Below are 71,610 nucleotides of genomic sequence, written 5' to 3' on the forward strand. Positions count from 1 at the left end.
TATTTCTGGTGTATCTGTGGGGAAGAAGGTGATCTCCGCGTCTTACTCTTCCGCCATCTTCCCGGAAGTCCCTGAATCATGCTTTTGGTGTTGAGTTTAATAACTCATTGCATAGTCCTAGGTGTCATAGAATTTCTCCAGTTTTTTTTTTCCTAGAAGGTTAATATAAAGTTTTATGTTTTACATTTATGTCCATGATCTGTTTTGAGTTAATTTTTGTGTATGGTTTGAGGTCTAGGTTGAGGTTCATTTTTTGCCTATGGATGTCTAGTTGTCCAGCACTATTTATTGAAAACGATATCTTTCCTCCATTGAATTGCTTTAGCTCCTTTATCAAAAATGAATTGGGCATACTTGTGTGGGTCTATTTTTGGGTTTTCCATTTTGTTCCATTTACCTATGTGTCTATTCCTCTACCGATACCATTTTTCTTGATTATTGTAGCTATAAGTCTCAACATTGGGAAGAGTGTTTACTCCTATTTCCACCATTAATATTGATTTAAAAATTACTTATACTGTGTGTGTGTGTGTGTGTGTGTGTGTGTGTTTTGAGTGGGGGCTGAAGGGGAAGGGATTCCTCCTTATGTTCACAAGGTGGAATATTTTTCTTCTAATTATTTTCCTCTTTGGACGATAACATCTGATTTGAAAAAAGCTTTTAGAATTGTGCATAAAATAGAAGTAAATTAACCTAGTGTGATGCCTTTACCCAGAGGAGGTTTGCATTGACTTTTTGCTCATTCTCTTGGCTTCTTGGAGGTCTTCTTCATGCCCATCAGCTCCCAGAGGAGCTTCTGGATGGTAGAGGTTATAGCAAACCTGACCTTTGTGTAAATGAAGTGAGTCTAGCCATGAACTTTCAAAACAAAGGCTGTAGTGTTAGCTCTGAGATTATCTAACACCAAATACACTATCTAGTGGGTGTGGCAGGTGATATAATTGAGAGAAGTGGGTTAGGGAAACAAAAGGAAACCAAGCACCATCTGCAGGGGGCATTTACCACTCTTATCGAGCATGCTGTTGAAACAGTCCTAGTATTGCCAGATTTTAAGAAAAGCCAGAAATTCAGATTTTTATGTGAAATCTCCTGGCTTTTCATGTTGGGAACCAATTGGTATTTTAAAATTATTCTGTGTGGGCCAAATGAACTGGTCTGGGGCACTGATCTTTCCCAAGGGTGGCCAATTTGCAACCTTTGATATTTAGCTGGGTTGTCTGAGAGTGCCTTGTCATTATGGGTCCTGCAGGTGATGGGTGATTGGTCAAGCAGCTATGTGCTCAGTGTCTAGTCTGTTTCCAAAGAGCCTGATGGTGCATAAAAACAGTTTATTTGCCCATGCCAATCTTGCAATCTTGTTTACACTATTCATTTATTTTGCAAATCTTTCATGTTTCAAGCAGACAGAGCTGAGGCAAATGTCAGCCCCGCCTCTTTATAATGATCATTGAGTCTATCAAGCTATGTGCAGTTTGATTGCCTTGTATTGACTGAGAGCCAATGGTTGTGATTCCTCCCCTAGGTGTGGTGGGGATGACAGTGTGTGTGTGTGTGTGTGTGTGTGTGTGTGTGTCCGCATGTGCACTGTTGGGGGCAGAGGGGTGTAGAGGGCAATAGCTTGGCATGGAAAACTTAAGTCTAAGGTAACATCAGGAGGTCCGTGAAGTCAAAACTATTTTTATAACAGTACTGACATTATTTGCTTTCTTCGCTCTCATTTTTTAAGTGTGTTCAGTAGAGCTGTCCAGAAGCCACATGACATGTGATGATGTCATCGCTTTGATGGCTAATGAAAGATGTATATGTATGCCTTTGTGTTTTAAAACTTTGTTTTAGGGAATTCCCTGGTGGCCCAGTGGATAGGACTCCAAGCTCTCATTGCCAAGGGCTCAGGTTTGATCCCTGTTCAGGAAACTAAAATCCCACAAGCCACGTGGCCAAAACAAACAAACAAAAAGACTTTTGCTTTAAAATAAACTTCTGGAGCCTGAACCAAGACGGCAGAGTAGAAGGACGTGCTCTCACTCCCTCTTGTGAGAACACCAGAATCGCAACTAGCTGCTGGACAATCATCGACAGGAAGACACTGGAACTCACCAAAAAAGATACCCCATATCCAAAGACAAAGGAGAAGCCACAATGAGACGGTAGGAGGGGTGCAATGACAGCAAAATCTAATCCCATAATTGCTGGGTGGGTGACTCACAGACTGGAGAACACTTATACCACAGAAGTCCACCCACTGGAGTGAAGGTTCTGAGCCCAACGTCAGGTTTCCCAACCTGGGGGTCCGGCAACGGGAGGAGGAATTCCTAGAGAATCAAATTTTGAAGGCTAGTGGGATTTGGTTGCAGAACTTCGACAGGACTGGGAGAAACAGACACTCCACTCTCGGAGGGCACACACAAAATAGTCTGCTCATTGGGACCCAGGGGGAAGGAGCAGTGACCCCAGGGGAGCCTGAACCAGACCTACCTGCTAGTGTTGGAGGGCCTCCTGCAGAGGCGAGGGGTGGCTGTGGCTCACCATGGGGATAAGGACACTGGCAGCAGAAGTTCTGGGAAGTACGCCTTGGCGTGAGCCCTCCTGGAGTCGGTCATTAGCCCCACCAAAGAGCCCAGGTAGGCTCCAGTGTTGGGTTGCCCCAGGCCAAACAACCAACAGGGAGGGAATCCAGCCCCACCCATCAGCAGTCAAGTAGATTAAAGTTTTACTGAGCTCTGCCCACCAGAGCAACAGTCAGCTCCACCCACCACCAGTCGCTCCCATCAGGAAACCTGCACAAGCCTCTTAGATAGCCTCATCCACCAGAGGGCAGACAGCAGAAGCAAGAAGAACTACAATCCTGCAGCCTGTGGAACAAAAACCACATTCACAGAAAGATAGACAAGATGAAATGGCAGAGAGCTATGTACCAGATGAAGGAACAAGATAAAACCCCAGAAAAACAACTAAATGAAGTGGAGATAGGTAACCTTCCAGAAAAAGAATTCAGAATAATGATAGTGAAGATGTTCCAGGACCTTGGAAAAAGAATGGAGGCAAAGATTGAGAAGATGCAAGAAATGTTTAACAAAGACCTAGAAGAATTAAAGAACAAACACTTAGAAGAATTAAAGAACAAACAAACAGAGATGAACAATACAATAACTGAAATGAAAACTACACTAGAAGGAATCAATAGCAGAATAACTGAGGCAGAAGAACGGATAAGTGACCCAGAAGACAGAATGGTGGAATTCGGTGTTGCAGAACAGAATAAAGAAAAAAGAATGAAAAGAAATGAAGACAGCCTAAGAGACCTCTGGGACAACATTAAATGCAAAAGCATGCACATTATAGGGGTCCCAGAAGGAGAAGAGAGAGAGAAAGGACTCGAGAAAATATTTGAAGAGATTTTAGTTGAAAACTTCCCTAACATGGGAAAGGAAATAGCCACCCAAGTCCAGGAAGCGCAGTGACTCCCATACAGGACAAACCCAAGGAGAAACACACCAAGAACATAGTAATCAAATTGGCAAAAATTAAAGACAAAGAAAAAATTATTGAAAGCAACAAGGGAAAAACAACAAACATACAAGGGAACTCCCTTAAGGTTAACAGCTGATTTCTCAGCACAAACTCTACAAGCCAGAAGGGAGTGGCATGATATACTTAAAGTGATGAAAGGGAGGAACCTACAACCAAGATTACTCTACCCGGCAAGGATCTGATTCAGATTTGATGGAGAAATCAAAAGCTTTACAGACAAGCAAAAGCTAAGAGAATTCAGCACCACCAAACCAGCTCTACAACAAATGCTAAAGGGACTTCTCTAAGTGGGAAACAGAAGAGAAGAAAAGGACCTACAAAAACAAACCCAAAACAATTAAGAAAATGGTCATAGGAACATACATATCGATAATTACCTTAAATGTGAATGGATTAAATACTCCAACCAAAAGACACAGGCTTGCTGAATGGATACAAGAACAAGACCCATCTATATGCTGTCTACAAGAGACCCACTTCAGACCTAGGGACACATACAGACTGAAAGTGAGGGGATGGGAAAATATTCCATGTAAATGGAAATCAAAAGAAAGCTGGAGTAGCAATACTCATAACAGATAAAATAGAATTTAAAATAAAGAATGTTACAAGAGACAAGGAAGGAAACTACATAATGATCAAGGGATCAATCCAAGAAGAAGATATAACAATTATAAATATATATGCACCCAACATAGGAGCACCACAATACATAAGTCATCTGCTAACAGCTGTAAAAGAGGAAATCAGCAGTAACACAATAATAGTGGGGAACTTTAACACCTCACCTACAACAATGGACAGATCATCCAAAATGAAAATAAATAAGGAAACAGAAGCTTTAATTGACACAATAGACCAGATAGGTTTAATTGATATTTATGGGATATTCCATCCAAAACCAGCAGATTACACTTTCTTCTCAAGTGCACATGGAATATTCTCCAGGATAGATCACATCTTGGGTCACAAATCAAGCCTCAGGAGATTTAAGAAAATTGAAATCATATCAAGCATCTTTTCTGACCACAACGCTATGAGATTAGAAATGAATTAGAGGGGAAAAAACGTATAAAACACAAACACATGGAGGCTAGACACTACGTTACTAAATAACCAAGAGATCACTGAAGAAATCAAAAAGGAAATCAAAAAATACTTAGAAACAAATGACAACACAATGATCCAAAACCTAAGGGATGCAGCAAAAGCAGTTCTGAGAGGGAAGTTTATAGCAATAAACTCTTACCTCAAGAAACAAGAAACATCTCACATAAACAATCTAACCTTATACCTAAAGCAATTAGAGAAAGAAGAACAAAAAAACCCCAAAGTTAGCAGAAGGAAAGAAATGATAAAGATCAGAGCAGAAATAAATGAAAAAGAAATGAAGGAAACAATAGCAAAGATCAATAAAACTAAAAGCTGGTTCTTTGAGAAGATAAACAAAATTGATAAACCATTAGCCAGACTCATCAAGAAAAAAAGGGAGAAGACTCAAGTCAATAGAATTGGAAATGCAAAAGAAGAAGTAACAACTGACACCACAGAAATACAAAGGATCATGAGAGCTTACTACAAGCAATATATGCCAATAAAATGGACAACCTGGAAGAAATAGACAAATTCTTAGAAAAGCACAACCTTCTGAGACTGAACCAGGCAGAAATAGAAAATATAAACAGACCAATCACAAGCACTGAAATTGAGACTGTGATTAAAAATCTTGCAACACTTTCTAACCTCACCTCTCTTTCAGCCTGTACAGCGGTGGAGGTTCGGACGGTCCCGGGCCTGTGGCCGCTTGGCCTCCGATGGCTGGGGCGCAGGGCAGGAGCGCGCGGCCGCCCTGAGCCTAGTGAGGCTGGCGCCGCGGCCGGGCCGTGTCCGAGGCTCCCGGTTCCTGAACGCGTGTAGGACAGCGGCCTGGTCTGGCCTCCACCACGTTGTCGGTGAAAGATGGATGCTTGAAGCATAGACTGCTGCTAGCTGACTACTTAGTATCTGGGAGCACAAAGATGACCTAAGGATGTCCTCGGTGAGGAACTTGACAACTTGATCTTTGGGAGTTGCTTAGAGTATTTAAAATTTCCAGGATTGCTAAAAAAAATACTGCTTTTGGATAGTCCATAAATGTACATCTAAAACAGTGGGGCTATAAATAAAATAATTTAATGTGCAAAAAAAAAAAAAAAAAAAAATCTTGCAACAAAAGCCCAGGACCAGATGGCTTCACAGGCGATTTCTATCAAACATTTAGAGAAGAGCTAATACCTATCCTTCTCAAACTCTTCCAAAGTATAGTAGAGGGAGGAACACTTCTAAGCTCATTCTACGAGGCCACCATCACCCTGATACCAAAACCAGACAAAGATACTACAAAAAGAGGAAATTACAGACCAATATCACTGATGAATATACCTGCAAAAATCCTCAACAAAATACTAGCAAACAGAATCCAACAGCACATTAAAAGGATCATACACCATGATCAAGTGGGATTTATCCCAGGGATGCAAGGATTCTTCAATATATGCAAATCAATCAATGTGATACACCATATTAACAAATTGAAGAATAAAAACCATATGATCATCTCAATAGATACAGAGAAAGCTTTTGACAAAATTCAACACCCATTTATGATAAAAACTCTCCAGAAAGTGGGCATACAGGGAACCTACCTCAACATAATAAAGGCCATATACGAGAAACCCACAGCTAACATTCTCAGTGGTGAAAAACTGAAAGCATTTCCTCTAAGATCAGGCACAAGACAAGGATGTCCACTCTCACTGCTATTATTCAACATAGTTTTGGAAGTCCTAGCCATGGCAATCAGAGAAGAAAAAGAAATAAAAGGAATACAAATTGGAAAAGAAGAAGTAAAATGTCACTGTTTGCAGATGACATGATACTATATAGAGAAAATCTTAAAGATGCCACCAGAAAACTAGTAGAGCTAATCAATGAATTTGGTAAAGTTGCAGGATACAAAATTAATGCATAGAAATCTCTTGCATTCCTATACACTGATGATGAAAAATCTGAAAGAGAATTTAAGGAAACACTCCCACTTACCATTGCAACAAAAAGAATAGAATACCAAGGAATAAACCTACCTAGGGAGACAAAAGACCTGTATGCAGAAAATGATAAGACACTGGTGAAAGAAATTAAAGATGATACCAACAGATGGAGAGATATACCATGTTCTTGGATTGGAAGAATCAATATTGTGAAAATGGCTATACTACCCAAAGCAATCTACAGATTCAATGCAATCCCTATCAAATTACCAATGGCATGTTTTACAGAACTAGAACAAGAAATCTTAAAATTTGTATGGAGACACAAAAGACCCCGAATAGCCAAAGCAGTCTTAAGGGAAAAAAACGGAGCTGGAGGAATCAGACTCCCTGACTTCAGACCATACTTCAAAGCTACAGTAATCAAGACAATATGGTACTGGCACAAAAACAGAAACATAGATCAATGGAACAAGATAAAAAGCCCAGAGGTAAACCCATGCACCTATGGTCAACTAATCTATGACAAAGGAAGCAAGGATATACAATGGAGAAAAGACAGTCTCTTCAATAATTGGTGATGGGAAAACTCAACAGCTATGTGTAAAGGAAGGAAATTAGAACACTCCCTAACACCATACGCAAAAATAAACTCTGAATGGATTAGAGACCTAAATGTAAGACTGGACACTATAAAACTCTTAGAGGAAAACATAGGAAGAGCATTCTTTGACATAAATCACAGCAAGATATTTTTTGATCCACCTCCTAGAGTAATAGAAATAAAAACAAAAATAAACAAATGGGACCTACTGAAACTTTAAAGCTTTTTCACAGCAAAGGAAACCATAAACAAGATGAAAGACAACCCTCAAAATGGGAGAAAATATTTGCAAACGAATCAACAGACAAAAGATTAATCTCCAAAATATATAAACAACTCATGCAGCTCAATATTAAAAAAACAGGCAACACAATCCAAAAATGGGCAGAAGACCTAAATAGACATTTCTCCAAAGAAGACATAGAGATGGCCAAGAAGCACATGACAAGCTGCTCAACATCACTAATTATTAGAGAAATGCAAATCAAAACTACAATGAGGTATCACCTCACACCCGTTAGAATGGGCGTCATCAGAAAATCTATAAACAACAAATGCTGGAGAGGGTGTGGAGAAAAGGGAACCCTCTTGCCCTGTTGGTGGGAATATAAATTGATACAGCCACTATGGAGAACAGTATGGAGGTTCCTTAAAAAACTAAAAATAGAATTACCATATGATCCAGAAATCCCACTACTGGGCATATATCCAGAGAAAACCACTATTCAAAAAGACACATGAACCCCAATGTTCATTGCAGCACTATTTACAATAGCCACGTCATGGAAGCAACCTAAATGCCCATCGACAGACGAATGGATAAAGAAGATGTGGTACATATATACAATGGAATGTTACTCAGCCATAAAAAGGAACGAAATTGGGTCATTTGTTGAGACGTGGATGGATCTAGAGACTGTCATACAGAGTGAAGTAAGTCAGAAAGAGATAAATAAATATCGTATATTAACGCATATATGTGGAACCTCGAAAATGGTACAGATGAACTGGTTTGCAGGGCATAAATTGAGACACAGATGTAGAGAAAAAACGTATGGCCACCAAGGGGGAGAAGGCCCCGGGGTGGTGGTGGTGGTGGTGTGATGAATTAGGTGATTGAGATTGACATGTATACACTGATGTGTATAAAATTGATGACTAATAACCTGCTATATAAAAAAATAAATAAAATAAAATTCAAAAATAAAATAAACTTGTTTGGGTTCCTCACTAATCTGTAAAAGTAAAAAAGGATTCTGTGATTGAAGAGTTTGAGAATTGCTGGTCTAGTGTGATGGTTGTCAACCTGGGCTGTACATTAAGGTCATCTGGGGAGTTTTAAATTCATACTGATGCCTGAACCCCACCCCAAACCAATTGTCCCAGAATCTCTGTGGATGAGAGGTCATCATTGTCACCATCACCACTATTGTCATTACTATCAGTGTCATCATCATCATCACCATCATCCTCATCAGAACTCCACCTAGATGGTCCACCATGGCTCAGGCCCTGTGCTCTGCGCTGTACCTCTGATTCTTACAGCTGCCCAGAGAGGCCAGTTCGATCTTACTCTACCACAGGAGAATCTGGATCAGAAAGACTAAGGTGAACAAGTTCACAAAGCTGGAACAGATGGAGCTGGGATTCCAAACAAGTTTTCTCTGCTACATCAGTGTTCCCAGTCTTTGCACTATCTAAAAACCTCTTTCATTATGCTCTCACCCCTCCAACCTCACAGTGGATTTTGATACATTTTATAAACAAACTAGATCTACTAAGCAAGAATTGGTTTATGTTTTAAACCAAATGTTAAAAACATGCAGTGGACAATCTTGACATCTCCTCCATCCAAGATCATCATATTACAGCACAGAGTTGAGCAATTCCACCTAAAAGCAGAGAGACCCAACCCCTAGGTTAACTGAGAAGGACTTAACATGGTTAAATGTGCAATTTTTTCCTGCCTTTTGGAAAAGTCTCCCCCTTACCTTGGTGGATCCCATACTGGGCACAACTCATGGGTAGATGAGGGAAGGAATAAGAAACCTTACTTGTTTGTTTTTTTTTTTTTGCTGTTCTTTTCAGGTGAGCATGGTGTGGAGATAGGTATGGGATGGCCATTGTATGGAGAGCAGACAGAGACTATGCAATGAATGCACTGAACTGTCTAAGGACCCAGAAGTCAGCTTAACTTTTCAAATTTCCAGGGAAGGAGTTCCGAGCATCGAATGCCCTGTGTATGCCCAAAGCTTTGTCTTGCAAACAGACTTTAGAGAACAACTTATTTCATTTGTTGTCAGGAAACTGACTTTATGGATGCCAGAGGATGGGGGAGGGGAGAAAGGTGGGTGCTGTGTGTTGTCTGTGCTGCTGGGGCAGTGAGCCTTCTCCTCTCCTGGGGAAGGAGAGCATGAAGATGAAAGCCACACGGATGAGGTCTGTGAGACATGTTCACCTGCCGGATACGGAGATGCAGCAGTCCCCGTGGGGTCCTCATTGTTCTACCTTTATTCTGCTTTTGCTTATTCTAACATTAAATACAGAAACTGACTATGATCCCAGAAGATCTATTCCCTCCCGTCTTGGGCTAGTTAAACCCCAAGTCTTTAGATCTCAGTGCAAGAATCACTTGCTCAGAGAAGCCCCCCTGGTTCCTGGACTAACAGCCCTATGATAAGCTCTTGTGTGCCGGGCCCCTTTTTTTCATGTCCCCCCCACCCCGCCCTTCATAGGAGTTGTTTTACATTTGCGTGGGTGGAACTTTGATGGACATTTCTAGCTCCCAATGGACTACAGTTCTCTCACGGGAAGGGATACGATCTGCATTTGCTCACCACGGTGATTCCCAGCATCTAGCACAATGTCTCCTGCACATAAGTCCTTCAAAATGGGAGGAAAAGAATGAACATGTGAATGAATAGATTAGCAGCACTGAAAAAGCAACTCCAGGTTTTATTTCAAGTGTTGAATTCCTCCTTGAGGCTATTGTTCTCCATGTTCAGGTTCCTTTTTTTTCTTTATTGTGGTAGGATGCCGATTGCGGTCTGTATTTGAGGTTAGACTAAGCACCGTTAGTGCAGATTTCTGGGGCCCAACCACTCCAAATGGCTTTCAGCTGTTTTATACACTGTATTGCGTTTTCCAATAAAATATACTAGAAAGAGGTGATGTTTCTCAAAGTATGGTCTGAAGCCACCTGCACTGGAATCACTTGGGGAAGCTCTGTAAAAATACATATTTCTGGGCTTAACCCTGGACCTGCTAAATCAGAATCTTGCGGCACAAGAACCTGAGAATTTGTATTTATTGTTATTGTTACTATTGTCTCTCTCTTTTAAAAAAAGTTGGATAGGTACTACTGCTATTTGATCCAAAACCCCAAAGTATAAAAAGACATACAGATTTCAAGGAAAAATTTAATATTAAAAAATATTTTATTTTAGACTAGTTTTAGGTTTCTAGAAAAGTTGTGAAGATAGTACTGAGAATACCCATTTACTTCACATTCAGTTTCCTCTATCGTTCACATTTTATATTAGTAGGGTATATTTGCCATAATGGATGAACCAATGTTGATATATTATTATTATTAACTAAAGTAACACATATGATGAAACGAAATTAATTTTAAGGCAGGATGAGAAAATATTTTTTTCTTTTTTTTTGATTGGAGTTGATTTACAATGTTGTGATAGTTTCTGCTGCACGGCAAAGTGAGTCAGTTATACATATACATATATTCACTCTTTTTTAGATGCTATTCCCATATAGGTCATTACAGAGTATTGAGTAGAGTTCCCTGTGCTATACAGTAGGTCCTTATTAGTTGTCTATTTTATATATAGTAGTGTTTATATGTCAATCTCAATCTCCCAGTTTATCCCTCCCCTCCCCTTTCCCCCTTGGTAACCATAAGTTTGTTTTCTACATCTGTGAGTCTATTTCTGTTTTGTAAATAGGTTCGTTTGTACCGCTTTTTTTTTTTTTTTCAGATTCCACATATAAGTGATATCATATGATATTTGTCTTTCTCTGTCTGACTTACTTCACTCAGTCAGGAGAGAAACACTTAACATAAAATATTCTCTGCTCTTTGAGCCACTACCCCCTTCCCTTTAGTGTGTCTACATTATTCATTAACTAGATCCTTTTAGAACACACAGGAATGCCTACAGGTCCCCCCACAAAAAAGCAATTTTCTCCTGGCACCAGCAAAGTAACTCTTTGGGAGATAACATTCCTTTCTCAATCCTGAAAGCAATCACGATGACCCACTACTCACCTTGTTGGACTGTGTAAACTGTCAATATGTTACTTTGATGTATAATCCTTTGCCTCAAAAACTTACATAACTGTGCTATGTGACCTCTAATGGGTGGAACAGTCCTGAGAGCCTTCTGAAAGACTTTCTCCTGGGTTATAATCCTCAGGTTGGCTCGAATAAAATTTTCCATTTCTTTCTTAGATGGACTATTCGTTAATTTTTTTCATCAACACTCTGTTTAGATTTTGTTAGTTTTTACCTAAGTTCCTTTATTGTTCCAGGATCCCATCCACAAAACAATTCATCATCATATCTCCGTAGGCTCCTCTTGACGGTGACAGTTTCTCAGATTTTCTTGTTTTAATGACTTTGTTTTGAGGTATTTTGTAGCTTTCCCCTCAGTTGGGGTTTGCTTCATATTTTTTATATGATTAAACTGGGTTCTAGGTTTTGGGGAGGTGAAGTGTCTTTCTCATGACATCGTATTGAAGGTACGTATGATCAATACGATGTCTCAATGTTCAGATGACCCTTGATCAGCTGACTGAGGAAGTGTTTGTCAGGTTTCTCCACTGTAATATTACTCCTTTTCCCCCCTCTTTCAACACTGTGGCCTTTGGAAGGGAGTCAGTCTGGGCAACCCATACCTGAGGGGTGGGGAGTTATGCCCTACCTCTTTGGGGGAGGAAGTATCTACTTAAATTATTTGGAATTCTTCTGCAGGGTGATTTGTCTGTTCTCCCCCATTGGTTTGTTTATTTACTTAATTATTTATTTATATCAGTATGGACTCATGGATATTTACTTCATACTTTGGGTTATAACCTAATGCTCTATTATCTGTGTTGTTGCTCAAACTTTTCCACCTTTGGCCCCTGGGAGCTCTTTTGGTTCTCTCCTGTGTCCTTTTGTTATATCCATAACTGCCCTCCCCCTTTTTCTGTCTTTTCTTTCTCTTTCCCCCTTCCTTACTTTCTGGCATAACAAGATGCTCTAGGCCCATCTTGTATATATCTCCCCTCTATCTGCTGTGTGCATGGGCCCCTCTTAAAGGACAAAGCCCACAGGCTCCCCATGCTTCCAAAAGCTCACCTGTGAGTGAGTTTGGAACGTAAGATGACTTTTTTTCCAACAGAAATAATGCCATACATATGATTGCCTTCCAAGTCTCACCCACAAAAGCCCACTCAATTCTTTATTCATTCCCAGCTGCAGTATTGGCATTTCACTTATCCCCAATCACACTGATAAGACTGTTTCTCTTAAAAAAAAAATCCAAATTGCACTTGCAGTTCTAAGATTGCCCTTTAACAGAGACTGCATATTCCTTGAGGTGAATGGTAGGACAGTGGCACCCGCAGAAGAAACTCAATATATGCAGAGTAGAAACTGGAGCTTCCATTCTTCTTCTTCTTTTTGTTTTGGCTGCACCACACTACGTGTGGGATCTTAATTCACCCAACCAGGGACTGAACCTGTGCTCCCTGCAGTGGAAGCACGGAGTCTTAACCACTGGACCGCCAGGGAAGTCTCAAAGCTTCCCTTCTGGTAATGATGAAGTTGACAATTCAGGAATGAAGATGAAATAAGGATACTTTCAGCTGAACAAAACCAGAAGGTGTTCTCTACCATAAGGTCTGTAAGAAAGGAAACTATGAGATAGAACTTCTGGCGATGATGAAAATGTTCTATATGTTTGCTGTATGGTAGCCATTAGCCACTTGTGGCTACTGAGGACTTGATATGTGGCTAATGAGACTGAGGAACTTAATTTTTAATTTTATTCCATTTCACTCACTTTAAATTTCAATAGCCACATGTGGCTAGTGGCTACCATATCGGACAGTGCATTTCTAAAATATGTACTTCAGGCAGAAAGAAAAGGATCCCAGATGAAAGGTCATAGATACAAGAAGAAATGAAGAGTAAAGAAAGTACTAAATATCAGACTTCCCTGGTGGCGCAGTGGTTAAGAATCCACCTGCCAATGCAGGGGGACACGGCTTTGAGCCCTGGTCCGGGACGATCCCACATGCTGTGGACCAACTAAGCCCGTGCGCCACAACTACTGAGCCTGCGCTCTAGAGTCCATGTGCCACAACTACTGAGCCCACGTGCCACATCTACGGAAGCCCATGTGCCTAGAGCCCGTGCTATGCAACAAGAGAAGCCACTGCAATGAGAAGCCCACGCACCACAACGAAGAGTAGCCCCCGCTCTCTGCAACTAGAGAAAGCCCGAGCACAGCAACGAAGACCCAAAGCAGCCAAAAAAATAAAATAAAAAAGGAGAAAGTACTAAATATGTGGGCCAATGTAAATGAACACCCATGCTATGAAATAATAATAATAAAAAATCATAAAATCTTACAGAGTTTTGAAAGTATATGTAATTAAAATATATGACAGTAGAAGCATATAAGTTGGAGGGGTTGAGGTAAAGGCAGGTGTCCTGTGATCCTTGATTTGTCTGGGAGGAGAATAAAGCTATTCGTTAGCATTAGTCATTCACAAGTTAAGGATGCATGGATTACTTCTAGGATAAGCACTAAAAGAATAGAAAATAGTGCATAAGTTTCAAGCTATGTAAGGAGAGTAATGGAATGAGAAAAGATATTCAAACCAGAAGAAAGCAAGAAGGGAGCAAAGAAACAAAATGGGAATAATGACTAGAAAGCAACGTAACAATGGTAGATTTTAAGTCCAGATGCTCTATTTCGTTGACTTGAAAACACACATTTACTCATATTTTTACATTTCTGAAATCAGGAGGCATGTGACAGGCTGTGGCATCATACAAGCTCTGTCAGCACGTTGTGCTACTTGCCAGAGCTGTTCTTCCGGTCACCTGCTGAGTTTCGTGCATCATTGCACATGTATTGAATTTAATCCCTGTTTAAAACGTCTTCAAAAAGATGCTCTCTAACTTGGCACAGAAACACAGTAGTAGGGTGAAAATTTGTAGTGAATTCCATTTTTTGGGTGGCAAATACCAAGAGCTTCTGAGACCTAAAGAAGGAGCTACCCACAAGTCGTGAAGCTGTGCTACATTTTATTTCTGAGATACGTGCAGCGTGAAACAGGAGAATTTGCCAAATCCCTTGGAACCGATAGAAGAAATTTGGAAGCAGGAAGAAGCTGGTGTGACGGATGTGTGCACTTCACAGGGATATTGTTAAGATGTTGTGTCGTGGTTTAATAGGTAGAGTTTCTCTTTCTTATTGGTATATAAAATATTGATGTGTTTTACAATCCCTGGTGTTTTAGAACTGAAGTAAATGGTTTATATTATAAGGTGGATTAAGCAAAGCAGGCAGAACCCAACTATATGCTGTTTGCAAGAGATAAATCTAAAACATAAAGGTGGAGAAGATTGAAAGGAAAAGAATGGAAAAAGACATGTCACACAAATAGTAATCAAAAGAAGCCTGCTGTATCTGACAAAGTAGACTGTGATGCAGTTAAGATTCCTAGAATTAAAGAGGGTCATTCCTTAGATGTAAATACCTCAGCTTACTGGGGAGATATAGAAATTCTAAATATATATGCACCTAATAACATGGCTTCAAAATATATAATGCCAAAACTGAGATCAAAATAATAAACCTATGGCATAGTAGGATATCTTAAAGTACCTCTTACAACAAAACGACAACAAAAAAATCACTGTGGATAGAAAACATTTGCCGAATAGGATTAATACATCTGACCTCATGGACATATATAGAATACCGTACATAACAACCGAAGAATACTTGTCAAATATTTACATACAGACATTGGTGGAAAATGTAAGATTGATATGAGCAGACTGGCATTCCAGAGATGTTAGTTAATAGCAGCGCTAATAATGAAGATTGCAATCATCTCTTTACTGCCTTCTAAATGCTTCTTACAGCAAAGATGAAATCATATAATTTTCTCCACTTTCCTACTCTGTGTTCTCTTCTGGATTCTTTCCTGTTTATTGCCCAACACTCTGGCCCCTTAAAAATTGTTACTTTGTTTCGTTTTTTCTTTTTTGCGGTGCGGGGGCCTCTCACTGTTGTGGTCTCTCCCGTTGCGGAGCACAGGCTCCGGATGCGCAGGCTCAGCGGCCATGGCTCACGGGCCCAGCCACTCCGCGGCACGCGGGATCCTCCCAGACCGGGGCACGAACCCGCGTCCCCTGCATCGGCAGGCGGACCCTCAACCACTGCGCCACCAGGGAAGCCCCCCGAGGGAGTGCTTTGATCTGCAGAGCACAAAGTCATTCCCAGCGTTACTTGACCACACTTGTATGGAGACCTCCAGAAAGCAGGATCTGGGGTGCTTCTAGGAGGAGAGCAGTGTCAGAAGGAGAATGCACCCAGATTTCAGGCTGCACGACCCACACACAGTCTGAGAGGAGCGGGCAGAGCCGCATGCGCAGAAGGCACTCTCCCCTGTACGTGCCAAATAGCAGAGCTTCCTGTCTTCTGCGCCAAGGGAGGGAAGTGGGAAAGGAAAAAGACAGTATCCCCTGCGTTTACATTAAGGCCAAGGAGTTTCACCACATCCCTGGGAAAACGCCCTTCTTTCATGCCCCGTTGAGTATGGGTAAGAGACATTGGGCTACAACCCTGGAAAATACATGTCCTCAATAACTCACCTTCGGCTCTAGCGAGTGTGGGCTTTGTCCTCCATCCTGGTCACAGCTGAGATGGGGCTCCTCTCTAGAGATCACCAAGAGACCCCCAGACTCCCTTTCTTCTCACAGACTGAGCCCAAGGGTGAGGATAAAACACAGGTCTCCGGAAAACAACAGTCAGTGAAAAAGGTCTAGTCCCTGGAGTGGGGAAAACTTCTCAAATCAGCTGAAGTTTCAGGTGTGGCACGTAACGCTTCTCCTGGGATCTGTGGTCAAAGGCCCGTTCCCCCTGCTACCCCATCAGGTCCATCCTCCTGAATTGTTCTCTGGTTACGCTTCTTCGGAAGGCCCAGTTGTCCGGCTCCTTCTTAATTCCAGCCCTTCTAGAAATATCCCTCTCAGAAATAGGAATCTTTCCAGACTCTATCATCTAATTTCTAATGGTTCCTGGGGATTCCCTCATGCGGCTCACCTCCAGCTGGTTCTGGAAGCCCAGACGATGCACTCATTGGCCTGCAAGAAGAGGTAGGAAAGAGAAAGCCCATTTCGAGGGAGCTTTACTTGGCCTGGTGGGGACACAAACCTTCACCAGAGAACAGGGCAGGGGTCATTCATCTGGGCTTCTCTTGGTGGTTTGCAGAATGGCTTTGAAAGATCCCACAGAACAGAAGCAGGAACATACGGTACATGACCTAAATATTGAATTTTATTGAATTTGGCTTTCGTTTGAGCCTGGATCACTGTGACCAGAGGATGGCATTTCACCTTGAGCATGGAAGACTGTGCATTTCCAGCCCTGTATCGAGTGTACCAACCCAGCTCCACTGGACTCTGATGAGCTTGGGACCTCTCACTATTTCCATCAACCCGAGCCTTTAATGAGAAGCAAGTGACCCCTCTTCTCAGAACTTTGGCTTTGGAGGTAGGCAGATGGGGTTCCAATCTTGGCTCTCACACATACTAGTTGTGGGACTTGGAGCAACATTCTAAGTTCTTCAGAGTTCAGTTTTCTCAGCCGTGAAATGAGCATTGTAAAAGGGCCGACCAAACCGGGTTCTTCTGAGAATTTAAAAGTTACTCAGTGATATCAATAGAATCTACCTTATTATGATGCTTACATTTCTTGTTTTGTGTTCACTTGACCTATCATGTCCTGGGAGTGATATATTAAAATCTTCTATGATTTGCATATCAAAAGAAATAAAATAAAAGTTATTCAGTGATCGGTATTATCAAGGTGTCTGGACTATAGAGGAAATATCAAAAAATTGTTTATTATTATTCTTGTAGTTATTATTTTTCTTAACCCTCTTTCCTGCACCCTCAGTGCACCAGCAGTGCCTGGGGTGGGACAGATGCCTGCACTGGCTGGGCCGATGAAGGGACAGTGGCAGAGCAGGGAGTGAGAGATGGAGGCAGGAGGCAGGAGCCCAGCATCGTGCAGGATTGAGCTGGCACTGCCAGGCTCCCAGGAAAAGCTGCGGGGTTTGCACCTGGCCCTGGAGAACCTCTCTGAACAGGCAGACCAGCCACAAGAGTGGCCAGGGGACTTCCTAGGGCCTGGCTCCTAGGGACACATTCAGACCATTCCTGCCTAGAGGCTCGGCCACAGAGGGAACCTCCCCTACTGGGCCTTGGACTGGGCAGGGGGCCAGGCCCTCAGGGAGGAGCTCAGGCCCTTGTTGGATGAAGGGCAGGGGCCCACATGTGGGCCAATGACCATCATGGACAGGTGGCTGTAAAAAGTCCAATGTGACAACACGGTAACACTGCACCGGGTGATCCTGTAACATAATTATCTATCCTAGGCAATTATAACATGGAGATGGAGTCTAAGGCCTCATTCTCCACCTCTGCGATCGGCACAAGGCCTCTGGCTGGTCTCAGTGTGGAATGGCCTCCTGGTCTCCTCCTGCCTGAGAATGGGGAGGGCTCCTGCTGGTTCTCCTGCCACCTCCTCCGGGAAGCCCTCCTCAGCCCCTCTGCGTGGACCGGCTTCCTCTCTGGGCTGCGCAGCTCTTGGCACCCATCGCTGCAGCACAGGTGTCAGTGTCCTTGTCTCATCTCCCTGCAGCCCTGTAAGCTCCCCGGGAGCAGGTTCCCTGGCTGACTCAGCCCCAGCCTAGAGCCCCAGGCATCACAGATACTCGGCATTGATGGGATGGGTGACTGGCCCAGGCGAGATCCTAAGTGGCTCTGCAGCGATGCGGGGTCGGATACGATCCCTGGGTCTCAGCTCTGCTCACGTTAGAATCTCCTCGGCAGCTCTGTTGGGCCCCAGACATTCTGAGTTCACAGTATAGATGCACGTTGATTCAGAATCATTAAACTAGATTAACCCTAAGCCTTTGAACGTCTCTAACATGAACCAGACCTGCAGACTCTGCCTTTCTATCAGCCCCGGGTGCTGCCGATGCTGCTGGGCTGCGGACCACGCTTGGAGTGTCACCGTCTAAGGCAGGGTTCTCAACCTCGGCTCTATACCAGAAATCACCTGGTGGGTGACATCTTCAGACCATGGATTCTTGAGCCCCACCGCATGAATGAGCATGGTGGCCTCCACATCGCCTGTGCTCCAGGAGCAGGGCTGGTTCTCTCTTGTCACTGTTAGCAGATCCACATCCGTCAGACCAACATCCTGATTTTTCGTTCTGGAACTCTGAATGCCACGTGTGAGTTGAAAGCTCCAGGATTTGGTCTCCTCTCCCTTCACAGCCCGTGCTTTAGACAGTCATTTGGGTCAAAAGCCTCCTCTTCTTGTCCCCCTGGAGCCAATGTCCAAGTTCCTTCTTCCAGGGGACACTCAGAAGCCCTGAGCAGGGGTCCTTTTTCCAATCCGGACCTAGAGAACCCCGTCCATCGCAGGGCATTCTCCTCTGCCTGAGCCAGTAGGGAGAAAAGAGATGCATTTGGAGGATTCAAAACCATCCTGGTGGTGAGTCAGGACTTCACAGCCCTGACACTTTGGGTGAAAATGATGCATTTATCTCCCACCCGCTGCACCTGGACACCTGCTGCAAAGCTCCATTCTCCCCTCAAGTATTTCTCTTGTCTAATTCATTCACCAAGGAAGTTCCCAAAACTGTGCCAGGTCAACAGGGAGAAGCTGGGACTGTGCCCAGCACCTCACAAGGTCCCACTTTAGGAGTTACTCTTTGGCCCCGGTGCGGATTTTTATAAGAATCTTACCTTCCGAGTGGCACTGAAGCTCATCTCTTTCACAGTCTTCAGAGCCCATTTTCACACCTGGTTTCTCCTCCAAAAAAGACATTTTCAACGTGAAGAAATGACTCAACAGGAGCCTGGGATGAAGGGCAGGACCTGAGTGGACAGGAAGGGGACTGGCTACGGCTCCTTCTGACCCCAGGAAACCTTGCCAGAGGCCCCTGCTGATGAGGCCGCAGGCCTTGCTCTCTCTTGGAAATGTTTGCTGCCTCCGGGAAGGCCTCCCAGGGCTGGGCCATCCTCTTCTGTCATTCCTTCTTTGATGCTTGCCCATCCAAAGCAATGCTCTCCAAACTGTGGGTCACCATATCTTTTTTATGGACCTTGACAGCATTTTAGCAAAAGGAAATAGAAAATTCAAAGTGCATTGTTCTAATCCTGGGACTGGCAAACTACAGCCCACAGGCCAAATCCTGCCCTACCACCTGCTTTTAAGTAAAGTTTTTTTGGAACACAGTCATGCTTGTGTTTACACGTTTTCTATGGCTGCTCTCTGGCTCTAACAGCAGAGATGAGTCATTGAAAGGGAGTCACCTGGCCAGCAAAGCCACTACTGGTTACTTTCCCAACCTTCATAGAAAAAGGCTGCCGATCCTCTGCTAGAGTCTAACCTTAGACAAGAAAGGCACTTTCTTCGCAGCCTTTTGTCATGGAAAACTGAGCTTCCAAAGGTCCCAGGAAGCTGAACTCCTGATGTCTTGGGGCAGGGCTGACACAGAATCCCCTTATTGAAAGGGCTTGGAGGAGAGAGGTTTCCAAACACCCTCCAATTGTACACGTCACATCTCACCCGATTCACAAAGAACTTTAGATGGATGAGGAAAAGATTCAGATTCCAAGGAGAGCATGTGACTGCCCTAGTTTGGCTCATGTGTCTGCTTCTCAGACAGCTAAAGGCAACACACCTTATTAGTACTTTGAGAATTTGTATCTTGAGGTCATAGAGGGAAGGATTGCTTCATTGTAGAGTTTTTAGATGAAATAAATCAAACTCTCTACAAGATACCCCCTTACGTTTCCAAGAGGCAGTGAGGGTCCTCAAAGTCAAGCTGGAGAGCTGATCTCAGCAGGTACTGGGCAAGAAGACAAAGCGATGCCTCCCTGAGTCCCCTCAGCCGTAACTAGGACTACGACAGTACCCCAGCCTGTGAGGGTCAAGGGAGATGAGGCCCCAGGGAAGAGCTCCGACAAGGTCAGCTGCTTCTGTTTCTGATCTGAGGACGCTGGCGACCAGCACCAAGCCCAAGGTAAAAAAGTATTTAGGATTTTCAGTGTCTGAAAATGTGTCCAGGTGACAGTGATGCTTGGCATGGGGGGTGGGGGGCAGGGGTGAGGGTGTGTCTTCTTCATAACGTCACGTAACTTCTTTGCAACCAAGACGTGTCTATTCAGATTGGTCTCTGAGCTGGGGCTGTCTCCTAACGGTGAGGACTCTGGCTTCCAAATGGGAGTGAAACCTTGGTCTTGAGCAGGTCGACCATGTGGGTCAAATGGAGGCAGGCATAGCCTGGGCTCCATCCTCCTCCACCTGTCCTTCCAACCTGGTGACATGAAGTAAATCGCTGTGGTGCATGTAGCATGTTGTGCGGGCTTCCCGTGAGGCTACACCGAGATCACAAATGTACCCGCCTCCTTACAGAAGCACAAGATTCCTGTGTGCTCTGACTTTATTGATGGAAAGTCAGGAATGGTTCAGGTGATCACACAGGTGTGCCACCCCACTTAGTGTTGCGAGCGGCTTCCCACCCCAGCACCACCAAGCCCTCTTTCCCGGGTCTTATTTTTTTGGTCCTCCTAACATGCTATATAATTTGCTTATTTATTATGTTTAATGTGTGCATCCTCCACTAGGATGTAAGTTCCAAGAGTTCTCTTCTCTCTGAGGTATCCCAAGAACCTACCACCCAACATATTTTCTACGAATGAATGAAGGAGACAGAAAGACCAGAGGGAGGAAGGAAGGAAGAAAAGGATGGAGAGAGGGAAGGGTTGCTAATTAAATGACGGTCTTCTTATTACTGCAGCTAATATGACATCACCTGCAAAGCAGATGCATTTTTGAAAACTTGTATAAAAACAACTAAGGTGATTTGGAGTTTATTTTCCTAACCGTCATTGTAATCATGGGTCTAGGTGTTCAGTGAAAAAGTTTGGGCCATTGCATGTTACACCTGAGAATCCCAATGTCTTTCTTTCCTAAGGGCTGCTGTAACAAAGTGAAACCACTAGGTGGCTTATAGCCACACAACTTTATTCTCTCACAGTTCTGGAAGCTAGCTAGAAGTGTGAAAGCAAGATATTGGCAGGGTGGATAAAAAAGAATGAAATAATGCCATTTGCAGCAACACGGATGGAACTAGAGATTATCGTACCAAATGAAGTAAGCCAGAGAAAGACAAATATCATATGATATCACTTATATGTGGAGTCTAAAAAAATGAGACAAATGAACCTATACACGGAACAGAAAGAGACCCACAGACATGGAAAACAAACTATGGTTACCTGAGGAAAAGGGGTGGGGGGGAGGGATAAATTAGGAGATTGGGATTAACATATACACACTACTATACATAAAATAGATAACCAACAAGGATCTACTGTATAGCACAGGGAAATATACTCAATATTTTGAAATAACTTATAAAGGAAAAGAATCTGAAAAAGAATATATATATATATATGAATCACTTTGGTGTACATCTGAAACTAACACAACATTGTAAATCAACTATACTTCAATTTTAAAAAATGTTAAAAAAAAAAAAAAAAAAGGATGTTGGCAGGGTGGGTTCCTCCTCAGGGCTCTGAATCTGTTCCACGCCTCTTCTAGCTTCTGGTTTTGTTGGCAATCCCTGGCGTCCCTTGCTTTGTAGATGCAGCATTCGTCCTCCATTGCCACATGGCCTTCTTCTCCCTGTGTCTCTGTGTCTTCTTATCCTCCTCTGTTTATGTCAGTGTCCAAATTTCCCTTTTCTTACAAGGACAGCGGTCACCTTGGATTAGGACACATCCTAAGAACTTTATCTTGATTAAATCTGCAAAGACCCTATTTCCAAATAATGTCACGTTCACAGGTACCAGGCGTTAGGACTTTAACATATCTTTTTTGGGGGGAGGGGCACAACTCAACCCATAACACTCAAATTTCAGCTGTTCACCTCAAAAAATTCTCTATGCTTGTAAAATGCGTGATCTCACGACATTCACCCTGCAGCAAGAACTCCTTCAGGAGGACCCCATCCAGGGGTTCCTTTCCCAGCTGATCATTCCTCTTGCCCCCATTCAATATCCTGGGCAGGGTGAAGCAGGTGAGGGAAAGAGGAAGGCTATACTGGGGACAGAAAGAGGAAACCCTTATCCATCCTGCCCTCTGCTTGGGAGTGAGTGACCCAGCACAGCGCATTAACGCACAGCCTTAGGAGTGGTACAGCCCAAGCATTTTTGATCCCAGTTACCCCACTCGATTAAACAAAACTGAGGACACATCTTGAAATATGGGCAATAGCACTTTGTGAAACTTCCATAAAATTAGGAAATTTACAAGGACTAGATAAAACAGGAACTAACGTTTAGTAGTTTTGTCTCACATTCCAATGGACTGGCTCTCCCAGCCCCTTCTCTTCACCCCAGTCTCTGGAGACACACACCTAGTGATGGGCTGGTAAATGTTTAACAACAAGTTCTATGGGGTGGAGGGGGAGGGGTGGGAATTGGCGGGAGCAATGATACACAGCTCTTGCCAGTTTCAGTGGTGTAAGTACTCCCAGCACAGCCGACTTCAAACTGCCCCCCATGAAGTCACTGTAGGTGCTGTCAGGAAGAGGGGCTAACAATGGGCTCTTACAAGCTGGATGAACTGACTCCAGCATACCAGGGAAGCCCCTTTAAGATCATCATTGTAGAGCCAGGGGTGATTGGCAAACCATAGCCTGCAGGCAAAATCTAGCTCACTCCCTGTTTCAAATAGTTTGCTAACACAGCCAGGCTCACTGGTCGTCTATGGCTACCTTCCCCCTACAGTAGAACCTGTGGAATCTCAGCCAGCAAAGCCTAGAAGATTTACTCTCTGGCCCTTAACAGAAAGTTTGCCTACTCCCATTCTAGAGGGCAAGGGGCCACAGACTGTTTGAAGTCTCCAGACATTCATCCCTGAGTCATTCTGGAACTTTCCACTTTTCATCAAAGAGCTGCAATGCAAGATGGTCTCCATCTCACGCACAAAAGCCTGCACTGTTTTTTTACTGCAAAAGTAACATTGCTTTTGTTTGTTTGGCGTAGCTCAGCCTCTCTTGGTATTTTTCAGGAGGAACATGCATTCTAAATTCCACTAATCAGGGACCTGAGCCTTTGACGGTGCCTGTCATTTCCCCACAGCCCTTTCGCAGAAGGCGCCTTGTCAGTGCAGCTCCGTACAGGGGCTCAGGGCAGGATCCAGAGGCCAGTTGACCAACGGTAGGGACAGACTCTTTGCAGCGTGTTCAGAGGGGATTGCTTGGCAGGCTGTCAGGGTCATGGTGATTTCTGGTCTGGGAGGTAATTTTCACAATGCATTGGGTGATCGTTGCATCCACCTAACGCTGTGACCAGGGCTGGATGAGAATTATGCCCATTTAATAGTGGAGTAATCAGACTCAGAGACAAGTAACTTGACCAGTCACCCAGATTCTAAGTGGCGGACTTCCAGAAGTTCTGACTCCTAGTACAGAGCTCTTTGCACTGTCCCTGAGGGGTTAAAATGCTGCTGTGCTTAAGAATCACCCAGGAAGGGCTTCCCCGGTGGCGCAATGGTTGGGAGTCCGCCTGCCGATGCAGGGGACGCGGGTTCGTGCCCCGGTCTGGGAAGCCTTGAAGGCATTATGCTAAATGAACTAAGTCAGACAGACAAAGAGAAGTACTGTGTGACATCACTTATATGGTGATTCTAAAAAAGCCAAACTCAGAGAAACAGAGAGGAGGGTGGTGGTTACCAAGGGCTGGTGGGGTGAGGAGAATGGGGGATATTGGTCAAAGGGTATGAATTTCCTGTTATAAGATTAACAACTTCTGGGGATCTAATGTACCGCATGGTGGTTATAGCTAATAATACAATATTATATACTTGACAGTTGCTAAGAGTAGATCTTAAATGTTCTCACCACAAAAAAGAAATGATAATTATGTGATGGGATAGAAGAGTTAGGTGAGGCGATGGGGGCCATCATATTGCAATACAGAAATGTGTCAAATCAACACGTTGTCTACCTTAAACTCACACAATGTTATACGTCAGTCGTGTCTCCATAAAGCTGGAAAAATACAGATTCTCAGGGTTGCACACCCTGGGATTCTGATTTAGGTGTTCTGGGATGTAACCAGGGACATAACTGCCTTTTTTGTTTTAATTTTTAAATTTTATAGAGTTTTTTTTTGTTTGTGTTTTTTTTTGACGTACGCGGGCCTCTCACCGTTGTGGCCTCTCCCGCCGCAGAGCACAGGCTCCGGACGCGCAGGCTCAGCGGCCATGGCTCACGGGCCCAGCTGCTTCGTGGCATGTGGGATCTTCCCAGACCAGGGCACGAACCCGAGTCCCCTGCATCGGCAGGCGGACTCTCAACCACTGTGCCACCAGGGAAGCCCAAAATTTTATAGAGTTTTTAAACGTTGCTTTCCATTTACAGTTATTACAAAATGTTGGCTATGCTCCCTGTGTTGTGCAATAAATCCTTAAGCCTGTCTTTCACCCGATAGTTTGTATCTCCCACACCTCCTCCCCTATATTGCCCCTCTCCCCCAGCTGGCCAGTTTTTTCCCTGTATCTGTGAGTCGGCTTCTTTTATCTAACTGCTTTTTTTTTTTAAAAAAAAAAACCCAAGTAATTCTGATTCAGGCATTTCTTTCTTGTCCACACTTCCTCCTCCCCATACATTTCATTAGAAAATGATAATGTGCCTTTCTGGCTGAGTGATTGGGTACCAGCTGCCAACAGTACTAGTATTCAGGCTGGCCTTAAACTTGCACCACCAGGAGGAATGTCCTACTCCAGGTGACATGAGCCTGAAACACAGAGAAATCCCATTGCCTGACCCATCTGGTGACTGTGCCCTGTCCCCAGCAGGGAGGCACCCAGCAGAAGACAGCGCTCAGAGAGGCTTCTTCACACAGAGCTTGGACAGTGCGGGCTGGCCTGGCGGGCCCTCTGCCAGCTGACTCATTCCTTACACAGTGTTTGTGCCGGGCTCTGTGCGGGGCGATGAGGATGGAATGTTGAGCACACTCAGAAGCAGACCCTGCCTTCAAGGCGCTTGTGGTCTGTTGGGGAGACAGACGTTAATCAGGCCAACACAAGTGTAAGTGGAGAAGCTATGCCCAGTGCATGATGGGGGTGCGCAACCCAACCAGGAAAGTAGAGGGACTTCCCTGGGAAAGACCCGAGTAAGATCAGAAGGAAGAGTGGGTGTCAGCCAGGCTCGAGGTGCCATCTTTGGGGGGGGGTCCTGATGAGTTCCCTTTATTGCTATTGAATAAGGCAAAGATGGAGAAAAGGGAGAGCTATGAACGACAAGGAGCCAGTTGCATCTCCACAGCTGGCAGGGATGGTTTATCGTACCCCATCTATATGCCTTGGGGCACCTCCTTTCCTATGGGGGGGGCAAAGGGAAGGGACAGTGCTTTAGAGGCACAGGGGGTCCTGTCATCCATCCCTCTTCCACCCTGTCTCCTGACATACACAAAACTCATTTTTTTCACCCGGCAGGTGAACTAAGTGCTGCTGGAAGTAATGAATGAACACCGGCCTTGGGCTTACCCACAGCATGAGACCACCACTGCCTCTTCCTCGGAAATTCGGGAAGAGAAACTGCTTTATGCTTCTTCACACAAGCCTAAAGCAGAACCTTGCTCCTGATGCACTTTCAGAAGCGATGGCCAGAGCCTACCTATTACCCAAGGCTGCACAGGAGAAGAAAGGGCAGGCAAATTTCAAGATGTTGGTGTGTGCTAGCCTCCGTCAGGAAAGTCCTTCAGGAAAAGGATAGACTCAGACCATCACCCACCAGGTGGCAAGCAAAGATGGAAGGAAACCATGCTTGGTTAAGGGAAGGGACTGGTCTGAAGCCTGCAGTCTAAGCTCACTGAAAGTTCCCTTCTTTTTGGAGCTCTACAGGACTAAGAAAGCCAGCTGCTTCTGCGTGGGCCATAGGAGCTGCGAAGTGGCAGTTTTCACAGTGTCTCGAGAAGACTGGGACCCCACATCTTTATCAAGCATGGTCCTTTAAGAATAATTGTAAAAATATACACACTACCATATATAAAATAGAAAAAGGACAAGGATTTGCTGTATAGCACAGGGAACTATATGCAATATCTTATAATAAACTATAGTGGAAAAGAACAGAAAAAAAGAATAAAGAGATATATATTAGATACACATATATATGTATGTATAACCAAATCACTTTGCTGTACACCTGAAACTAACACAATATTGTAAATCAACTATACTTCAATTAAAATAAATATATATATTTATTCCCATATATCAAGCATGGTTACTTAAAAGTTAGGTCAAGTCAGTCTGCCAGGTAGTGTCAGACTAAGGATATTTACGATCTCATCTGAGCCCACTCTGAATTATCTCAAGGCGGCAGCATTCATGTAAGGGGCCTCTCACAACATAGATCAGTGGCTACACGCCACTGCCAAGCAAGAACTCATTTGCTAGAACTCCCGAAATGCACATAAATGCAAAGAGTTAGAACAAATGAAATATTAGGTAAGTGCTTACATAACTATAGAGAAGGGAGAATTCTTTTTTTTTTTTTTTTTTTTTTTGCGGTACGCGGGGCTCTCGCTGTTGCGGCCTCTCCCCGTTGCCGAGCACAGGCTCAGCGGCCATGGCTCACGGGCCCAGCCGCTCCGCGGCACGCGGGATCCTCCCAGACCGGGGCACGAACCCGTGTCCCCTGCATCGGCAGGCGGACTCTCAACCACTGTGCCACCTGGGAAGCTCAGAGGGAGAATTCTTGAGGCCCTGCAAACACAAAGAGATTTTGATCGTACGTTCTCATGGCGGTGTAGTCAATGAAAAAGACCACTGAAACGTTCAAGCTTGCTATTCATCAAGTCATTTGTACTTTTGATATCAGTCTTGTGGTTTTGGACTTTATATCAGCAGATAAGTCAAATGAATAATTTAGCTAATTTTGTAAGCATCAAGATTTTCGGTTAGAAAGTAATGGTATAGCCCTTTGAATTACAAAAGAAAGGCATAATAAGAGTTTCCGTAGATGGTTGGCTTTTTGTTTTTTACATCTTTATTGGAGTATAATTGCTTTACAATGGTTAGTTTCTGCTTTATAACAAAGTGAATCAGTTATACATATACATATGTTCCCATATCTCTTCCCTCTTGCGTCTCCCTCCCTCCCAACCTCCCTATCCCACCCCTCCAGGTGGTCTTTAGTCTTAAGATGACACGAACAGGGTTGCCTTTCCAAAGGATACAGAGAGGGAAGATCAGAAACAGAATGAAAGGAGGCACTACCTTCCAGATCCCCGAATTTTCACCAGGCTTTCCTAGTTGCAGACAACGGTTTCTGAGTGAGTGAGGATCACTCCAGACTTGAAGCATTAGATCTCTTGTCTTTAATCCTAGAAACCTCCAGCTTCCCACCGCCCCCGCACCACCACCCACCCCCGACTTTGTGCCTGGGTCCCGAGTGCCTGTTCTGTTTGCCTGCCTGGCCCTCCGACCCTGCTTTAGGACGTGATCTTGCCATGCTTTGGACTTGAGTCTGGATAAGTGACAAGGGCCTTCAGGCCTTCCCACAAACTGGCTTCTGTCTGCCACCTGCTCAGGATTCTTTGTCACTGGTTCCTCCCACCTGTTGACACCCACTGCTCTGCTCTCTTGCACTGAGGACTCACAGATAGTGCCTTACCACACCCCTTGACACTGAGCCCCACTGAACCCCTTGACACTGAACCCCACTGAACCCCTTGACACTGAGCCCCACTGAACCCCTTGACACTGAACCCCACTGAACCTCTTCTCTTGGCACCTGCAGCTGGGTCAGCGTCCCTAGAATTCATCCAGCCTCCACACGCATCACTAATTAGAGCTTGCATTATCCAGGCTGCCCTCCTGGAGGAGACAACCTCCATGGCTTGGCTATCTCTTGAGAAACAGAAGGACCTCGGTGAGGCTGGACGTGTTTAGGAAAGCAGCAAAGCCACAGGCACTGAGATCATCAATTCCCGGAAATTTATTTCAGCCTAGAACTTTGTAATTAACCACACTCTACTTTTTTTTTTTTTTTTTTTTGTGGTACGCGGGCCTCTCACTGTGGTGGCCTCTCCCGTTGCGGAGCACAGGCTCCAGACGCGCAGGCTCAGCGGCCATGGCTCACGGGCCCAGCCGCTGCGCGGCATGTGGGATCTTCCCGGACCGGGGCACGAACCTGCGTCCCCTGCATCGGCAGGCGGACTCTCAACCACTGCGCCACCAGGGAAGCCCCACACTCTACTTTTTATAGCTCAAACTTCATACCCATGAAAGGGACAAATGACACCGAAAGTCAAGCCCATGGTCTTGCTAGGTGAAGGTGACATATTACCGGGAGAAGATGCTTTTATTTGCCGTTCTCTATGGAAAAAAATGAAGACCACTCAAATGAGAAGAAACAGCTGCTATTTATTCAGAGCTGGCTATAGCAAAGGAGTCAGCCCCCATCAGTTGCTTTTGGCAGAGATTCGGGGCAGGCAGAAAGGGAGGGCTCCAGGTGTGCTTTGATTGAAGCTGTTGCCATGGGGAAGCCGGGAGAGGGGCATCGTATGCGATTGGTTTGGGCAGCATAGTTGCCTTTTTCTGATTGGTCCTGAGTTGAAAGTGGGCACAAAAATAGAGAAGCTGGCCGTCATTGACCAAGTCCTGACCCTTCTGGGCCAATTGCTATAGAAGTTGAGGGTTGCATTCTATCGTCGGAGGTGGTCTGGCCATTGTCAGTTTGTATATTCAGTCTTGTAATGTATTGAGTTCCACATTAGTCTTTTGAAATTGAAATTGAGTTGTTGTTTTTCTTTCCCTAGATCTTTGGTCACTCCCACAGGTTGTCTGGGTGTGTTGGAGGTGTAGATAAAGTATCCGTGATTCACAGCTGACTCCAGAGTGAAATAGGAACCCACCTGTTCCTTGAGGAAGGTGAAGGGCAGACGTTCCTCGTCCGTCAGTGAATTCAGCTCTTTAATGTTCTTTTTCTGAAATACGAGGCAGAATTTCTTAGGTAGCCAGGCTGCTTCCGGAAAGATCAGGCAACTTTGTTCCAAAAACATATGATGTTTTTTCTCAGTAGTAGCTTTTCTTAAGTGTGAAGTTGATACATAAAAGGTCTCTGGAAAAAGTCAGAAGACTGCGTCAGCCCTAGAGGAGAAAAATGATCTTTTTTTTCTGTTGACATTTCGGGTACAACCGCCCTGTTTTGCCTGAGCAATGTCATCAAATGCTCAATCCTGGGTTGGCCCAGGAGCCAAGAATGTCCCTATCCTCAGAATTTCCCTCTCCCTCTGCCTCTGGCTCCTTCTTCCTCCCAGCCCTCCCAGGGAGACTTCTTTGAAGTCAGGGACTCTCTGGAACTGTGTCCCCATCCTGACTGTTGCCCACCACCAGCTGCCCTTGAGGCTCTTTCCAGGAGGCAGTCCTTTACCTGTCCCAGAGGAGGGGGTGGTCAAGCTGCCCCACCGGGGAGGAGTTTTCTACAGGCCAGGTGGGCAGTGAGAGAATAAGAACCACTTCTGCTGAGTAAAGCAAGGCTGAGAGTCACCTCCGGTTCTGATGCTTTTGTCTGGGACCACTCTGAGGACCTCGCCTTCCAGGACCAGAACTTGCTGGTTCAGGTCTCGAATATTATACTTCTGAAAGGTTACGGATTTGACTTTGGGACCTGAAAAAACAGTACTAGAGATTATGAACAATTAACAAGCTGCAGTTCACCAGCCTCAAGTTCCCGCCTTGCCCAGTGGGCTTAGGTGAGACGTATTCCTCTCATTAGTTTTTTATCCCACCCATCCATCCATTCATTGAAGAACTTCAGTGATTAACCCCTGCACCCTGGAGTCAGATTAAGTCAGGGTCCAATCCCTGTTCAGTCATTTACAAGCTGAACAACTTACTAAATTTCTCCAAATCTCATTTTGCCCACCAGTACAATGGCATTAATAAAAGCTATCTTACATAGGGTTCATGTGGGGAATAGGAGGGAGTCAATGAAAGTTCATTACTATTAGTAGTGGCGGTATTGGTAACATTCATTGAAAAGTCATCATTATTACAAGTAATAGTTGTATGGATACATCCAGCTGGAGGGAAAGTAATACATCATGAAAAAATAATACATCCATGAAAGTACTAATGATACAACATCATTATTATTAGTGGTAGTATTGATGACCCTCTTTTCTGCACTCTCTCCCTGGCGGCCCATGCCATCAGCAATGCCTGGGTGGCACAGATATCTGCCATGTTGGGCACCAGCGGGGCTAATGGTGAGGAAGATGAAAGGGTGAAGATGATGAGGTGAGGCAGAAAGGACCCAAGAACAGCAACTTTGTGCTGGGAGGGAATGGAGATGGCAAGACTTCTGTGCAAAATGCAGAGAGGTTGTGTCTGCCTTTGTGGAGCCTGAGTAGGCAGGACCAGCTGCAGGAGTGGCCAGGGATTTGCCTGACTCTGGGGGGATTTGGGCGTTCAGTCAGCTCAGCCCTGCTTGGGGGGTGGGCAAACCTAGACTGGGAACTTGTCCCTCTGCCACCTCTGATTGGCCAGGTGACCATCTATCAGTGAGTGAACTCAGGCTTTGCATGGGGGAGGGTACAAGCCCATATACAGAACTGATGATTGAGTCTATCTAGAACAAGAGATATAAGATGTGATAATGTGATAGATGACTTTGTAGATTAGCAATTGTACTATATAATTATATACAGGCACACACATAGTCTAGCTTCCTACTCACTCCATAAACATGATGCCTTTAGCTGAGACCCATGCTTTGCACTTTCTTCCTGTCACCTAGGGTCAACCTCCTTCTCGTCCTGTAATCCTAACTCATGTGCCACCTCCTCCCTGAAGCCCTCCCTCAGTCCCTTAATGGGAGAGACATTTTCCTCTCAGAGCTGCCCAGCCCCAGCCCTTGGGGAAGAGCAGCTGTATGTCAATACCTCGTACTGCAGGTGTTGCCTGCTTGTGCAGGATTAATTTCTGACTCATTCTATGTTGTTCATGGGGCCCAGGGTGGGGCTTTCAGTAACCAGCAATGGGTCAGAGTTCACTGGATTTGCCTCTCTGGATCTGGAGGAAGCTGTCTGTATGCTTCTGAGGTCTCTTCTGACCCCAGCCATCTATGACTTTTGTTGCGGAATAAAACAATGAGGGTTAAAACTAACTGAAGATACATTTACTTGTATCTCCAAGTTCATATTGTATTTCTGGGGAAAAATCGATTTACACAAAAATTGGAATAAAAAGCACTAGAATATTTTTAAAAATCAATAGTTCAACACTAACTGGTACCTATGAGAGCTAACAGAAGTAAATGTGTGATCCTGTACGTAACTTGCATCAGAGATTCACCACATGGTTGACACACGTTGGAAGAAAATCACCCCAAGTTGGATACCACTAAGGTAGGGCTGCCCAAATGAGGCAGCCCAGGACCCAGCCCTCTCCTGCATCATAAGGGTGTGGTCATGCAGGCAGGTGAACAAGGGCTCCATTACCTGGCTCTTTCAGCCTGCATCACCCCCGCCCCCCTGTCCCTCCACTCTTGCTTCATGCTTCAGTCCCAAGTTCCTTCTCTCCTGTATACTCCTTCACGCTTTTTTTTTACACTGCTCCCTCTGCCTGGAAATGCTTTCTACCTTTATTCTCAGCGTAATTCCAACTGCTCCTTCGAGATTCGGTGCAGGTATCACTTCCTCTGGGATATATCCCCCAGTTCAACCCCCCTCAGCATAGGCTGGTTCCCTGTGTTTCCATAGCAACCTGTGCTGCCTTCTAGTGCAGCCCTTTCCATATATAGAACATCAAAATTACTGTTAGATGTCTGTCCCCCCCCCCCACCAGCCTGATTGCTGAAAGATGAATGAAAGACTTCCCGTGCTCGTTTGCATGAGCACAAGGGCGCATTCACAGGAACTTCCATGCCCGTATCCACTGTGTTCTTGGCACACCAGCTTCTACACCCAAGTCAATGCCCAGGGCTCTTACAACAGGGCCCGGCTTCCAGGGGGTAGGTCGGGAGAACTTGAAAGAAGGGCATCTCAGCAGAGAATGGCGGTTGGGGGCTGCTGGTGGGGCAGATTCCAATACATCATTTCCCCTAGTCTCTGAGGGACCCCAGGGCCAGAGGAATTGGGGCCAGTCCAGTCCAGGAGTCTACACTTTTAATGCCAACCAAACCACCGCTGCATCAGCAAAACTGGGAATGGCAACCGCTCGCTGGAAGAGTAGCAAACACTCTTTTACTTTCTTCCTGACATTGGATTTTCACGGCACTTTACAGACAAGGATGTGTGGGACCCGTGGAAACATTCTGGGACTCCAACTGAGGTTTTCCTGCCATGGGTGATGGAAAGACTCCTGGACCTAGAGGCGGCAGACCCGCTGGTCATCCTGTCTCTGCTACTTGCTAGCTGCGTGTCTTATATTCACACTTTTGATGATCTGTCTTTATCGGAAAAGTGGAAACAATACCTTACTAGTAAAGTTGTCATGGGAGTTTCCCTTTCCCTTGTGGAAAGAGCTCAGCCTGGAACTTAGTATACACTTGTCAGGAAATATGAGTTTCTTGTCCTTCACCAGCACCAAGTCCTGGATCAACTTCCTGGGCTTATTCTTCCCCCAAAGGCTAATTCTCTGAAAGCAGAAAGTGCAAAGGCTGGGTGTCACCTCCAACCACCCATCCCCAGTTTTAGATGCCCCCAGGAGAAATTTCCCTACTTCTAGGGGGAGGCTTAGCTACCTACCACCCTTCCTTCCCATCCTAAGACCCCTTGGAAGATCACCTGAGCGGGCAGAAACTACAGAAGAAAGGCTGAGGTCTGATGTCAGGGCACCTCGTGCTGACAGTAGGAGTCAAAGACAAGTTAGCAAATGCAACGCCATTAGCCTAGGACTTGAGTTCATTGGCTTAGGGGTGATTTCATTGTTAATTTCTGCAGTTTCCAAAGGACAATCTGCAAAACACTCACAAAGAAACACATTAATGCGCTTAAGGAGGTTCTGTGCCCAATAATTTGGGGAGATTCTGGATTGAATACTATTAAGTCTGGTTCCTTAAAATGGGACTTCTCAGAGCCATTTTTTCAAAATATTCTGTGAGGAATTACAAGAGATTTTACCAATGGTGACTTAGCTAGACCAAAAAGGGGATCCCCTTTCTGACTTTGGGGTTGGAGCTCTCAGTAAGCCTTTCAACAAGAAGGTTCTCATTCCTAGTTTTTCGTGTTTTTTTTTTTGTGGAGTAGGGAGTTTAGTAGCTGCAAACCAGTTGATTGGAGAAGCAGTGCTTTAAAGCTTTCTATATGAGGGTATGTATGAAAATTGTGTCTACTCATGATAGGACTGAAGGCCTGAATCATAATATGTCCCTTTCCACCACTTTCCGGAATTGTCCCTGTCTACTTAATGTGCTAGAGAGAGTCCCAGAGCCTAGTTCTCTGGCAAATTAGACAGAGGAAAAACCATTTCCATAGATAGCATTTAACCCATTTCCTGTTTGGGAACCAATTTTGACGCCCATGATGAATTTGTAGAGGTTGCTTACATTCCAGGTCTGGCTGGGATTCATGCTAGTCCTCACGGGACTCATGGTCAGTTTTCATGTCTGAGCTGCCATCCAATGAAGACATCACCCAAGCTGAGAATTAATGCAATGGGAGAGGTGAAGGGAACTCAGGACCTGAAAAAATCAGGGGATATTGGTTATGGACCCTACTCTAGGAAACCTCACCTAGTGCCCTAATGCCTACAGGACCTTGCCTTATCTCTACTTGGGAATGTTGCTTTAATGTCGCAGGACCAGATCATTTCAATTCACAATGGAATTCTATTTAGATTGTAGCCCTCGGAGGTAATTCGGTGGTTTGCCTGTCAAATGACAATTTATTTTTGGCCACTTGCCATATTGTGTTTCCCATGTGGAAGGATTCCCAGGAATCACTGCGGGGGCGGTTGGGGGGAAGGTTCTTGCTAAAATGCAGATTCTGATTCAGTAGGTCTCGTGGGTCCTGAGCTTCTACATATCCAACAAGTTCTCAGGGGATTCTGCTGGTTCACGGACCACACTTTGAGTAGCAAGGCTCTAAGAAGCTCCACCTCTAGTGCCTTGGAGCAGAGCAGGCTTACATTCCTGCCTCTTGTGTGGGCCGGGGCCTGGGGTGGGGGACACACACACACACACACACACACACACACACACACAACCTTAATCCTCTTTTGGATCTCCACAGCACTTTACAGTGTAAAAGCCGTTTTGCATGCATGACTCAGCAAATCCTTACCATGAAACTTCAAAGGACACTGGGTGAGTATTTTTAGCCCCTTTTATAAAGATAAAGATAATCTTCTATAAAGATAAAGATAAAGAAACAAGTTGAGAGAGGCCCCCAAGGTCAGAGGGCCATGGAGCTCAAATCCAGACTTCCCAGTGCGCTTCCCATCAGACAGAATGCCAGGTGGGAGGTCACCAGACAGCAGTGCTCATCTCAGGCCCACCACCAACTTGCAGGGTGACACGGTAAGTTATGTAAGATTTCTGGGCCCCCAAAGACATGGTACACAGAAAACGTTCGATGAGATCTCAGAAAGTACCAGAATTTTGTGGTTGTCTGTGGCTGGAGGAGCTTCGCAAACTTTAACGAGCACGTGAATTACCTGGAGACCTCGTTAAAGTGCAGTCTGATTCAGTAGGTGTTTAATGGGGCCCAAGGCTGCATTTCTGACAAGTTCCTAGGTGATACCAAGGCAGTAGATCCATGGACCATGCGCTTAACGCTGGCTGTGTTTTGGGGTCACCTGAGGAGTTTTAAAAATGATAGATCTGGGTGCCATTCCCCAGGGGCTGACTCCATTGGTCTCGGGTAGGGCCCAGGCTTCAGTATTTTTTGAAAGCTCCCTAGTGATTTTAATGCGCAGCCAGTCTTGAGAATCACTGTGCTGTAGGGTTGGGCTCCTAACTGGAAACAGTCTACACTGTCAGGTAATACAGCTTCCTAATAACACTTGAGCTCCCCTGCTAGATTTTCTGGTATGAGATGAGTCATATTTACAGTTGTTACCAGGATAGGAACTACTTTTCCGCCCTTATTTTCTTTCTTCTATGGTTCTAACTCCAGAGTCCTTTGGGAATCCCACTGGGAGATGAATCTAGAAAGTTACTCTCTTGGCTACAGAAGAGAGTGGAGTCTGGCCTGTTTGTGGTAGGAAAGAAATGCCCAGAGAGCCTCTCTTTACTAACCAAATTCAGCCCCATCTGGATCAGACAGAATCATTGCCACAAGGCTTTCTTACCTTCCTAGGACATTTGGAGGTTGCGTTTATCCCAATTATTAGCTTAGAAACATGGTTCCCCAAGTGTTCACCAAGGTGTCCTGGGGCACCTCACCACACTCACAGGAGTGCCATGGGATACTTTATTTATTTTTAAAATTAATTTTTATTGGAGTATAGTTGCTTTACAATGTTGTGTTAGTTTCTACTGTACAGCAAAATGAGTCAGCCATACATATGTCCCCTCCGTTTTGGACTTCCTTCCCATTCAGGTCACCACAGTGCATTAGGTAGAGTTCCCTGTGTTATGCGGTATGTTCTCACTAGTTATCTATTTTATACATAGTATCAATAGTGTACATGTGTCAATGCCACGGGATACTTTAAATTTTTGAGGGAAACAAGAACATAGGTTAGACCTGTGTATGCAAATTCCATTAAGTTGTATCAATCTGACTACTTAATAAACAGAACTGTCAGGCATATGTGTGTGTGTATATATATATATATATATATATATATATATATATTTTTTTTTTTTTTTGTCTTAGAGGTTCTTTGTAGAAGTTCCTGAGACCCTAAGGCACAGTGAGCTGAGAAGTTTGGGAACCTCTGGTTGAGAAGATGGAGGTCATATTGCTTTGGGATTAGTCAATCCTTTTGACAGTGCATTTAGGTGTGGAAACAAAGCTCGTAGAATGGGGATGGGATGTGCTGGGAGATGGAGAGGATTAGACTGATCCATCCAATAAACAAGGGAAAGTCTGATACTTCCACAAGCATCCTGAGAAGGACAAGGCAAGGGGCCTAGAGATTGAGGGAGGCCAAGAAACATGAAAGGAGAGAGAAGACTGGGAGCTGGGACTGGAGGAGATGGCGTCTGAGAAGTTCCTGATGGCGGTGTCACTGATGGACGTCTACCAGGAAGGGTGAAGATTGTTTTCTGGACCGTTGTCTTCCCCCGTGTGTGCTGACCCCTTGCTACTTCAAGTGTGGTCTGCGGATCAGCAGTATCATTTGAGAGCTTATGAGAAATGAAGAATCTGGGGCCCCACTCCAACCCCAGAAAGAGACTCTACTTTTTAAAAAAATTTATTTATTTGATTTATTTTATTTTTGGCTGTGTTGGGTCTTCGTTGCTGTGCGTGGGCTTCCCCTAGTTGTGGCGAGTGGGGGCTACTCTTCGTTGCGGTGTGGCTTCTGTTGTTGCAGAGCACAGGCTCTAGGCGTGGGCTTCAGTAGTCGTGGCACGCGGGCTTCAGTAGTTGTGGCACGCAGGCTCAGTAGTTGTGGCTTGCAGGCTCTAGAGCGCAGGCTCAGTAGTTTTGGCGTACGGGCTTAGCTTCTCCGTGGCATGTGGCATCTTCCCGGACCAGGGCTCGAACCCGTGTTCCCTGCATTGGCAGGTAGATTCTTAACCACTGCACCACCAGAGAAGCCCCAGACTCTGCATTTTAACAAGATCCCCAGGTGGTTCTCATGCACACTGGGGTTTGAGAAGCACTGTGCTAGCTGAGAATTTCTCAGCTGAAATACCCAAAGGAGTTAATAAAAATACGAAGGCCTGTGTCCCACCCTCAGAAATTCCTATTTGATTGATCTAGGGAGCAGACTCACCATCAGGATATCTAAGGCTTGCTGGTATTTCTAAAGCCAAGTTTGCTAACTACAGGGCTAGTAACACCCAGTAGCAACTCTTTTTCCTTTTTTTTTTAGAGGAAACCAAAGTTCTGGGTCAGTTTGGGACCAACATAGGAGCCAATTGAAATATGTGAACCATGAGAGAGGTCAGAGGATATAAGAAATCGGTGACGACGAGAGGTATTCCTGAGGTGTTAGGGAACGGGGTAGGGGAAATTGGGTTTCCACCATATGTTGGGTAGGGGATTAAGTTAATTCCTATTTAAACATTGCAAAAAAGATGACCCCAATCGTCTGAAGAACTTGGAGACATTTAGGTGACTGATATCCAGTTATGGACAGAATTGGCTCACAAGGGTAATGAAATTCACAACAGATCTTTAGATGGTATCCAATCGGGTGATATCCACAGATCCACCTAGAAAAATGCTACATTCAGTCATCTGGGATCTGTCTCCATCAGCAAAGAATGCTCAAAGCAGTGGGACCAAAAGCACTCTCTAAGACTAATTCTCTATTTGTTTTCAAAATGAGTCATTGTATCCCCTGGAATAGAGTGAGTGACGTCAGTGGTACCCTACCAGGACACACCAAGGCATGTATGTTCTCAAGCTCCATTCTCTCCCTCCCACTGTATCTCTAACAACCCATTGATTTTTAGGGCCTCCTGGGAGAAAATATCTGTTCTTGTTCTTTGGAGCAAGTTGCTTGGAGTGGTCTTAGGAATGAAATTACGAATAGTTAGAGAAACATAAGGAGGAGCATTGTGAAAAAAAAACAGTGAAAAACAAACCCCCCAAAACCAACCCAGCCAGGCCAAGCCAATGAGTGCTCTTCCAGCCCCTCGTCCATGCAGGTCCATAGCTAAGGAAGACGATTTAGACTTGATCTAGGGGATTGAGAAGGGCCAAAATCATTGGTGCCCATAGCCCAGAGGGGGTGTTCCAGAAACCAGGAGTGAGGACCACATACCTGGGCCAGGGATGCACCGTGTGTGCAGCTCTGAGTGGATGTCGGCGTGCTGGTGTGTCTTATGTACCACCAGGAACTGTTGCTCATCTGGAATGGATGGTGGATGGGAGTGGATGGGAGTGGGTAGATGTGAAATTATGACAGCAACAATTAGTCAACAGCTCGCTGGTGGGGCAAAGTAAAGATGACTGCAGATTCTTTGATATTCCTCTCCTTGAGAGGTGTGGTCTATGCGCCCTCTCCTTGACTCTGGGTGGGCGCTGTGATTGCTTGACCAATAGAAGGCAGTGGAACTGTGTCTGCTTCCAGCCGCTTCCAGGTCTTAGGGACTGGCAGCTTGTACTTCCTGTCTCTTGGAATATTTGTTCTTGCAAGCCAGCCATCATACTGTGAGAAATTCCAAGCAGCCCCACTAAGGGGTCCACGTGGAAGGAAATTGGGGCTCTACTGAAAGCCCCAGCTGAGCTCCTAGCTGATATCTAACACCAACATGAGAGCAGAACGAGTGACCTGCTGGAAAATCATCCTCCAGGCCCAGCCGAGCCACATGAAACAGAGTTGCTATCTCAGCTGAGCCCTGTCCATAATGCAGAATTGTGAACAAAATAGGCCACAAAGTTTTGCGGTGGTTGGTTATGGTGGTTGGTTAATAGATAATTAGAAGAGGTTTTGGTATCAGGAGAGGTGCTCCAGTAACTAAAATGTAAAACATGTGACCCTGGCTTTGGGGTTGGGTGGCCGGTGGAAGCTGGAAGTCTTTGCTCATGAGGGCTTGAAGGGCAGTGAGGAAAATGCGACTGAAAGCCGGAGAAAAGAATGATGTGTGTTATGTTGTGGTGGGAAGTTTAGCAAAACTGTTGCCTAAGGTAATGTGGGAAATTGAACCTTAGAAGGATTGAAGGGCGTACCTGGCAGGTCCTTTAAGAAACTTGAAGGTCTTGTCCCACAGAAGCCTCACAGGCAATGCAAGGTAGATGGGCCATCTGGAAAGGAAACGTAGGTGTGTTTTTTTGTCTAGTTGAATTGATTATCAATTGCGAATGCAAAATGTTTTTTTAAACTTTTGTTATTGAATTTATTTTTCTGTTAGAGAAGAATTTGATTTACAAGTATTAATCGAACATCAATCTATAGTTTGATTCCAAGTTACTTAAAAGGAAGATCATTGGAATTTTATATATACACGTACATATATGTACGTGTATATATATATAATATATACGATGGTTGAAAATTTTGTTCTCATAGACTTTATTTTTTATTAAAATTTTTTATTGAAGTATAGCTGGTTTACAATAATATATGTTATAGGTGTACAATACAGTGATTCATAATTTTTAAAGGTTATATTCCATTTTTAGTTATTATGAAATATTGGCTATATTCCCTATGCTGTATGTTATATCCTTGTAGCTTATTTTATACCTAATAGTTTGTAACTCTTAATCCACTACCCCTACATTGCTACAATGCAAAACGTTTTTAAAGGAATGATAAAAGCTTGGACTGAAAGGGACAGAGAAGTAAAAAAATAAAATGAGGACTTAATGTATATAATCTAATATATATAATAATAATGGCCCCAAGATGTCTACATCCTAATCCCCAGAACCTGTGACTATGTTACTTTACATGGCAAAGGGGACTTTACAGATGTGATTAAGGGTCGTGAGATGGGAAGATGATTCTGGGTGAACCAAATGTAATTACAGGGGTCCTTGTAAGTGAAAGAGGTAGCAGGAGAATCAGAGTCAGAGTGATGTGCTATTTAAAAAATTCGAGCAGCTACTGCTGGCCTTGAACTTGGGAAAGAGCCATGGAACATGTGGGCTTGGCCAGAATTGGCCCACAGGTTGGACTTTTCCTGGTTTAGATGATGAAGTCCTGGACCGCAAGCTGATGCCTTCATTGGATGAGACTTCTGGGGCCCTTGGGAGGGCATAAGTGTATTTCGCATAAGGGAGGAGTTGAAATAATCATGGCCAAGAGGCAGACTGTGATAGTTTAACTATGAATGCAAGTTCCTTGACATTTCTCCCATCGAGAGATGACATTTACATGCGCTCCTCTTGAATCGGTGCAGGTTCTTTGATGGATCAATAGAATATGTCAGAATTGAAGTATTGCCAGTTGCTGGACCCAGGTTTTAAGAGACTACCAACCTCTACTCTTCTTCCATTCTTCTGTAGGTTGGGATACTTGCTCTTGGAACCCAGCTACCATTCTGTAAAGAAGCCCAAGCAGCCCCAAGGAGAGGCCACGTGGAGAGGAATTGGGTCCCTTGGCCAATAGCCCTTGGCCAGTAGCCCTGGCTGAGTTCCTGATCCGTAGTAAGCACCAACGTGCCAGCCTTGGATGTGAATCCTCCATCCAGCTAAGCCCCCTGACATTGCCTGGAGCAGCAATGAGTTGTCCCCGCTGAGCCCTGTCCACCTGGCAGAGTTTTGAACAAAATAAATGGTTATTATTATTTTAAGCTACTCAGTTTGGGATGGTTAGTAATGTAACAGCAGATAACAAAGATATTTAGCTTTCTCTAACCTTTATTGTAGCCTCCTTCGATGGCACGAAACCATCTAAACCGTGATGAAGGAGGAAGGAGAAGCTGAGGTGCCTGCAGGTTCACTCCCACAACAAGGTGTCTGTGGAAAACAGCCTTGATGCAAGGAAAAGGGGAAAGAATAGGTAAGTCGGCAAGTGAGACTGGGTTCAAGCAAGGCTTTTGCTCTCATTAAATTCTCTTAACAGCCCAGGGAGTCCAGGCAGCAGTGGCCTCTCCTATCTCTCCTTCCAGATGCTCATTTAGACCCGACTACCATCGCCCTCTGCCTCCTCTGGCCCCCTAATCTTTAAAATGTGAAGCACTTCCGGGAGACCGCCCTTGATCAACCCCCCAAGGACCTACTTCTCCCTACAGCCGATTGGCTGTTTGATTATTGATTTCATTTTCCTTATTTTTTCCTTGTAAACATTCTTTAATATTTAGTTGATGATTAAATTTTAGCATGACTATGTTTCATGATGACACAAACAGATGGTTCATTCAGGAAAAATTTCCATAAACCGTTTGGAACCTAATACAACCATGACTATAATGAACTTTTATCGAGCACCTAACGTGTTATACATGCTCTGTATGATCGCACCTAAATCTTATAAGGGCCCTAGCGCTCAGGTAAAAGAACAGGGGCTTTGAGGCTGAGTAAATTGCTCTAAGGCCACATGTCTATAAGTCAGAGAGGGAATGTAGCCCAGGTTTTTGTGACTCCAAACCCACGTTCCTAACAATTTTCCTACACTACTTCTTAATCAGTCTGAATGTTTACTGTCTATCCTTCTAGACTTTTATTTTTCATCTATAGACTTCTTTTTAATTACAAATATAGAATCAAGCATGAAAAATTAATTTTTTTGGTCACTAACTGTGTATCTTGCACTCCCTTCCATGTCACAAGGTAGGCTTCTATAAGATCGTTTTTAATTGTTGCATGACGTTCCACGGAATATGTAAACGTATGTAGAAAATTCTTTTCCTTTTTCATCCATTATAGGGGTTTTTAGTAAGGGGAGACCCATCTTTGTTGGAGAATTCCTTGTTAGTCTTTCCAAGGGGGATGCGAGCCCCTAAATCATACCAATATGCCAAAACATGGTCATTAAACTGTGTTCTAAGGAAGGTCTGTCCTGTGTACTGTATCGGCCTTTGTTTTGGTGAGCTCTGAACTGGATAAAGAATGAAAATTTGGCAGGAGCGGGAGTGGAGAGTTGAGAAAAATGGGTTTCAGTGAGAAAGGACCAGACTGGAGTCAGTGAAATTTTGATTGGAGGAAAGGAGTGGAGGATGGAAGGAGAGAAAAGGGGGAAGAGGGGGAGAGCGAGGTGGGGGAGGGAAAGGGGGGAGGGGAGGGAAGCGCAGGGAAGGGGAAGCCAGCCAGTGGGTGCAAAGAAGGGACACTAGATGCTGGGGTGATTAAGCTGTTTCCTGGGGGTTACACTGTAAACCTTCTCCATGCCTTCTACAACTCTCCAGTACCTTCTACATTGCTAACACATATTTGGGTCCAAGTGGACCCCTTTTGGCATCAAAGTTGAGGAAAGAGGACATGAACATCCTACAATTTTTGAAATGATTTCACATTGCTGGACACATGCATATACCCTATAAATTCAGCAGTGAGTGATTATTTCCTTGGAATATAGCCTTAGGAGAGGAGTTTTTACATTAAGGAATAGGCATAGGGAGAAGTTTTTAATATATGTGAAAACTGAAAAAAAATTTATTTGGTAACATGTAGAAGTTTCTTTGATTTATTGTCTTAATATTTCACTATTTTAGCCTGTTGTGACATCAGGATGAAAGAAGACTTTGAGATTGATAGTAAGCTCCCCCAGCTGTGTGGGCTGGCATGTCACTTCCTTTCCAGATCAAAATGTCCTCTTGGTCACTTAGAGAGGATGGCCAGAGATGTAGGTAGAGTAGATGATAGTCCATAAGTGGAGAAAGGATGGAACAAGTGTGGTCCAGGTGATACTTCCTATGAGGAAAAGGCTGATGACAGGTGCTTCTGCACACACCTGTTCATAGGTAAAGCAGGGTGAGCCGTCCTCCAACCCCCGCTTGCCAAGGTGTTGGGGTGACCTGATAGAATGGCACTATTCCGTTCTGTGGGTATTTTGTGGTGTGATAACTCTAGGTACCAAATCACGAACAGTGGCAGGAACCAGGCCCGGTACCGAGCGGGCTAAGCCACAGAGTTTGTGGCTCTGATCAATTGTCTTAGAAACAGACCTGGGGTGCACAGTCTGTTCCTAACTCTGGGACTGTGCGTGCATTTGATTGTGCCCAGGAGTGGCTGTAGCCTGGGGACCCGCAGGGCCACTAGGCACAGAGGTAGTGCCGGGAACAGGGCAGGGATATGCTGGTCCTTGCTGAATGATTCTGATGATACACTTGTATTCTATATAAAGCAGTGCATTTTCCTCTGAAGTCTTTTTTTAATTCGTCAGACCCTTACAACAACAACAGAAGTAAAAGGGGCAGGAACTACTCCCCCGTTTAACAAATGAAGTACAGGTGGGGTCCAAGCTTGCCTGGGGACAGAATGGGCCAAAGACATTTTTCTCCTAATTCCAAGCTTGGCTCTCTCCATGCGGCCAACCCTGGAGGAGGTGAGAGGGGCCCTGTGTTCTCTAGAGCCAGCTGCTAATGATCTATATTTTCTCCCCAGCTCCATTTCTAAGACAGAGCCTTGTCAACTGTGGGCCGAGACCTGTTGTAAGTCATAGAAATCAACTGCAAAACAAAAAGGAACAGAACCTAAACTAGCAGAATCCATTCAGCACGATAAGGGTTGAACCATTCATGCATTCTTGGTAAAGGGCTCCTTTTACTTACTTTTCAGCAGAGGTTTCTGCTCCCACATCTTAACAAGGAGCTGAAAACAGATTGGACAGAAGCAGTTGGGTTTTATAAGACACATCAACATTTTCTTTCTTTTTTTTATACCAGTTTTTTTTAAAAATTGAAGTATAGTTGATTTACAATGTTGTGTTGATTTCTGCTGTGCAGTAAAGTGATTCAGTTATACATATATACATTCTTTTTTTAAAATATATTCTTTTCCATTATGGTTTATCATAGGATACTGAAAATAGTTCTCTGTGCTCTACAGTAGGACCTTGTTGTTTATCCTTTCCATATATAATAGCTTGCATCTCCTAACCCCAACCTCCCACGCATCCTTCCCCCGACCCACTCCCCCTTGGCAACCACAAGTCTGTTCTCTATGTCTGTGAATCTGTTTCTGTTTCATAGATAGGTTCATTGGTGTCATATTTTAGATTCCACATATAAGTGATATCATATATTTGCCTTTCTCTTTCTGACTTACTTCACTTAGTATGATAATCTCTAGGTCCATCCACGTTGCTGAAAATGGCATTATTTCATTCTTTTTTATGGCTGAGTAATATTCCATTGTATATATGTACCACATCTTCCTTATCCATTCATCTGTCGCTGGACATTTAGGTTGTTTCCATGTAAGACACATCAATGTTTTAACATCACGTGGTGTGGAATTCAGCTGTCTAGGCAAGATTTAACATGCCAGCTCTTCCCTGTGAATTCAGTAATCACCCCAAATACCTGAATTTCAGTACTTTCAGAAAGGACTTGATATAAAGCTGTAACACAGAAGAGCTGAATCAGACTGCATGTTGGATCTCTTTCTTTTACTTTAACCTTTGCTTTCAGCTGCTTTTTTTTTTTTTTTTTTTGCGGTACGTGGGCCTTTCACTGTTGTGGCGTCTCCCGTTGCAGAGCACAGGCTCCGGACGCGCAGGCTCAGTGGCCATGGCTCACGGGCCCAGCCGCTCTGCGACACGTGGGATCTTCCCGGACCGGGGCACGAACCCGCGTCCCGTGCATCGGCAGGCAGACTCTCAACCACTGTGCCACCTGGAAAGCCCCTTCAGCTGCTTTTGTTCACTAAAAGGATACTGTCTATACATAATGGCCTGCCTCGGGGAAGCCTGCTCCTCTGCCTGAACGTTAAACCAAAGTGCCTTTGTTCAGGGAAACATCCGACCCAGTGCACCTGTGGATGGCTGTAAGAAAGAAGAAATTAACACATCCCCTCCCCGGGGCTGGCCATTCCAGGTGATATTTACAAAACTTATAGCCTTTTTACTTTACTTCCTCAACTCCTCCCCCTCTCTGTTCTATAAGAGAAACTGGCATCCAAACCCTGATGAGATGGTTATTTTGAGACTTTAGTCTGTCGTGTTCTCCGTCTGCGGGCTTCTCTGATTTATTGCCCGGTAGTGCAGCGAGCAGAGCGAGCTTGGCCTCGGTAACAAAGCCACGGTGACGTTTTATCACTGCAGCCCCATCACAAGGACACAGACTTTTGCAGCGCTTCTAAGAAGATCTTTGTTTTAGAACATTTATTGACTCATTGAATATTTCACCCCCCAATAGCTTGTCTTGAAGAACTTCTCTTCAGGGATCCCAATTATTGTATTAACTGTGCACGCTTACATACTTTTATCAATCTGTAATGAAAACTTTAACAATCTATTAGTAGTTATTATTTGAAAGTGGAACCTTTTTTTTTTCTCTGTTGGTCTCAAACACCGCAAACAGCTTTTGCACAGGCTGGTTAAAGGTATGGTGCTGCATTGGGAGAAGCATTTTGCTTTTAACAGTTAATGGCATCCTTTTGTGACTGCCTCCTCCAGGGCTGCCTCCCACACTGTTGTAGCCAAGCTTATAAAATGCACTGTTTCTTGTTTTGCATTTGTGGAAACTAAAGGAAGGTCCGTCTCACAAGGCATCCATGTGGTTTGTTTCTTGCTGTTGCTGCCTGTGATGACCTTCCATGCAAACAAGCTATTTAAACTAAGCAAGATAATTATTTGGAACATGAATATAAATATGAGATAATTACTATGTTTGTTAAAAAACAAGACAAAATGCCCAAAATGGAGTCGATTATGCTAAGCCTGTGTCAACAAACTGAGGTTTCACTTAATCAGTGTTCCCAGATCTCCCAGAAATGGAATCTTAACCCAGTCAATCAGGGATCAACTGGCCAACACTAGTTAGGTCATCTGCCTGGTGGACCTCTGTCATCCCCTAAAGGAAAGTAACTTTGTAACAACAAACCGGACTTTTTACTTCCTTGTTCCCCGGCCCTTCTGCCTATAAAAGTCTTATTTTGTACAGCTCCTCAGTGCTCCTTTCTGTCAGCTAGATTGGATGCTGCCCAATTCGGATGGATATTTTTGCTCAGATAAACTCTTAAAATTGTTAATAAGGCCCAGTTTATCTTTTAACATGTTAAAGAGTTTATGACAAAGTATTTTTCCCCACAACTGTGTATGATTTGTGAATCTCATAACTTTCTAGGTTGAACTAAAATGTTACGCACTCTGCTACCCAGAAAATAAATAACACATGAAAATTAAATGTTTCATTTTAAGGAGACTGTAGGCCTTTATGACTTTACAGCCTCAGATTTTCATTTTTTTTGGTTAGCTATATTTTAAAAAGTCTCAAAATAAGTTGCATTGAAAATTTTTTTTAAAATTAAGCACACAGCAAGAAAATAAGGTACAGAAAATTCCATGCATTCAATAACTAAAATTGTGAATATTTCACAAAATAAATGCTTTAGTCACATAAAAACAGTTTAAAAAACTCTTGCTTTACTGGTACAAAGACCAAAACTCCACTTTAATTAATTAACTAAATTTAATTGTGTTAAACTATTTAATTTTGAATTTATCACTGTGAAATATCAGCAATCAGATTTGGACAGATTAATATTAAAACTCGATAATAAATATACGCGTATGTGTGTACTAGGTTGCAAGGTAAAATGTATTTCAAACCGTGGTTTGCATTAAAAAAAAAAAAAAGTTTGACAAGCGCATTTCTCGGGTTGGACAACTGTCCTGCCTGCAGGCACCACGCCGAGCTCAGAGCTCTCGCAACCCCACGCCCGGGGTGGCTTCCGAAAGTGCTTCCGACGTTGTTCGGTGTCATGGCGCCCTCTGCTGGTCAGAGGAGGCACAGTTCTGACACTAGCTCAGCCAGGGTCCCTGGAAGCCCTGAAGGTGTTTTAGGGTGACCACAAGGACGGATTTCGGGTTCGCTGGCAGCCAGGCCCTCTCTGTAGCAGCATCCAAGAGAGGGTAGTGGCTGAGGATGCTCTATAAGGGGTTTGTGCTGAACCAAACCTTTGCATTCATGAAGGTAAAGTGAGCGAGGAGGTGCGCAGAGTCAGTTTATAAGAGGGTCTTGGGATTTCACTGTACAGTCTGGATTTGCTGGATAGAGAGCGCGGAGGGTTTTACTCAGGGGAGTGCTGTGATCGGCACTGCATTGCAGAGGGGTTTCTTGGCCAGAGTGAGTGCGCAGCCTGCAGCAGGGGTGCCTTGAGGTGGGCGGGCAGTTATGGGCTGGGTCAGGAAACCCAGTGGTAAGTGTTACCACCGAGCCTCAGGTGGGCGTGCCTCGTATCACTACATGCTCCGTGCCTGTGAAACTGACCTTGTGGGCTACTTCAGAGGTCTCTTGTCCTCTCTCTCCCGGTTGGGCTCAGGCACTGGGAGGTCAGAGGGAGGGGAAGAGTTTGGTTAGCGCACGACCGCCCCCTCCCCGTTCCCCCCGCCCCCCGCCCCGGCCCCCCTGCCGAACTCCTGGGCCAATTGTCAATTGCTACGTTCCAATAAGTAAGATCACAGCTTCGGCTCTCTCTGTGTCAGGTCACGCCAGGTCCCCTTGCCCTTTTTCCTCTGGAAAGCGTAGTAGATTCCAGCTGTCGGCAGCTTTACCATCTTCTGTTATTTCCTCGGGACCTGCCTGCACTTTTGTAAACACCCCTTTGATTGCATTCTACCCAGTTGCATCTTTTGAGTGTAAGCTCTGTCCCTTGCTAGGACCTGACCTGCGCTAGTGTTTGAACTTTACTGTCCAGGTAGTAGGGAATCATTGAAGGTTTTAGGGAGGAAGTGGCAAGAACAGATGTGTATTTTGGAAAAATCTGACCAAAGAGAGCAGGACAGCTTGAATCAGTGAGGGTCTGGGGCCGCAGACCATTAACAGACAGCAGTGGGAACCCAGGTGATAAACTGAGACCCCGAGGCCCGCAGTGTTGGATCAGGGAATGGGAGAGGGAAGTCAAGCCATTAGATGAGCATGTGAGTTGCACGTATTACTAGGTAATTCACTCTAAAAAGCTGGAAATGTAATGTTTTGTTTTTTCAGGGTTGCAAAATGAGTGTGTCAAAAGTGTCACACCAAAATGTTCTGCTTTGCCCTGTCTCCCACCCCTGGCCCTTCCACATGAGCTGGGTAAGTGGCTGCCCCTTCATGATGCTGTACCTGGGCCTCTACTGGCAGTACAGCTGCATCCTTAGACAATCATACGAAGTGAAGTAAGTCAGCCAGAGAAAGGCAAATATCATATTATATCATTCATATGTGGAATCTAATTTTTAGAAAATAATATAAATGAACTTATTTACAAAACAGAAACAGACTCACAGATTTCGAAAACAAACTTATGGTTACCAAAGGGGAAACATGGGGGGTGAGAAAAATTAGGAGCTTGGGATTAACATACACACACTACTACATATAAAATAGATAACGAACAACGACCTGCTGTGTAGCACAGGGAACTCTATTCAATATTCTGTAATAACCTATATGGGAAAAGAATCTGAAAAAGAATGAATATATGTATATGTGTAACTGAATCACTTTGCTGTACACCTGAAACTAACACAACATTGTAAGTCAAATATACTCCAATTAAAAAAAATACAGTGTAAACTACACATGTGAGCCGTGTATGGAATTTAAAATTTTCTAGTGGCCATATTAACAAAAGTGAAAAGAAATAGGTTAAACTCAAAATATACAAAGATCTCTGATAATTCAATAATATGAAAACAACCCATTAAAGATGGGCAAAACATCTGAACAGGCAACTCACCAAAGAAGATATACAGATGGCATATAATGTGAAAAGATGCTCCACATCACATGTCATTAGGGAATTGTAAATTGAAACAAGGAGATACCATTACACACCTATTAGAATGGCCAAAATCAGGAACACACAATACCAAATGCTGTTGAGGAAGGGGAGCAATGGGAAATTTCTGCCATTGCTGGTAGGAATGCAAAATGATACAGCCACTTTGGAAGACATCCTGGCAGTTTTTGTTTGTTTATTTGTTTACAAAGCTCAACATAGTCTTACCATATCATCCAGAAATTGCACTGTACACAAAAACATGCACATGAATGTTTAGAGTAGCTTTAGTTCATCATTGCTAAAACCTGGAAGCAATTAAGATGTCTTTCAATAGGCTAATGGACAGAAAAACTGTGGTATATCAATACAAAAGAATATCCTTCAGCCAAAAAAAAAAAAAAAGGAGCTATCAAGCTGTAAAATGAGGAACCTTAAATGCATACTGCAAAATAAGGGAAGTTAGTCTGAAATGCTATATATACTGTATGATTCCAACTATATTACATTCTGGAATGTGGCACAACTATACAGACAGTGAAAAGATCAGAGGTGTCTGGGGTTAGGAGAGGGAGACGGGATGAATAGGTGGAGCACAGGGGATTTTTTTGGGCAGTGAAACTATCGTTTATGATATGTAATGGCAGATACATGACGTTATGTGTTTGTCAAAACTCAGAATTGTGTAGCACAGAGTAAAGCCTCATGTACACTATGTACTTCAGTTAATAACAATCTCAATGTTATATATGGTTATATATGTGATATGGGTTCATCAATTATAAAAAATGTAGCACTAATGCAAGATCTTAATAATAAGGAACTTCTGTAGGCTGTGTGTGTATAAGGGGGTGCTTGTGGGGAGGGGTATATGAGAACTCCCCGTACTTCCTGCTCTGTTTTCCTATAAACCTGAAACTGCTCTAAATGAAAGTCTATTAATTAAAGAAAACAGAAAGAGGTGAAAGTAATTTAAAAATATATATTCTTTAGCCATGTTATTTCACTATAATAGATGACTTGGTAGAAACGTTATTATCTTCTGACCTTTCTTTAAGCAAACATTCTTTTTTTTTTAATAGAAGTATAGGTGATTTACAATGTTGTGTTAGTTTCGGTTGTAGAGCAAAGTGATTCAGTTAAACGTATATGTATATATATTCTTTTTGTATTCTTTTCCTTATAGGCTATTACAAGATACTGAATATAGTTCCCGGTGCTATACAGTAGGTCCTAGTTGTTTATGTATTTTATATATAGTAGTGTGTATCTGTTGATCCCAAACTCCTAATTTATCCCTCCCCCTTTCTCCTTTGGTAACCATAAGTTTGTTTTCAGTATCTGTGAGTCTGTTTCTGTTTTAAAGCAAATGTTCTTTAACTTTATTTTTTAATTTTTATTTATTTTTTGTTTTTGTTTGTTTTTCAAACTCTTTTTACTGTGATGCAATGGAAGAAATACATTTTGCAGTACAGCCTAGCACATGCACAGACATACAAACAACAAATGAAATAAAATCTCAGGGAACAATACTTATCCCTATTATGAATGATGTGCTCAGTTTTATTCTTTCCTTTCTGCTAAAGTCTGCATTTTTTTTAGTTAAGTGATTATTTATTTATTAACATCTTTATAATTGCTTTATAATTGTGTGTTAGTTTCTGCTTTATAACAAAGTGAGTCAGCTATACATATACATATATCCCCATATCTCCTCCCTCTTGCGTCTCCCTCCCACCCTCCTTATCCCAGCCCTCTAGGTGGTCACAAAGCACTGAGCTGATCTCCCTGTGCTATGCGGCTGCTTCCCGCTAGCTATCTATTTTACATTTGGTAGTGTATATATGTCCGTGCCACTTTCTCACTTCATCCCAGCTTACCCTTCCCACTCTCCGTGTCCCCACTCCCCAATGTCCCCGTGTCCATTCTCTACGTCTGTGTCTTTATTCCTGTCCTGCCTCTAGGCTCTTCAGAACCATTTTTTGTTTTTTAGATTCCATATATATGTGTTAGCATACATTATTGTTTTTCTCTTTCTGACTTACTTCACTCTGTATGAAAGACTCTAGGTCCATCCACCTCACTACAAATAACTCAATTTCGTTTCTTTTTATGGCTGAGTAATATTCCATTGTATATATATGCCACATCTTCTTTATCCATTCATCTGTCGATGGACACTTGGGTTACTTCCATGTCCTGGCTATTGTAAATAGAGCTGCAATGAGCATTGTGGTACATGACTCTTTTTTGAATTATGGTTTTCTCAGGGTATATGCCCAGTAGTGGGATTGCTGGGTCATATGGTAGTTCTATTTTTAGTTTTTTAAGGAACCTCCATACTGTTCTCCATAGTGGCTGTATCAATTTACATGTGTTTGTTGGCAATCTGTATATCTTCTTTGGAGAAATGTCTATTTAGGTCTTCTGCCCATTTTTGGATGGGGTTGTTTTTTGATATTGAGCTGCATGAGCTGCTTGTAAATTTTGGAGATTAATCCTTTGTCAGTTGCTTCATTTGCAAATATTTTCTCCCATTCTGAGGGTTGTCTTTTCATCTTGTTTATGTTTTCCTTTGCTGTGCAAAAACTTTTAAGGTTCATTAGGTCCCATTTGTTTATTTTTGTGTTTATTTCCATTTCTCTAGGAGGTGGGTCAAAAAGGATCTTGCTGTGATTTATGTCATAGTGTTCTGCCTATGTTTTCCTCTAAGAGTTTTATAGTGTCTGGCCTTACATTTAGGTCTTTAATCCATTTTGAGTTTTTTTTGTGTGTATGGTGTTAGGGAGTGTTCTAATTTCATTCTTTTCCACGTAGCTGTCCAGTGTTCCCAGCACCACTTATTGAAGAGGCTGTCTTTTCTCCATTGTATATTCTTGTCTCCTTTATCAAAATATAAGGTGACCATATGTGCTTGGGTTTGTCTCTGGGCTTTCCATCCTGTTCCATTGATCTATATTTCTGTTTTTGTGCCAGTACAATACTGTCTTGATTACTGTAGTTTTATAGTATAGTCTGAAATCAGGGAGCCTGATTCTTCCAGCTCTGTTTTTCTTTCTCAAGATTGCTTTGGCTGTTCGGGGTCTTTTGTGTCTCCATACAAATTGTGAAATTTTTTGTTCTAGTTCTGTGAAAAATGCCATTGGTAGGTTTTTTTTTTTTTTTCCAGTACGTGGGCCTCTCACTGTTGTAGCCTCTCCCACTGCAGAGCACAGGCTCCGGATGCACAGGCTCAGCGGCCATGGCTCACGGGCCTAGCCACTCTGTGGCATGTGGGATCTTCCCAGACCGGGGCACGAACCCATGTCCCCTGCATTGGCAGGCAGACTCTCAACCACTGTGCCACCAGGGAAGCCCTGTCATTGGTAGTTTGATAGGGATTGCATTGAATCTGTAGATTGCTTTGGGTAGTATAGTCATTTTCACAATGTTGACTCTTCCAATCCAAGAATATTGTATATCTCTCCATCTGTTTGTATCACCTTTAAAATCTTTCATCACTGTCTTATAGTTTTCTGCATACAGATCTTTTGTCTCCTTAGGTAGGTTTATTCCTAGGTATTTTATTCTTTTTGCTGCACTGGTAAATGGTAGTGTTTCCTTAATTTCTCTTTGAGATTTTTCATCATCTGAATATAGGAATGCAAGAGATTTCTGTGCATTAATTTGGTATCCTGCTACTTTACCAAATTCATTGATTAGCTCTAGTAGTTTTCTGGTAGCATCTTTACGAGTCTCTATGTATAGCATCATGTCATCTGCAAACAGTGAGAGCTTTGCTACTTCTTTTCTGATTTGGATTCCTTTTATTTCTTTTTCTTCCCTGATTGCTGTGGCTAAAATTTCCAAAACTATGTTGAATAATAGTGCTGAGAGTGGACAACCTTGTCTTCTTCCTGATATTAGAGGAAATGGCTTCAGTTTTTAACTATTGAGAGCAGTGGGTTTGTCATATATGACCTTTATTATGTTGAGGTAAGTTCCCTCTATGCCTAATTTCCAGAGGGTTTTTATCATAAATGGGTGATGAATTTTGTTGAAAGCTTTTTCTGTATCTATTGAGATGTTCATGTGGTTTTTCTCCTTCAATTTGTTGATATGGTTTATCACATTGATTGATTTGTGTATGTTGAAGAATCCTTGCATTCCTGGGATAAATCCCACTTGATCATGGTGTATGATCCTTTTAATGTGCTCTTGGATTCTGTTTGCTAGTATTTTGTTGAGGATTTTTACATCTATGTTCATCAGTGATATTAGCCTGTAGTTTTCTTTCTTTGTGACCTCTTTGTCTGATTTTGGTATCAGGGTGATGGTGGCCTCATAGAATGAGCTTGGAAGTGTTCCTCCCTCTACTATATTTTGGAAGAGTTTGAGAAGGATAGGTGTTAGCTCTTCTCTAAATGTTTGACAGAATTCGCCTGTAAAGCCATCTGGTCCTGGGCTTTTGTTTGTTGCAAGATTTTTAATCACAGTCTCAATTTCAGTGCTTGTGATTGGTCTGTTTATATTTTCTATTTCTTTCTGGTTCAGTCTTGGAAGGTTGTGCTTTTCTAAGAATTTGTCTATTTCTTCCAGGTTGTCCATTTTATTGGCATATAGTTGTTTGTAGTAATCTCTCATGATCCTTTGTATTTCTGCAGCGTCAGTTGTTACTTCTTTTGCATTTCCAATTCTATTGATTTGAGTCTTCTCCCTTTTTTTCTTAATGAGTCTGGCTAATGGTTTATCAATTTTGTTTATCTTCTCAGCGAACCAGCTTTTAGTTTTATTGATCTTTGCTATTGTTTCCTTCATTTCTTTTTCATTTATTTCTGCTCTGATCTTTATGATTTCTTTCCTTCTGCTAACTTTGGGGTTTTTTTGTTCTTCTTTCTCTAATTGCTTTAGGAATAAGGTTAGGTTGTTTATGTGAGATGTTTCTTGTTTCTTGAGGTAGAATTTTATTGCTATAAACTTCCCTCTCAGAACTGCTTTTGCTTCATCTCTTAGGTTTGGGGTCATTGTGTTGTCATTTGTTTCTAGGTATTTTTTGATTTCCTCTTTGATTTCTTCAGTGATCTCTTGGTTATTTAGTAGCATATTGTTTAATCTCCATGTATTTGTATTTTTTACAGATTTTTTCTGTAATTGATATCTAGTCTCATAGCATTGTGGTCAGAAAAGATACTTGATACGATTTCAATTTTCTTAAATTTACCAAGGCTTGATTTGTGACCTAAGATATGATCTATCCTGGAGAACGTTCCATGAGCACTTGAGAAGAAAGTGTATTCTGTTGCTTTTGGATGGAATGTCCTATAAATATCAATTAAGTCCATCTTGTTTAATGTATCATTTAAAGCTTGTGTTTCCTCATTTATTTTCATTTTGGATGATCTGTCCATTGGTGAAAGTGGGGTGTTAAAGTCCCCTACTATGATTTTGTTACTGTCAATTTCCTCTTTTATGGCTGTTAACATTTGCCTATGTATTGAGGTGCTTCTATGTTGGGTGCATAAATATTTACAATTGTTATATCTTCTTCTTGGATTGATCCCTTGATCATATGTAGTGTCCTTATCTGTCTCTTGTAATAGTCTTTGTTTTAAAGTCTATTTTGTCTGATGTGAGAATTGCTACTCCAGCTTTCTTTTGGTTTCCATTTGCATGGAATATCTTTTTCCATCCCCTCACTTTCAGTCTGTATGTGTCCCTAGGTCTGAAGTGGGTCTCTTGTAGACAGCATATATATGGGTCTTGTTTCTGTATCCATTCAGCCAGTCTATGTCTTTTGGTGGGAGCATTTAGTCCATTTACATTTAAGGTAATTATTGATATGTATGTTCCTATTCCCATTTTCTTAATTGTTTTGGGTTTGTTATTGTAGGTCTTTTCCTTCTCTTGTGTTTCCTGCCTAGAGCACTTCCTTTAGCATTTGTCATAAAACTCGTTTGGTGGTGCTGAGTTCTCTTAGCTTTTGCTTGTCTGTAAAGTTTTAATTTTTCTGTCGAATCTGAATGAGTCCTTGCTGGGTAGAGTAATCTTGGTTGTAGGTTTTTCCCTTTCATCACTTTAAATATGTCCTGCCACTCCCTTCTGGCTTACAGAGTTTCTGCTGAAAGATCAGCTGTTAACCTTATGGGCATTCCCTTGTATGTTATTTGTTGTTTTTCCCTTGCTGCTTTTAATATTTTTTCTTTGTATTTAATTTTTGATAGTTTGATTAATATGTTTCTTGGCATGTTTCTCCATGGATTTATCCTGTATGGGACTCTCTATTCTTCCAGGACTTGATTGACTATTTCCTTTCCCATATTAGGGAAGTTTTCAACTATAATCTCTTCAAATATTTTCTCAGTCCCTCTTTTACTCTTCTTCTTCTGGGACCCTTATAATTCGAATGTTGACGCATTTAATGTTGTCCCAGAGGTCTCTGAGACTGTCCTCAATTCTTTTCATTCTTTTTTCTTTATTCTGTTCTGTGGTAGTTATTTCCACTATTTTATCTTCCAGGTCACTTATCTGTTCTTCTGCCTCAGTTACTCTATTGATTCCTTCTAGAGAATTTTTAATTTCATTTACTGTGTTGTTCATCATTGTTTGTTTGCTCTTTAGTTCTTCTAGGTCCTTGTTAAACGTTTTCTTGTATTTTCTCCATTTTGTTTCCAAGATTTTGGATCATCTTTACTATCATTACTCTGAATTCTTTTTCAGGTAGACTGCCTATTTCCTCTTCATTTGTTTGGTCTGATGGGTTTTCACCTTGCTCCTTCATCTGCTGTGTGTTCTCTGTCTTCTAATTTTGCTTAACTTACTGTGTTTGGGGTCTCCTTTCCACAGGCTGCAGGTTTGTAGTTCTTGTTGTTTTTGGTGTCTGCCCCCATTGGGTAAGGTTGGTTCTGTGGGTGTGAAGGCTTCCTGGTGGAGGGGACTGGTGCCTGTGTTCTGGTGGATGAGACTGGATCTCGTCTTTCTGATGGGCAGGACCGCGTCTGGGGGTGTGTTTTGGGGTGCCTGTGACCTTATTATGATTTTAGGCAGCCTCTCTGCTAATGGGTGGGGTTGTGTTCCTGTCTTGCTAGTTGTTTGGCATGGGTGTCCAACACTGCAGCTTGCTGGTCATTGAGTGGAGCTTGGTCTTAGCATTGAGATGGAGATCTCTGGGAGAGCTTTCGCTCTTTGGTATTATGTGGAGCCAGGAGGTCTCTGCTGGACCGATGTCCTGAGCTCGCCTCTCCCACCTCAGAGGCACAGCACCAAGACCCTGTCAGCCACATGGCTCAGAAGAAAAGGGAGAAAAAAAATAAAGTAAAATAAAATAAAATAATTAAATTGAAAAATAAAAAAATTTAAAAAGTACTATAAAAAAACAAACAAAGAAAGAAAGAAGAGAGCAACCAAACCAAAAAACAAATTCACCAATGATAACAAGCGCTAAAAAGTATACAAAAAAAGAAAAAAAAAAACAGAGAAAACCCTAGGACAAATGGTAAAAGCAAAGCTATACAGACAAAATCACACAAAGAAGCATACACATACACACTCACAGAAAGAGAAAAAGGAAAAAATATATATATCTTTTGGGACGTCTGAGGTCTTCTGCCGGCGTTCAGTAGGTGTTCTGTAGGAGTTGTTCCACATGTAGATGTATTTCTGATGTATTTGTGGGGAGGAAGGTGATCTCCACGTCTTACTCCTCCACCATCTTGAAGGTCCTCCCCTGTTCTTTAACTTTAAATACTTTCTTTCTTGCCTTTAGACTTGAATGTATCATCTCCATGTCATCGGCATATCATTACTGTGAAGGAGGCTGGAAGGCCATTATGGTCTCCAATTTTAGAAGGAGTAAATGTTTGTGTGATCTCTGACACCTAAATTCTGATGTTAGGCTGTCCAACAAACATGGATCTGAGGAAACGAGATCTGAGGAATTAGAAGCCAAGATTGCCCCCGACCATTTAGGCTCCTCTTGTCCCTGAATAAACAGGAAGAAAGGAGTCACCTTACTGGTTAGGGTGATTGATCCTGATTACTCTGGGAAAACTGGGCTGCTGGTACTCAGTGAGGGTAAACAGGATTATGTCTGGAATCTAAGGGGTTTCCTGGAGCATGTCTTGTTACATGTCTTATTAGTCCCTTGCCCAGTAGTTTTAGTCAACGGAAAACTGCAGCACCCAATAAAGAAGAACACAAAGGACTCTGATTCCACGGAAATGAAGGCTCGATTCACCCTCACGGTGAAGGAGCACATCAGCTGAGGTACTGGTAGAGGGTAGGGGGAACATGGAATGAGTGGTAGAAGAAGGCAACATGGTTACCAAATTAGACCTAGTGAGTAGCTATGGATTCAAGGACTGCATCAGTTGACTGCTTAACTTTTTCTTCCCCACTCCTGCCTTTTCCTCTAACCCCCTTATATGAATAACACTGGGAATGGCTTAAAAAAGAGCTTCAGGGACTTCCCTGGTGGCATAGTGGTTAAGAATCCACCTGCCAATGCAGCGGACATGGGTTTGAGCCCTAGTCCTGGGAGATCCCACATGCCGTGGAGCAACTGAGCCAGTGCGCCACAACTACTGAGCCTGCACTCTAGAGCCCGCGAGCCACAACTACTGAGCCTGCATGCCACAACTACAGAGCCCATGCTCTGCAACAAGAGAAGCCACCGCAATGAGAAGCCCGCGCACCGCAACGAAGAGTAGCCCCCGCTCGCTGCAACTGGAGAAAGCCCACGTGCAGCAACAAAGACCTAACGTGGCCAAAAATAAATTTAATTAATTAATTAATTTTTAAAAAAAGGAGTTTCAATTGTGGGTATGACCACATTGACCTAACTTGTGATGATTCAGAAGCTGATTATTTTTTATATTTCACTTCGGATAGAGAATACAGATTTCTCACCCCTGGAGGAAGACCATGACCCAGAGGGATGGAAGACTGGGATGATGTTGGATGGCTTCTATTACCCCTCAAGAGACACTGGAAAGAAATTGGATGGGGCAAAGCGGTGAGGTCAGGGTATCTATTCCCTGGTTCCTCCCTTCTGGGGTCACCCGGCCTGACTTTTTTTAAAAAACTGAAGTGTAGTTGATTTACAATGTTGTGTTAGTTTCAGGAGTACAGCAAAGTGATTCAGTTACACACACACACACACATATATGTATATACACACACACACATATATATTCTTTTTCAGATTTTTTTCCATTATAGGTTATTACAAGGTATTGAAATATAGTTCCCTGTGCTATGCATAGGGTCCTTTTTGTCTATCTATTTTATATACTAGTGTGTATCTGTTAATCCCAAATCTTAATTTATCCCTCTCCCCTTTCCCCTTTGGTAACCATAAGTTTGTTTTCTATGTCTGTGAGTCTATTTGTTTTATAAATATGTTCATTTGTATCTTTTTTTTTATGATTCCACATATAGGCGATGTCATATGATATTTGTCTTTCTCTGTCTGATGTACTTCACTTAGTATGATCATCTCTAGGTCTATCCATGTTGCTGCAAATTCGCCTGACGTTTTCTTGACAAAGGTCATAACTCCTATGAAATGGCCCTCTCCACAAAGCTCTCTCTGTGGGTTCTGGTAATCATTTCCTCCTCTTGTCCCTTCAAGCCTATGGGTGGTAAAGGGTGTATCCTACTGTTAGCAGCCCTGGGGTTCTGCACTATGCCTTGGGATTTCGCTGTACTCTGCCCACATCTTTGTAAATAACTGCATTACGTTTACTTCAAATTGCTAAATTTGAATGCGTCCTATGTTGCTTGTTAGGACCTGATTGACACAGCATGGCTCCCAAGTTGACCCAAACATTAAAATTCTTTTTTTTTTTAGATGTTGGGGGTAGGAGTTTATTAATTAATTAATTAATTTTTGCTGTGTTGGGTCTTCGTTTCTGTGCAAGGGCTTTTCTAGTTGTGGCAAGCGGAGGCCACTCTTCATCGCGGTGCACGGGCCTCTCACTATCGTGGCCTCTCTTGTTGCGGAGCACAGGCTCCAGACGCCCAGGCTCAGTAGTGTGGCTCACAGGCCTAGTTGCTCCGCGGCATAGGGGATCCTCCCAGACCAGGGCTCGAACCCGTGTCCCCTGCATTAGCAGGCAGATTCTCAACCACTGCGCCACCAGGGAAGCCCGACCCAAACATTCTTGAAAGAATTTGATGTGGGAGAGACATTCTTTTCCTTGCAGGATATAAATGAATGGGCATGCAATTCTGATGGTCAAAGGCAATTATCTTACAGCCTTGAAGGAAACTGGCCCTATGTTACGTAAGTCAGTTCAGAGAGAATTAAAAAAATGCTGATCCTTGCTGACATCATAGAACTATCACATCAGCAACCATGATCCTACACTACTCCTGGGCTTTCAATCATGTGCTCTAGTAAGTATTTTTATTGTTTTAGCCACTTTGAATTGGATTTTTCTAGCTTTTGAAGCTGAAGGTAACTTAACCAATAGATTATCATAAGTAGAATTGATGGGTCAAGGGTACCTACCTTTTAAATTTCTGAGGAATTGCTTTCCAAAAAGGCTGTGCTGATTCACACATCCATCCATCCAGTGAGTGAATCTGTTTCCTCACACCATTGCCTATTATCTATTTAATTTGTGCCTTCCTGATGGGTGGAAACTGAATTTCATTATTGCTTTGATTGGCATCTTGCTAATTACTGGTATGGTTAACTATAGTTACTTCTACTTACTGGATATTTACATTTTCTTCTCAGTGAAATGCTTTTTACATCTGTCACTCATTTTTCCTATAGAATTATTTGCATTTTTCTTACTGATTAGTAGGAACAATTTAAAAACTTTGAATATTAATTATTAGCTTGTTACACGTGTTGCATATATTTTCTCCCAGGTACCTTATCTTTTAAAAATTTTTTTAATTAATTAATTAATTAATTTTACTTTTTTTTTGGCTGTGCTGCGTCTTCACGGCTGTGCGCGGGCTTTTTCTAGTTGCGGATAGCGGGGGCTACTCTTTGTTGTGGTGCGCGGGCTTCTCATTGCAGTGGCTCCTCTTGTTGTGGACCGTGGGCTCTAGGCACGCGGGCTTCAGTAGTTGTGGCTCGTGGGTTAGTTGTGAGCATGTGGGATCTTCCTGGACCAGGGATCTTACCCGTGTCCCCTGCATTGGCAGGCAGAGTCTTAACCATTGTGCCACCAGGGAAGCCCCAAAAGTACCTTATCTTTTAACTTTCTTCCATGGTGTGTTTTGTCCAAGTTTGCCCCAAATTCTAAAATTTTGATGATGATCAACTTACCATCTTTTCTTTCATGGCTTTGCATTTTGTGTGATCATTGGGCAAAGGCTAAAAGTACTCTTTGTATGGGAATTTCAAACTTTAGGCGTTTAACCTTACAACCTTTCCTTAAGTGTTGTACCACAAGCTGTCCAATTAAAGTTTTACTGTTTGCTTTTTATTTTTTGGTTGCACATCGTAAGTGTGCAACTTGGTCAATAGCTGTTTTAAATTTAGAAAAATACCCCTTTATGTTTGTCCTGTGTAGTTGGTTCTTTTGTCTTAGTGCTTTTTTTTTTTTTTTTTTTTTTTTTTGCGGTACGCGGGCCTCTCACTGTTGTGGCCTCTCCCGTTGCAGAGCACAGGCTACGGACGCGCAGGCTCAGCGGCCATGGCTCACGGGCCCAGCCGCTCCGCGGCATGTGGGATCTTCCCAGACCGGGGCACGAACCTGTGTCCCCTGCATCGGCAGGCGGACTCTCAACCACTGCACCACCAGGGAAGCCCTGTCTTAGTGCTTTTAATGCTTCTACTTATTTCTGCCATTTTGGTGAGTAGTTTGGAAGTTATTTTTGTTCATTTGTCCTTCATTTTCATGAGAGAGAGGAAGTTGTTAAATAGCATCTTGGCCCAACTCCTAAAACCTGGGGTTTCATGGAGAAACTAGCTTTGGGGAGATGTGATAGGTCAGCCCACAGGGATGCAAGTCTTAGACAATGGGCTTGGGCTGTTTGGAGGAGCAGAGTTTTGGGCAAGTTCAACTACATCATCCCACCCACGTTGGGCACAGTGCGTACTGCAGAGGCTGCCCTGGGAATTTCCTTGGTATTTTCCCAAATCGACCAGAGTACCAAAGGCTCCATGCTATTCTTTGTGGTTCATGATACCTATTATGTTGCCCCATTAGTTGAACCAAGGTGAGTGCCAGTTTTTTTCCAGTAGCAATACCCAGCCCAGGCTGCCAGTCCTGCCTGAAGGTAGCCATGATAGAATCGAAGCTACAGTGGCTTTGGTCCTCTTAGGAACCCCAAGGGCACTGGTGAACACTGCAGCAGAGAGCCCTGGATTAAGCCTAGTTCTACGGATACCATGAATTTGGTTCTGTGTATTTCTCCACTGTGGGGGCCAGATAACCTCTACTGCTTCATGCTTTATTACCTGTGATTGTCAACTTGGTTACATGAAGAAGTCATTGCGGAGATTGTGAAGAGGTCTAGAGATTCCAGTGGTTTCCATTGATGTTTCCTCGACTTATTAAGATGATGGACATGTTAAGTGAGCAGACTGGTGGGACTTGTTACCAAACAAGGGTGGATGGTGCTATCTTAGAACTTGGAAATTGGAATCTGGACTTAGTGATCCCTTAGTGATCTCTTCAAATTATTTGCATGTCTAGGACCTTTGGCTTTATGAATACTTACTTGAATTCAATTCAAGCCACACTTAACAGTGTGCGTAATTTTCATTGTTCTAGGTGACAATAAAACATTAATGGAATCTGGCAAACTGGGTTATGTTTATAAACCACATTCTTTACTTCTTATAATCAGCGTGAATATTAACAGTCTTCTCAAATAGAGCTAAGGGATCATGTAATCATCCACTCTGCTCTAAGACAAAAGTTCTGGTCCATTTCTTTAGTAGATGGGCTCTCTGCTCTTCAGTTACGCACCCCAGTGGCTCAGTTCTTCCTTCTTACCATCATCAGTACTATTCCTTCTCATTTCTCTGATACTCATTCACACTAAAGTTGAAACTGGGCACTTTAGAATGGATGCAGATGGCTGATCATTCTGGGAATGCTGGTTTCTCTGAAGGTTGGGGAGCCAGGAAAACATCAAGATCAAGTGGAATAAGAGGCTGAGGCTAAAGAAGACATGTGTCACCATCATACGTAGGCTTTTGCGATCTTTATCTGGGCATGGAAAATCCAAGCTATACACCAAAGCTTTTCTTCCTTCCTTCCTTCCTTCCTTGCATCCTAGTTTCCCGACCAGGGATTGAACCCTTGCCCTCGGCACTGAGAGTGTGGAGTCCTAACCACTGGACAGCCAGGGAATTCCCCCGCCCCCTTTTTTTCCCCAAAAGCTTTAAAAAATATACATTGTATTATTTTATTTTACCCAGCTGCAGTACATTGTCACAACCCTGGAAATTGACATTGATATTGCAATATTAACTGAAATACAAGCCTTATTCAGAATTCGCCAGTTTTACATGTACCCTTCCATTAAATAATTTACCAACTCAGGTGAAAAGTAACAAAACTATTAATAGTAGATCTTAGCGTCCACTTTTTTTTCCCCCCTCAGGCCCATCCCCTCCGAAAAAGGTCAGAATCTGAGAGTCAAAACTTGCTCAGAACTGAAAATAAAAAATCAGCCCTGCTATTAATCAGCCTGGGAGGACAGACAAATAAAGCCTGCTGAAGAAGTGAATAGAAAACACCATCTCTCCCCAGGTCCCACAGCCATTGTAAAATGTCATAATGACCTCCGTCTTCTTTAAGTGACTATTACTTTCTTGCATGTGATAGCACCAACCTGCTCCCAAAGGCTTTTGAATCAATGGAAATACAGCTGTCTGCGTTGTGTCCCTTGGGCCCTCCCACATTGGGTGCTATCTGGGATACCTCAGGCATCCTTTTTACTCTCCAGCCTTCTAACATGTGTGTTAACAGTTTCTTGTGTTCAATTCCCTTTGTTTGCAATTCCTTGTGTGGGTTTTGCTTTCCAGACTGGATCCTGATTGAAACAGAGACCTAAGGAATTTGGGGGCCAGAAGATGGAGCCTTTTTGATGCTGTTTTGTGGTAAGCATCCCAAGAAAGGGGATATGTTGACTGATGCATAATGGAGAGACTCTTCAGCTGGGCGGAGGGGACTCAAGGGGTGACAATGGGGCTGAGCTTGGCTTTGAACAGAAGTGTCTAAATTCCTAACCGCACTCTAGAAACCAAAAGTGATGGGACTGGGGCCTCAACAGGAAAAGGCTATGTCCCTCTAAGGCCAAAAAGGAGATGGGGTGAAATGTATGAGAGGCTGAGCAAGGAGACTCTTTTCAAGGTTGGGAAGAGGGGCTCATGGGGGTGCTTGCCTGGAAGGTTCTGTCTTATTCTTTGCACTTTTTTTTCCAGGTGAATATGAAGCTGTAGGTGCTTCTCATCTGCCTTCTGAAACTCACTGCAGTCAAGTTAACTCATCTCAGAAAATTTTTATGCGGGACCTCAGCAGATTGTGTGTGTGTGTGTGTGTGTGTGTGTGTAACAAACATATAGAAAAATAACTTACCATTTGTTGAGAACCTACAAATGGCCTGCATGACTGGAACAGAGGGTGAAGGATAAGTTGGCAACTGGGGCTCAGTTTTTGGAGAAATCACTACCTACCTCGTTAGTCCTTGGGCTGGTCAGGAGTCCACTCTATTTGGGGGTAGCAGAGACCAGGATTATCTCAGTTAAGGGTGTGTTGCTCAATGCCTGTGGCTCCCAAGAGGATACAGGTGCATCTCTGAGGGGCTGAAAGAGTGGGGGAGCGGCTTTTAGCCTAACCCTCCACTCACGGGCAGACCGAAGTGGAACAGTTGGGTGGCCAGAAATGCCATATGGCTCCTGCCTGAGCCCACAGCTAATTTTGCCGTCACAGGACTCTCTTAGTGAAACTGCAGTGGGCAGGCTTCCTGGGCCCAGGTGATGGATTCCCTTCACTTAGAGCCTGCATGTCCAGTTCTAGCTCCAGAGTGACACAGCAGGGGAACTGGGATCTGGGGAAGTCCCTCAGTCTCCCCTTCCTGAGCAACCCAGGGTCTGTCATTAACCCTGTTGGTAGGGCTTGGCTAGGTGCTTACTTCTCAGGGAGCCCAGACAGGTCCTCCTCATACTGATGCCGTGATTTCTTCATCTGAGCCTCACCGGATCTTCTGGCAGGAGGATCTGGCCTTCTTCTTTCATGTCGTAAGATTGTCACGCCCCGCTGAGGAAGCTGGCTCCTCCCTATGCTCTCCAGATAAGTGTTCCCCACTCCACCAGAGCCCGTCACTGCTCTCGGGAGCTGCTTGAGCTGCGATTCAGTCCCCTGCGCTTTTGATAAAGGTTCTTGCCAGCGGGTGGCTGGAAGGTCCCTTGACTCTTACGCATCCCTCTTTGCTGTGTTTAGGGCTGGAGCCACGCCAGGCTGGGTCCATGTCTTGTCCTGTGCAGAGTTGGCTGCTTCTTACTTGGGGAGCTGCTAGGATCCTGGCAGAGTTGCCTTGGCTCGGGTCCCTCCCCTGTTCCCAGGCAGACAAATTTGCCAGTGGGAGTGGGGAGGGCTGCTGGGAGGAGAAGGCACAGACATCAGGGAACTGTAGGGTATTTAAGGTCAAAAGTCATGCCTGGCCTTGGAACCCCTAGGGGGACACTGTCCCTGGCTGGATCTCTGGGTGGAGGAAACTTCTGCTTGATACCCCTCCCTAAGGTTGCCTTGAAGTTTTGTCCCAGGAGGTGGCCTAGATCTTCTGACGAGGGCTTGGTATCAGGCCAGGCTTCCCAGCTCCCTGCCCAGAATCAGGACCTTAAGAACCAGTATCCTTGGGAGGGTCTGGAAATGCCTCCTGAGACTCAGATCTCGTATCAATGTCCTCACAGGTGCCGAGACAACCCCGCTATGGCAGAAATTACGGAAGCCTCTGGACCATTCTATAAAGCAGGTAATGTTGGGATGGGGTCTGGAGGCTGGGGACACTCATGCCTGTCTCTTCTGGACACCCCAGCCTTCTCTGCCCCTCCCTGTATATGGACCTTACCACCAAATGCTGTCCATGTCCCACTGGACCGCGAGGGTGAGGACCATTTCTTCTTCACTGCTGCAGCTCTAGGTCTAGCCTTGGGCCCGATACAAAGTGGCTGTCAAAGTCAGTAGCTGGGCCTTGACGCGTGTGTCCTTATGGGGATGAGGGTTTAACTCATTAACGGTCTAACTCTTAGACTAGTTACAGGCTTGTCCTCCTCACCAGAGCTCATAGTTTTACTGGAAAGAAAGGCTGAGCGGATGGGCCATGTGAGAGCTGCCAGCTTTGATGTGTAAAGCCTGAACCGTCCTTCCTGAAAGGCCTGGAGTAGATAATCTTTCTCCTAGCGTCTGATAAAGCAACCGTAATCATGTTTCTTCATTATTCTTTTCTATTTAAATAGAAATGGATGAGCCTTGGACTGGAGAATGCTTTGACTTGAATCAGCAGGCGTGGATCCTTAAGGGTCACACCCTCGTGACAGTTCCACTGAACAACAGTGTGACTCCAGGTAGGTGAGAGGTCACCATGCGGTTGGTCTTTGTGATGTGATCCCCCACACATCATTGCGGCTGGGATACTGGTATCCAGCCTTTGGTTAAAAGTGTGGCTTTATAACAGAGCTCACCTGGAGGGGGAAGAATTCCACACCTGCCTGGGAAGGGGTGTCTTGGACCAGGGCAAAGAGAGCAGAGAGAGTGGAGTGGCGTTCTGGGGAGCAGTGATCTGAAGGCCTGTCTTAGGGAAGAGGAGTGGCTTGTTCTGCTAGACTTCTGGTGTCCTAAGAGGACTAATGGGTTGGATAGCACAGGAAGGCAGATTTCAACAGGACATTAGGCAATACTTGTCAGTGAACAGGGCTCTCCAAGGCTCAGGGGGGTTGCTTGGGGTTGGAGCTTCTCACCTCCAGGTGTTCAAGCAGAGGTGTGAAAATCTCAAGGGTGGGGTCTGCCCTCTGATGAACTCTTTGTGTTTGCTCCATTTCTTAGGGCAGTGATTGGTGCTTGGTGTGAATGAATGAATGAATGAATGAATATGGGGCTGGCCACTTTGTGGGTCTGGGGTAGTAGGGATTATACTCTTAAGATCTCTTCCAGCCTTACCTGGAAGATCCTGGTCTTTCCTGACTTCCAAAGGGCACGGGCTGTGTGCGTTGGTGGTATGTGGCGAACATAGCTGCCTTCCAAAGGGGGCACTGACACCATATCCCCTCTTATCTAACAGTCGTTGTCACTGTTATGCCATGCAAGAATCCAGGCTCTGTTGAGGAAGACAAAGGGGTTCCCATTTATTTGGGAATAGAGAATCCAGAAATGTGTCTGTATTGTGAGGACGTTGGAGGACAGCCCAAATTGCAGCTGAAGGTGAGTGACTGAGAAAACTAATGTAGAAAAACCTCAATTTCTTTTCTGAGAAGTTGATTTGTTAGGAAATCTAATTTTATAATTAAAAAAGAAATATCCTCCTGTTCTTAAGCATACTTATCCCTTCCTCCTTTAGAATAATGTGCCTGCAATAGACTTTAATTTGATTTATCCTGCCCCTCGCTAGTTGAGGGCTCGTCTTTCTTGAATATTGAGACATTCTAGCCGTTGTTTGTTTGTTTGTTTTAATTGGGGTATAGTTGCTCTACAATGTTGTGTTAGTTTCTGCTGTACAACGAAGTGAATCACCTATGTGTATACATATATCCCCTTCCTCTTGGGCCTCTCCCACCCCACCCCCCGTCCCACCCATCTAGGTCACCACAGAGCACCGAGCTGAGCTCCCTGTGTTATACAGCAGGTTCCCACTAGCTATCTGTTCTACACATGGCAGTGCACATACATCAGTCCCAATCTCCCAATACATCCCACCCCCCGTGTCCACATATCCATTCCCCACAGCTGCATCTCTATTCTTGCCCTGCCAATAGGTTCATCTGTACCATTTTTCTAGATTCCACATACATGAGTTAATATACAATATTTGTTTTCCTCTTTCTGGCTTACTTCACTGTCTATGACAGACTCTAGGTCCATCCATGTCTCCATGAATGTTTATTCAAGTATATTCTCTCCTTCATTCTGCCTCCCCTCTCCTTTTCGAATTCCTATTCATCAGTTATTGGAACTTTGAGATCTCACTTCAATATCTCACCTGATTTCTCATACTTTCTGTCCTTTTTTCTTCTTGTTGCATTCTGGGAGAACTCGTTGGTTCAACATCCCAGGTCCTGATTACCTTTTAATTCACACGCTAAATTATCTGCTACATTATCTTTCTATTCTGTTTTTATGAAATTTCAGTCTTTGCTATGCTAATTCTCAAGCTCTCTAGTTGGTTTTGCGTTTTTCTTCTTTATAACTGCCTGTTAGTAAAAACTTGTTTCTGAAACTTCTGTTTACTGCAATTCAATTTAATTCAACTCAATATAATCCAAGTCAGCAAATGTGTGTGTTCTTACTGGCCTCCAGCACTGTTGTGGGCATTTGTGAATCATCAGTGCACAGAATGGCAGAGTCCTGCCCTCCTGGGGCTTGCATTCTAGTGGGAGAGGAGAAATGGTCCACAAGAAGTATAATCATGGGTAAATCTGTGGCATGTGAAAGGGTGTTATGTCTCCTGGGAAAGAACGATTAGAGCCGGGTTAAGAGACTGGCAGTGCCAGTAACAGCTGGGGTCTGGCTGTGTGGTAAATAGTACAGCAGGCATTATCGCAAAGGTGAGATTTTAGCAGCTGGGAGAGGAGGCAAAGGAGTGAGCCAGCAGTGTCCAGTGAGGGCAGGTTCAATCAATTCAAATTGTTAGAACGTTTTGAATAGAAGAGTGACATGAACGGACATATGATTTTTTAAAAAATTATTTATTTATTTACTTACTTATTTATTGGATGCATTGGGTCTTAGTTGCGGCGTGCGGGATCATTCGTTGCAGCATGAGGGCTCTTTGTTGTGGCGCGTGAGCTCCAGAGCGCCCGGACCCAGTAGTTGCTGCGCATGTGCTGTTTAGTTGTGGCCCGCAGGCTCAGTAGTTGCCATGTGCGGCCTTAGTTGCCCTGCGGCACATGAAATCTTAGTTCCCCAACCAGGAATCCAACTGGCATGTCCTGCATTGTAAGACAGATTCTTAACCACTGGACCACCAGGGATTATTTTGTCCGCTACTTGATAGCCGCGTGTGAAGGGCAAAGGGGAGAGTCCTGTTGGAGGCTTTGAGGTGATCCAGGTGTGATCTGATAGATATGGGGATAGCATGGAGGTAGGAAGAAAATGGTCAGATTCTGGAAATATTTTCAGTTGAGTCAATGGGCTTTGCTGACAGGGTGAATGTGGCGTGTGATTAAGAAGATGAGGACCGAACAGTACATTTTCAGCTCTGTAAGCAAGAGCTGCAAGGTGTTGACCCTGCAGGCTTTGTTAAGGCTTTGAATTTTGTGATAATTAGAAAATCATTCAAGACATTTAAGCCGGAAGGTAACGTGATCTTATTTATTCAATTATTTCAGTTTACAGTTAACTGCTTTGTGGAGAATGGGTGGTAAGGATGGAGCAGGTGTAGGGGAGGGAGTGAGAAGTGGCGCAGTTCAGGAAAGATTTTGGAAATAGGGCTCACAGGCCTTGCTGCTGGATTAAATGTGGAGGGATCTAAGAAAGCAATATCAAGGATGAATCCTAGGTTTTTGGCTGCCCAAAGAATTGGCTAGATTAACTGGAAGTTATTAACTGAATAAAGGAATCTTTTGGGAGAATTCCCCCTACTCAGGGTGGAATGTGGCTGAATTATGGACCATTCCTGTGTCTCTTTGGGGAATCTTGGACATAATGCAATTTACTTAGAAATACTTATCTTACCTAAATAGAATGATATGTGAATATATAAATATATACATTCACAAATATACTTCTATATACAATATAGAAACCTTTTCTGATTGTTCTATATACTTTGCTTTTTTGAGTGCAAGTCCTTTGATTTATTAGACCCTCTTGTGCCTTTTTCGTGGCTCTGACCTTTCTCATATGTTTGGCAATTAATTGAAAACCCAAACACCCCTGCCCTGGCGGTCCTTTACCAGAGCAGCGGTTCTTGCGGGGGGGGGGGGGGGGTCTCACAGATGCAGCTTTGGTGAGGGAAGACCTTGGCTTCCTGCAGCAAATTTGCATTTCCTTCCTTTTCCTGGGGGTGGGGTGGTCCCCGCAGCCTCTTGTGCGGGGAGAGTTCCAATTTGTCATTCAAGGGTGGCCACTTGTTCATGAACCTGTGCCTTGTGTCACTCCATGCCATCTCTGGAGTTGAGGGTGGGGGGCAGGAAGGTGACATTTCATGCGTGCTCACTCTGCTGTTCCTTTGAAATGGGTTTTTCTAGGCTTGCTCTAATAGACGGATAGGGTTCCTCCAACTTCGGAACATTTATGTGTTGTGTACAAGTAATGTTGAACTACTCAAACAGCCTGTGCTTCTCCTTCTGGCATTTTCTGTCCCATTTCAGGACCAGAAAATACTGGATCTGTACAACCGACCTGAGCCCATGGAGCCCTTCCTTTTCTACCATGGCCGGACAGGCAGTACCTCCACCTTTGAGTCCGTGGCCTTTCCCGACTGGTTCATCGCCTCCTCCGAGCAAGGCCAGCCCATCTTTCTCACTTCGAACCTGGGGAAAATGTACAGTACTGCCTTCCGCATAGATTTAGGATTTAACTCAGCCTAGAGGTGGCAGCTTGGTCTTATAATTTCTCGTTCTCAGCGTGTCTTCATCTGGATTTTCTCAGCATCATTGCACACTGATGCTGAGAGGTGGGCTTGGCCCTGTTCTCATCTTATTTTATGAACGGAGAAGAAGCAATGACCTCGTGGCACCCAAGGAATAGAATGTGGGCTCGAAAGCAGGAGGGAGGCGGTGACGTGTGGCTGTCCTTTCAAGCTGAAACTGTACATCTCTCAAGCCATCTGTACACGGACATCGGGATCCAAAAAACACCTGTCCCAGGGGTGGTTATGAAGAACCACGAATTCAGAGTTCACCCGTCTTACCCAAGATCCTGGGACTAGCATGGAGCTGATCTTTGTTTTTGTTTTGCTTTGTTTCCTTTCCTAATGGGATTACGTTTCCCATAATCTCTCTATGTTTCCAGTATATTGTAAGGGGTGTAATATATCCTTTTAAGGGTTAGGAACTTGTAAAGAAAACCAATTCTTCATTAAATTACTTATGTCTAATTCTAATAATCTGTTACCATAAAACCAAATATAAACTCCACGTGTTTATACGATAAGAAAGCTAAAACAGTTACAAAATGAAATAGGAAACAAGAAGTAATCTGAAATTACCAAGAGTGATGGAATAAGGACACCGCAGTGGGTAAGTCTGGCACTGAGGCTTAGCTGAGGGGAGAAGGGCCCTTATCAATGGTGATAGGGTGGTGGGAGGGATAGCGCATGTAAAAGGCACCACTATTTGACTACTTTCTGTATAGTCTCACAGCCTTGCTTTCTTTTTTTTCTTTTAGCCATTCTCACCATCCACATACTCCCTTTAAAAACTGCAGTAAAGTTGCCTTTTTTTTTGAACAGAGAGCCTAAATTTCCCACCAGCCATGCTTCAGATGATATATTCTGATGAAATGAAATAACTGACCTCGGGTATAATTGTAGAAGGCTGTAGCTCAGATCTGGTTCTGCATATCATAGATTTCTTATTTTGACAATACCACAAATGCAGAAAATTATGTTCACTTAAATACAGTCCACAAAATAGCACCAGTAACGTAAATTTTTTTAAAGAACTTTTGGACAACCAGACCACATACGCTACTGGGCATGCTAGTGAGCAATCAGTCAGCCCTGATCTAATGCAGTGTCTCTTGATTCTCAAAAGTTTTCTTCTTCAGCGAAATCTATTTTTAACATGCAGCTTTATAAAAGTCAACATTAAAGTGAACACCAAGCTAATTAGTTCTGGAATATCAAGTAGAAGAATTAGTCATTGGATACGTAGTACTACACTCGGTGCTAATAAATGGTGACAGGTTGTGACATCTGCCAGTTTACATTGCTACCTTATCAACTGTTACGTCTGACAATTGGGATCCGATGACACATTTGCACGTGACATGATCGTGCATCTCCATCCTCCCAGGCTGTGTGATGATTCAGTTTTCCCATCTCCTTTCTCTACTGTGAAATCTTTGTTCGTGCGGGCACTATGACACCCTGGATTGTTACTTGGCACGTGTAGACACTCACACGAAACTCTAATATGAGCCCTGGTGCCATATGGCTGGGCTTGGGGGTAAGGTGGTCATTCTGGTCATCCAGAAGAGATTCTGGTAACTTATTTAAGAGTAAATCAAAATGAAAACATATGGAATTCCCAGGTGGTCCAGTGGTTAAGACTTGGTACTTTCGCTTGCCATGGGCCCGGGGTTCGATCCCTGGTCGGGGAACTAAGATCCTGCATGCCGCTCAGTAGGGACAAAAAACAAGCAAACGAACGAAAACAACAACATAATAATCTCATAGCTTGTGGGACCCAGGGAACAGACTTCCATGGACCCCTGGATTACCCACTGCATTTGAGAAATAACGTACACAGTATAGCACAGTGTCTGAGATCATGGAAGGCCCCTGTGAGCAGCAACCTCATTTTCAGGTGATTGCCTGGTGCACTT

The 71,610-nt window shown here is 43.6% G+C and overlaps 2 protein-coding genes and 1 long non-coding RNA gene across 6 annotated transcripts; 1 reads left to right on the forward strand and 2 right to left on the reverse strand.

Moving 5' to 3' along the window:
* Positions 1-28,912: 28,912 nt before the first annotated feature.
* LOC105748874 (interleukin-37-like) lies at positions 28,913-31,265 on the reverse strand. The gene is made up of 3 exons (XM_049696236.1): positions 31,255-31,265; positions 30,030-30,197; positions 28,913-29,639 (listed from the first exon to the last, which is right to left on the reverse strand). The coding sequence occupies exons 1-3, from the start codon at positions 31,263-31,265 to the stop codon at positions 29,246-29,248; spliced, it is 573 nt and encodes a 190-aa protein (XP_049552193.1). The 3' UTR covers positions 28,913-29,245.
* Positions 31,266-36,398: 5,133 nt separating this feature from the next.
* On the reverse strand, positions 36,399-44,306 carry LOC117198710 (uncharacterized). Its single transcript, XR_004479930.2, has 4 exons — positions 40,944-44,306; positions 39,311-39,385; positions 38,403-38,489; positions 36,399-37,183 (listed from the first exon to the last, which is right to left on the reverse strand). It is a non-coding gene; the product is annotated as an uncharacterized LOC117198710 (long non-coding RNA).
* A 19,819-nt stretch (positions 44,307-64,125) lies between these two features.
* On the forward strand, positions 64,126-70,168 carry IL36G (interleukin 36 gamma). 4 transcript variants are annotated; one of them, XM_033416293.2, is made up of 5 exons: positions 64,126-64,145; positions 64,818-64,879; positions 65,364-65,471; positions 66,185-66,324; positions 69,432-70,168. In XM_033416293.2, exons 1-5 carry the CDS (start codon positions 64,141-64,143, stop codon positions 69,648-69,650), a joined length of 534 nt encoding a protein of 177 aa, XP_033272184.1. In that variant the 5' UTR covers positions 64,126-64,140; the 3' UTR covers positions 69,651-70,168. The 4 variants fall into 4 exon arrangements, with proteins under 4 accessions (XP_033272184.1, XP_033272185.1, XP_012394446.2 ...); XM_033416294.2 differs by lacking the exon at positions 64,126-64,145 and adding an exon at positions 64,204-64,283; XM_012538992.3 differs by lacking the exon at positions 64,126-64,145 and having other exon boundaries at positions 64,336-64,879.
* The last annotated feature ends 1,442 nt before the right edge of the window (positions 70,169-71,610 follow it).

The sequence above is a fragment of the Orcinus orca genome, chromosome 13 (genome assembly GCF_937001465.1).
Source record: "Orcinus orca chromosome 13, mOrcOrc1.1, whole genome shotgun sequence".
Taxonomy (NCBI): Eukaryota; Metazoa; Chordata; class Mammalia; order Artiodactyla; family Delphinidae; genus Orcinus; species Orcinus orca.

Bases quoted from the DNA above. Each gene is read 5' to 3' on its own strand.
- IL36G (XM_012538992.3), top strand. From the start codon at position 64,561: ATGCCTGGCCTTGGAACCCCTAGGGGGACACTGTCCCTGGCTGGATCT. The intron at 65,472-66,184 runs GTAGGTGAGAGG...CTTATCTAACAG, and splicing joins GAACAACAGTGTGACTCCAG to TCGTTGTCACTGTTATGCCA. The intron at 66,325-69,431 runs GTGAGTGACTGA...GTCCCATTTCAG, and splicing joins AGCCCAAATTGCAGCTGAAG to GACCAGAAAATACTGGATCT.
- LOC105748874 (XM_049696236.1), bottom strand. The intron at 29,640-30,029 runs GTTCTTATTCTC...CTTCTGACTTTT, and splicing joins TGCTTTACTCAGCAGAAGTG to TCCAGAGACCTTTTATGTAT.